Source organism: Cryptomeria japonica, chromosome 2 (assembly GCF_030272615.1).
Source record: "Cryptomeria japonica chromosome 2, Sugi_1.0, whole genome shotgun sequence".
Classification (NCBI taxonomy): domain Eukaryota; kingdom Viridiplantae; phylum Streptophyta; class Pinopsida; order Cupressales; family Cupressaceae; genus Cryptomeria; species Cryptomeria japonica.
This window is the reverse complement of record NC_081406.1, coordinates 588,488,099-588,560,187: the sequence shown is the minus strand read 5'-3', so window position 1 is coordinate 588,560,187 and position 72,089 is coordinate 588,488,099. Positions and strand designations below refer to the sequence as shown.

Below are 72,089 nucleotides of genomic sequence, written 5' to 3'. Positions count from 1 at the left end.
TGTAATAAAACCCTAAAAAGGCCGACTTTGTTTATTGCCCTAAAAACGCATGTTATAAGTGGCTGGGATGCTTAAGGCATTGTAAGGTTGATGTACTATTTTTGCTGGATAATAAGAAAGATTGGACGGCTGTGTATGGTGGACGTAACCCATTCTGGGTGAACCACGTTAAATCTCTGTGTTATCTGTGTCCTGTTTTATTTCTTTATCTTTTGTATTTAAATCTGCATATAATTGTTAGTTCATATTTGCTTCGGATCTGCTTGAAACCCTAACAAATTGCTTATATTGATGAATGTTAAGTTAGTGCAAACTTGAGTTAAAAGTTTATTTGTGCAAAACTGGTAAAGTGTTGATTCACCCCTCCCCTCTCAGCACCGGTTGGGACTAACAGTCCCTTGAGTTGTATTGTAGTAGATAGGGCAATAGGATTTGCTAAAGATGACAACATGTGTTTATTATGCAATGAAACCATTTCATTTGTTGTGAATAGATGTTTTGATGGTAAGAAAATAAAGTGTTTTGTAGAGGTGAGCGATGAACTTGACTGAGCCATTAGAAGTTGTTAGTCTACAATTGTAGGTTTTGTATTTTGCAAATTTGAGAGAAGTGCACGAAAAGAAATTTGGGCAGGTTGCTCTCCAATTTGACGAAATATTTTATTCAATGAACTATAATTGTTGTGAAGCTATGTTGTAGTGTCCCTCCATAAGAAGTTGAAGCATACATTGGAATGTCCTTGACAGGTGGTAGTTAGCCCAAGTCACCAAAGAGCATGATTGAGCATCCTCCAAATGGGATTTGGTTGTGGGTAGGCAATGCCTCATGCAACCTCTTATCAATGCATTGTATCAACTTTGGATCAATGAAGATCATTTCACCAATTAGAATATCACGAATGAAGTACATGCTTTCTTGGAAGTGATAGCTTCAAATGAACTATGCATCCACTTATAAGGATGCAAACATTGTTGAAATAAAACCTTTGAATAGGGAGATATAGGGATAGAAAGAGAGATAAATAGGAGGAGAGAGAGAGTGGAATGGAGATAGAGATAGAAATGGAGATGTAGGAGAGGGATATGGGGATAGGAGGAATATATAAGGCTCGAGAGAAGAGCTCGAGATAGATAGAGAAGAAATAGATAAATATATACACACACGCGCGCGCACACACACACACACACACACACACACACACACACACACAGAGAGAGAGAGAGAGAGAGAGAGAGAGAGAGAGGAATATGAAGGGAAACAGATAGAGAGAGCGAGAGAGGGATAGATAGAGACAAAGATACAAATAAATAAAGAGATAGAAATGGAGATATAGAGATATAGAAGAAGAGGAATAGGGAGAGATAAAGACAAAGATATGGGAGGATAAAGTGACATGGATACATATGGAAAGATAAATGGCTAGAAAGAGGTATAAATATACAGATAGATAAGGGGGATAGAGAGGAGTGAGAGAGGGAGAGATGGGTACAAATGAATATATAGTAGGGAAAAGGGAGAGGAGGAAGGGAAAGAAATAGATAGAGGATCATGATATAGAGATAGGGATATAGAGATAGACAAAGATATGGATAGTGTATACACCTAAAAATGGTCTGAAGATAATTAATTAAATAAATAATTATTTAATTAATCTCCCTTCCCAATTTAATTGAATTCACTAAGCAATTTGATTAAATTTCCCCTTTCATCTACTTATTAATAAATCTAAGGATTTATTTAATAGGTTCATTTCATTTCATCCCCTTTAATTAATTAATTCCCTCCATCAAAATCATTTCTTCTAAATCCCCTAATTAATTAAAACAAATCAATTATGAGTTGCTGAAATTAATTAGCGTTTCCATATTATTTGAATTTCTAAATTCAAATTCTCCTAACTTCTACCACTTCTAAACCTAACCCATTCTACCTACCACCATGTCCCCTTTCATCCAACATCTTCTAGAACCTTGTGACACTTGTCACTAAGTGTTCCCTTTCATCTAACCTCTTTTAGAAGCCTCTTGACACTTGTCACCATAGAGATGACAGATGTTACCTTTAATCCAACCCCCTTTGCCATCCTCCTCCAATTTAACCATTGATATCTTCAGATTAACCTTGACCATTGATTCTTGCCACTTCACCCCTAGCCTTGGGAAATCCTATAAATAAACCTCATTTTGGAGCACAAATGGTTCCAATTTCATATGATTTTTGCATATCATTCGATTCATATCACTTGCATTCAAGCATTGTTACTATAGGCATCTAGCTTTTAGTTTATCATTCTTAGCAATGTTATCATGTTCAATTTTAGCTTAATTGCATCTTCATTCTAGCTTATTTTCTAGAATAATCATGAACTCATATAGCTTAATCATGCTATTCTTGCTGGATCATGCATCTTCATCATTCAAATCCTCCATCTAAGTGTAGCCAAGTCACTGGAATATGCATAATCAGATCTGAGAGCATTTTCATACTCACATTTACTAGGAGGTAATAAGTTGATTAGCTATGGTTTTGTCTTTCATTGTTTTAATTCACTAACCATTTCTTGTAATGATTTATTGAGTGCATTATGTTTGCAGGTACAGGTACACTTCACAGAGCACGACATTTTAGCGCCCATCATGAGGCCAAAATCATCACTTTTGGCCTCTTAATCTTTAGCAAACTTCATCTCTATCCGGCTCTGCTTCAGATATTCATACGAGTTGCCTTTTCAGATTGTATGAACTTCCTTTCAGTCTAGGATGACACCTCATCCTGACTCGTACTAGGTATAATTATGTGTCGTACGAGCTTCTAAGTTGAAAATTCTTTATTCGTACTAGGTCTAAAGTTGTGTCGTACGAGTCTATTTCTTGCAAATTATTTACTCATACTAACCATAATTCTGTGTCGTACGAGCTGGTTTTGGCTCGTGTCAGAGATCTAAATTTGTGTCGTACTAACTAGAAATTTGTGTCGTATGAGTCTCTGGTTCTGTGATTTTTTTTAACAGACTGCATGTTAGGGTTTTTTATTCTAATCTGAAATTTTCTAACATTAACTCTGATCTGTTTATGAGATTTTTGCAGCCTAACTCTTTTCTGCAGGACGCTTGTCAAAGATACGCTTGTCAAAGACAAATTTCAAAAACACAATCATGACTACTAATGAATTTTTGTAGGTTGCCTAAGGATTCAACAAAAACTTTGTGTATTCATTACAGTTTTCTAGGCACATTTCAATTTGGGCTTAAAGAAATGAACAACTATGTCTTTCGTGTCTTTGATGATAGACGAGTATGCTCTCACCTTTCTTAGGTGATCAGAAAGCTAGACTCATCTTTTTCTTTCATTAGTGCATTTCTTTAGCAGGCCTGCCCTCCCAAGGAGTGATAACTCTTATCCCTTAAGGCCAGTGAGAGGGGAACGACCTAAGTGGGAATGACTAACGCCAAGTAATCCAACCCACTATAAAATAAATGTGTTTTTGATGAAAATCAAAGCAACGATAGTGCTCGGGAATAACTCTCCTCCATTCCTTTGGGTATATCAAACCTTGGTTTTCAAGACTGGGAGACCTCTTAATTGAGTTTATACCCTGACGCATCGAATGGATCCCTTACTAGTTCTAGTTAAAATAGAAGCTACCTGATTCACCTCTGAAAGGGTGATAATATTTGTGCAAGAGAGATAGTAACTCTCCCAAGACACTTGCCATATCGTGCCCCCATTAGCGTTTGGAGTCGGATAATACGATGTTGAGAATCCATTGCGTGAGACTCAGTGGCCATATTCTAATTAGCTATTGGGTGTGTACCTAAGTCAGCAAGCAAAGGTTTTCATTCTTAGCCAATTTCCTTAGGGTTTAGCTTGATTGGAGTCATTTATCACATCATGTGTTGCTGTGTATTCATCCCTAAATCGACAAATTAGACATCCAAAAACTGGAAGACATAAGCAAAAACATTAAACTTCAGTTATCAAAAGTTCAACCAAACAAACATTTTTATCTCTATCTGGTTATCTGTCGTACGAACCTGTTTGCATAAAATCTTGTGTCGTGCTAAACAACATTCTATGTCATACAAGTCATCTATTTTGTCGTATGGTTCAAAAAAGTGTGTCATACGAGCCTCTACTTTTTACATGAAAATTTTTTCTTTGTCGTACAGACTCATATCTTGTGTCGTTCTAAGCTGCATATCTTGTCATACGAAACTTTGCATTTGTCAGTCCAGAGCTGTGTCATGCATGTCTCTCTCAGATTTGTCATTTCTGCCTGATCAATTTGCAGTAAACATAGACACCTGTTATCTATCAATCTATGCTTAGATTGTCATCTTGGTTCACTTGGTCAAATATGTTTGGTGTGGAGCCTAATCAATCTCCAAGTGGGAGATTGTTGATATGTGGCGACGAATAAGCAAAGTACTGTACACTCAGCATGTATCCTTGCCCCCAAGAAATTTTTTTTTGCCATTTTTTTGTTGATGAAAACCGAAATTGTAATAAAACCCTAAAAAGGCCGACTTTGTTTGTTGCCCTAAAAATGCATGTTATAAGTGGTTGGAATGCTTAAGGCATTGTAAGGTTGATGTACTATTTTGCTGGATAATAAGAAAGATTGGACGACTGCATATGGTGGACGTAACCCATTCTAGGTGAACCACGTTAAATCTCCTTGTTATCTATGTCATGTTTTATTCCTTTATCTTTTGTATTTAAATCTGCATATAATTGTTAGTTTATATTTGCTTTGGATTTGCTTGAAACCCTAACAAAGTTATCATCCATCAAAATCAGACTTTAGAAAATATACACCTTAATATTTTCAAGTGCTCACCCTCAACACGTTCAAGATCTAAACATCTCAAAGTGCATTATCACCCTCTTAGGTAAATTAATCACTCAAACATAGTTTCTCATCAGGATTTATCATCCTTTATCACGAAACTGAAATGTTTGGTCAGGATAATCTTGTCCCACATTGTAGGATATATCGTTCCTACTGGACTTGGTTCTTATCAAATCATCATCATTGCACTCCTAAACCGAAGATCGAAAAACTTGCAAACTTTTGAACACTTGAATTATGTTTGCATGGCCTATCATTCTAGTGTATCTATCTTGACAGTTGATCACTTATCAAAACAACTTTTAGACAATTGAACCCCTGAAATGAAAACAGAAACATTTGAAATAGCTGAAGATCATATCAACATGACATACCAAAGAAAAATACAAGTAACAAGCCAACATATCAGAGAAATCAAACAAGTCCAAAATCAAAATCCAACTATGTTAAAACCTCACAAGGATTTAAATACATCTCAAAAGAAAGGTGGCTCTTTTATGCACCTCTTAAAAATATCCCTAAAGGATTTGGCTAAAGAAGATCAAAATCGTACACCTATGTCTAGCAATGGCTCATCCCCTCATAAGCAAATTGACGCTCCAAAGGCATCTATTCCTACACCTCCTAAAAGCTTGCAAGAATCTTCCATAGCATTATCACCAAAGAATATATCCAAAGATGAAGTTCCCTAAGGGATATCCATAATTGCCATCAAACCTATTTCAGAGGATCCTATTCAAAGCTCATCTCCGTCATATCCAAGCATTAATGCATTGCAGCATCCCCATAACGCTCTCTTACAAATTGAAGCCCTCATTCATAGAATGCTTGTTAAACGAGTCCTAATAGATGGGGGAGCTAGCTTGAACATTTGCTCTTTGATTCTTGTCCGTACTCTAGGTTATTCAGAAGATACAGTTGATCCCCAGAAAAAGATAAAAATCAGAGCACATAATGAAGAAGAACATTACTCTAAAGGAATTGTGGTTTACCCATCATAGTGGGACCTTTGCAGAAGGACATAGCATGCCAAGTTCTAGACATGGACCTACCATACAATATACTCTTCGGGAGATCATGGATTCAGGACATACAAGCTATTACATCAACATGTCATCAATGCTTAAAATTTCCATACTATGGATAGGAAATCACAATATCGGTAGACTCAAATCCATCGCAGTGTTGTAATAATCTGAAATCAGCTCAAGAGGTCATTATCCCACATAGCAGAGAGGTAGCATCTTCAAGAACACAATCCAAGGAACAATCATCTTCATCAATTCTATTAAGTATGGAAAAACAAATGCAGCTGAAAGATCAAGGGAACAGAGAATATTTGATATCATGGAAAAACAAACAAGAGAAACTTCAAATTGAGAGGGATGAAGAAGCAGATATAGTAGTCGATGTAGTTCACACGTATGCAAGACAAACGTTAGGAACTAGTTCACTTGAATCAAAATCACATTCGACTGTCATGGACTTAACCGAGACAATCAACATTTTCTTATATGAGGTCATTCTGATGAGAGTATCGTTCTAGACATGGAAATACATACTGCAAGCTCTGACATCTCTATCATGACCCCTAATATCTTTGAAACTATTGAACATGAGGATCCTTTATCCTTAAGCTATCCTAAACCTATGGACTGGGAAAATGAAGGGCATACTGCCCTTAATGCCTTACCAAATGACCATGCCATATCCTTATATCTGAATGAAATCAAACCCGCAACAACTTTCATTGGGGATTTCGCTAATGTATCTTCAGGTCAAGTGGGTGTTAAATCTCCTAGTCGCAAAAATGAAAATAAAGAAAACAATATCAGGTCTAATGTTGAAAATCATTTACTGGCAACACTAGACCACGAAAGAGTAAAAATAAAGGACGTATCTAATGGTGAAAACCTCCTCGAGGCGTCGAAAGATGGGAGATTTAACACTTTACTTGAATTTTATCAAGAAAAGTCATACATCTTAATAGAACCAGTAGAGGCAGTTATCATTGGCACAACTGATCTACATCCAGCAATCTCTCTATCAGAACTACCAAGACAAAAATACTTGGAACCCTTCAATAGGAGGCAAATCAATTTTACCTGGTCATATGCAGACATTCTAGGGTTTGATCCATATCTTACAATACATCACCTGAATATCAGTCCAGGAGTAGACATCAATAAAGGAACACAACATGGATTAGGAGCAGGAATTCTATTCATCACACCACAAGGGCATACAATCCCGAAAGCATACAAATTAAGCTTTCCGTGCACAAACAATATAGCAGAGTATGAAGCATTGGTAACAAGTATCAAAATGGTTATAGAATGGAACATTAAACAACTACAAGTCTTTGGAGACTCTCAGCTCGTCATAAATCAAATCAATGATGACTATCAAACAAAAGATGACAAACTCATGCCTTACAAAAAGATGGTGGATGATTTCAAGAAGTACTTTGTAGAAATCACTTTTGAACAGATTCCAAGAAATGATAATAAAGCAACAGATGCCATGGCTACACTTGCTTCTCTATTGCAAACACAGGAAAATCAACAACGTTATGAATTCCTGGTTGAAGAGTTGTTTCATCCCGCCCTTAATTGTCCTGATTCCCAAACCATTTGTCAACTTATTGGACATGATTCATCCCGCTATGGCCAAAATTACACATACCTGAAAGATAACATCTTACCTCCAGATTTATCGAAAAACCAAAAGAGAAACTTTATTCGCCAATCCTCTCATTTTACTCTTGTTGCAGATACCCTATTTAAACGAGGTCTAGACGGTACTCTCTTACGATGTCTCAAACAAGAAGAATTTGAGAAAGTCTTACATGAAGTCCATAACGACATTTGTGGCACTCATTCAAGTGGTCTTACCCTTTCGAAAAAACTCATACGCTTGGGCTATTGGTTGACTATGGAACGAGATTCTTTTGAAATAGCAAGAACATGCAAACAATGTCAGATCCATGAGAATTTGATTCATGCACCAGCACAAGAACTTCATGCTTTAGCAACATCTTGGCCTTTTTGTCAATGGGGTCTTGATCTGGTAGGAAAGATAAATCCTTCTTCATCTAATGGACACAAATTCATCTTGGTAGCTACAAAATATTTTATAAAATGGATTGAAGTTGTACCTCTCATAAATATCACAGGAAAATAAATTGCTGCATTTATCTTGAACTATATCATCTGTTGCTATGGAATACCAATGACCATTATCACTGATAATGGGCGACCATTCAAGAATCAAGATGCACAAGAGCTATGTGAGAAGTTCAAAATCTAGCACAGATTCTCCACACCATATTATCTACAGGGAAATGGGCAGGCAGAAGTATCTAACAAAACTATTCTGAAAATCCTCAAAAAGATAGTAAATGATGCTAGCAAAGATTGGCATATTCAACAGAACCCTACCCTATGGGCATATTCTCTTGTATATGGATCAGAAGCCATACTACCAATCGAAGTAGAGATACCCTCTCTATGTGTATCACTAAAAGGTTTTATCCCAGATGAAAAACAAAGAGTATCTAGACTGCAAGAGTTAGAACTGATCCATGAACGAAGACAAAATGTCTTTGGTCATCTAAAGGTATATCAACAAAGAATGTGTTGGAGCTATAATCACAAGGTTAAACCACAGATCTTTCAAGTGGGAGAACTAGTGCTAAAGGAAAATCCACGCAACTAGGCAAATCAAGAAAATAAAGGAAATTTTGAACCAAATTGGTTAGGTCCATTTGTGGTCACAACAATATTTGGATTAGGAGCATATTAGCTATCAACACAGGATGACGACCAACTTCAGGAACCCATCAATAACATGCACCTAAAGAAATTCTATGTCTGAAAAAAATAGAAAAATAAAAAACAGTGAAAAAACAGAAAAATAAAAAACAACGAAAAATTAAAAAAAATCAAAAAAGGGAAAAGCAGAAAAATCCTAAAAGGTGAAAAAGAAAAATAAAGAAAAAAATCAAATATCAGAAAAAGTACAATAAAAACGGATGGTGAAAACCTGGCAAACAAGCGCTATCTGTCAGTTAGCTCTTCCATCTATTAGTTCATGCATTTTTTTGCTTGCATTCATTCATTTTCCATCAGCGCTATTCATATGCATCCTAAGTCTTTATACATATGCAAGCATCTTAGATGGCTTCTCACCATGGTTTGGATCATTGGGTATATCATAACAAATTTGTTTCTAGGCTTGGGGCAAAAACTCTACACCTAGTTGGGGGCAAAACTAGATCAATTTTGAGATTAATCAAACAAGTAGAACAAACAGTCAGACAACTCTTATCAAGCAAAAATTGAGATGCATCCAACGTTGAACACAAGATCAAACTATCAACTATCAAGCTATCACAAAATCAATCTAAGCACATCACACACTTTACAATGGATAATATATTTTGGATAATGATTGTAACATGATTGTTCAACTTTTCTATATATTGATTTTCGCTATCATGATTTTTGAGTGACTCTAGGATGTCATTGACTAGAGAAACAAGGAAGAAACATGATATTTTTTCTTGTCTTCTGTTTGAAAATTAATCATTAACATGTACAAATTTGTCTTGTGACATGATCATTAGAGTATCATTGAAGACATTTCCAATTTGCATATTGAAATGATTAATACTGCCTGTTTTACGCAAGAAACACTCGGACCATCTCGGTTCAATTATACCTCGAAGCTTGTACTAACTTGCTATATCAAAATCCAGGAAAGAAGTGGTCAGGTCATCATGGTTCAATTATACCATCAAAGTTTGCACTCACTTTCCACATTTCAAAAGCTCAATGATGACAAAAACGCAAAATAATCCAGTGACTAGTTTGGTCGTAGCTTTGCATTTTTATTGCATTTTAGCTTGCATTTCATTCTTGCATGGGATCCTACAAGCTCCTTTTTATCCAAGGCTAAATCGATTGCAAGAATCATCAAAGTATCATCACAAGTGTATACGCAATCAAAATGATGACTCATATATATTCAAATATTATCGACCTAGAAAAAATCTTATGCTATCTCTCTCAACAGAATCAACATCAGCATATCCAAAAATTTCTGCAACTTGATATCAACAAACTGTCAGTTTTTTATCTAATCAACCTTATCAAATCAAATCAATCAATCAAACCTAATCAATTCTATCACTTCTTATACAGGATGTATCCTTCCTGAAACTAGACGATCTGATTTTGATTCATGTCTTATACAGAATGTATTCTTCCTGAAACCAGACATTCTGATCATGTCTTATACAGGATGAATCCTTCCTGAAACCAGACGCTTTGATCATCGTTGTCTTATACAAGATGAATCCTTCCTGAAACTAGACAGAATCTTGATCTTATCAATCTAATCAATCAAGCTAATTGAAGAACTCGCATGTTCATCAAACCACAATTGCAAAAATCAAATCAAATCTATCGGGATATCAATCTCACAAAAACTCCAAAGATCAATTATCTCAATTGATCTCCCGAGGGGGCATCATCATACCAGAATCTAGCAATCAAGAGTTGGGGCATCCTATCAAATCAGTATCATCATCAAAATGAGATTATTCTTTGAATCAATGCGTCATCACACTTCACTTCAAAGAGGGGCAAAATGTATACACCTAAAAATGGTTTGAAGATAATTAATTAAATAAGCAATTATTTAATTAATCTCCCTTCCCAATTTAATTGAATTCACTAAGCAATTTGATTAAATTTCCCCTTTCATCTACTTATTAATAAATCTAAGGATTTATTTAATAGGTTCATTTCATTTCATCCCCTTTAATTAATTAATTTCCTCCATCAAAATCATTTCTTCTAAATCCCCTAATTAATTAAAACAAATCAATTATGAGTTGTTGAAATTAATTAGCCTTTCCATATTATTTGAATTTCTAAATTCAAATTCTCCTAACTTCTACCACTCCTAAACCTAACCCATTCTACCTACCACCATGTCCCCTTTCATCCAACATCTTCTAGAACCTTGTGACACTTGTCACTAACATGTTAGGTCTAGAATCTGCCATAGATAGATACTCGCCTAATCCATTCTCAATAGAGTGCTAACCTCCAAGAACGAGCATGAAGAGCTTGATCCAGTTGGTGGAAGGAGAGGCTGTGGAGGGTGCCCCCCTTTATATAGTTGTTTGGAGAGTACGGCTACTCATGACTTATTTAACAACATATATAATTAATAGGCGAATCGGAACTGAGAAACTAGGCTCTACTAACTTCTATATCCTCCCAACCGTCCTCCTTTCATCTAACATCTTCTAGAAGCCTCTTGACACTTGTCACCATAGAGATGACAGATGTTCCCTTTAATCCAACCCCCTTTGCCATCCTCCTCTAGTTTAACCATTGATATCTTCATATTAATCTTGACTATTGATTCTTGCCACCTCACCCCTAGCCTTGGGAAATCCTATAAATAAACCTCATTTTGGAGCACAAATGGTCCCAATTTCATATGATTTTTGCATATCATTTGATTCATATCATTTGCATTCAAGCATTGTTACTATAGGTATCTAGCTTTTAGTTTATCATTCTTAGCAATGTTATATGTTCAATTTTAGCTTAATTGCATCTTCATTCTAGCTTATTTTCTAGAATAATCATGAACTCATATAGCTTAATCATGCTATTCTTGCTAGATCATGCATCTTCATCATTCAAATCCTCCATCTAAGTGTAGCCAAGTCACTGGAATATGCATAATCAGATCTGAGAGCATTTTCATACTCACATTTACTAGGAGGCAATAAGTCGATTAGCTATGGTTTTGTCTTTCATTGTTTTAATTCACTAACCATTGCTTGTAATTATTTATTAAGTGCATTGTGTTTGCAAGTACAGGTACACTTCACAAAGCACGACAGAGAGAAAGAGAGAGAGGAGTGAGAGAGATAAAGAGAGACAAATTTGAGATAGAGAGAGAGGGAGAGGAGGAAGAGGGAGATTGAGAAATAGATAGATACAAATATAGATTAGGAGGGATGGACTAAGAGAGATAGATATAATGAGGTATAAAATAGATTATATAGTAATAATATAATTTATATTTTGAACTATTGGAATGGATCCTCTTGAAGGCAACCATATTTAATGGCATTGATTTTTATATTTTCTTTTCTTGGAATCTATAAGTGATGTCTTTATAGCATATGAGATGCAAATTTGAATATTAAATAGCCATGATGACTCATATCATGCATAATAAAGGCATTAATGATTATGAATGGTGAGGATCATATTCATCATCTTGCATCTCTTTTCAAAGAGTCTATGGAGAGAATCTTTGATGGAGAAGGAGATAGATATGGATATAAGGAAACGAAGAGATAAAGAGAGAGCATAAAGGGATAGATAGAGATGGAAGGGATAAACTTATCGATAAAAAGAAAGAGATATATATGAAGAGGGATAGGGAAAGATAAGTAGAGATGTAGATGGTGAGATAGAGATAGAGATATAGAGATATGGGGTTATACAGAGATGGGGGGAGAGAGATAGAGAGATAGAGAGACATATAGTGTGATAGAGATGGAGAGAGAGAGAAAAATAGGGTGAGATAGAGATATAGAGAGAGAGAGACAAAAGGAGAAAGGGAGAGGAAGAGAAAGAGGGATGTAGACATGGAGAGCTTGATATAGGTGGTATGAAGGGAGGGAGGGAGATAGAGAGAGAGGGGGGAGAGATAATGATATAGAGATAGATGAGGCTAGAGTGATAGAAACAAGGTGATAGAGACAAGAGACTAGTAATAGAGGCAAGTGAGATTGAGATAAAGAGGGGTTAAGGTAGAGAGATTGAGACAGGCCCAAGGGAGAAACATAGAGTGTTTGCGTATGAGTGAGTGAGAGAGAGATATGTGAGATATACATATAAAGATATAAGAAGTGGCATATCGAAAGAGATGAAATGAATAAGAGAGATAAAAATAACGAGATAGATTGAATAGGAGAGAGGGGAACATGGACAAAGGAAGGAGATGGATAAATAATAAGGATATAGGAATTGATAAATACAAAGAGGTAGAGGAATATATATATATATACAAAGAGCGAGAGACACACACACATACACATATATATATATATGTATGTGTATGTGTATGTATGTATCAACACATAATGAAAAGAGACATCACCGCAGAGTCGTTCTTTAATATTGTTTAATATGATGAATTTACATACTTTATTTTAATATTAGTAAATTTTCGTGATCGTCTGACCTGTAAAAAAGATTTGATTTTATTGTGAGCTAACCAGTGTGGTTCGGTGCATAATTTGCCAGCTGCCACAGTGGACCTGAATACAGTTTTTTATTTCAACATGTTATTTATTGCTACCTATTGGTTTGTTTGATATTTATTTTTTATAAATCAATATAAAAACTTTTTATATTAATTGGGAAGATTGCAAGTTGCAGCAATTCTGCCATTTTCTGCCATTTCTCTTTAATGAATGAATGAGGGAGCATTTATGAGCGTTGAGGGGAAAAATCAAGCTGTACATTTCATATAAGGAAAGGCCTTCGACTTAAATAATATTCATTCATTTATTCATATAAATTACGTTAAAATAATTTAATATGTTTAGGAATCTTGAATCGTCCATTGACCAGACCCATTTCAGCTATTTAAACCAGTTTTAGTGTGCACAATTAAATAGGCTACTTTTATTACTAGCAGTTACACGGTTCTTAGGTCATGCAACAGGAAGCCGATAGGCAAGCATTTTTCCAAAATGAGATGTGCAGAAATAAGAAGCATTTGTTGAAGTGAGCTTGAGCATGTTCTTTTTGTTGGAAGGTGTGAATCTGCAAACAAGAAGTAGAAACAAGGGATTAGATAGAAAGGTGGAGGGAGGCAAATGTCATAACAGGTGAAGGGATGGAGGAAAAACAAAAATTACCATACCGGTTGTGAATGTGGGTGTGTTCTGGTTGTAGCAAAAGAGCAAACAGTGAAGGGAAAGAGAGCTATTAAAGATTGAGTTGCATAGACCATTCCAGCGACATATCTCATCTCTGCAGAGGTAAAGGCATATGAGAGAAAGGCAATAAATTAAAAGCAATAAAAAGTACTATCTATTTCTACCGTAATCTACTTATTATTTACCTCAAGACGGTTGTTCCAACAAAAACCTTTTGGAGAGGCATCAGCTATTCCTCCATCCTTTGCATGCGTTGAATAGACAGTTTGTGGGCGAGTAGTAGGAGGAAGAGAGACAGGTTGAGAGCTGCCAACTTGAGTCACATCCTTTCCAGTTTTAGCGTGTATGGGATATCTTTGAATTGCATATCCAGAAGCTGTAACAGAACGACAAGCAGTAGGGCAGTTTTGGAAGCAGAGGTAGACAAAAATATGATGGGGTAGAAGAACAAGAATAGAAATCAAAATATTTTCAGGCTTTGTAAGTATAACTGCAGTTAAATGTGGATAACCAGTGAGTAGTGATGACCTGTGGTGAGGTACAACAAGATGGAAGATGTTCCAGATTTCAAAAAGGTTATGTATCGTATTGGTTTGAATTAATCTGTATACTGGAAGAGGCACAATCAGTTAATTTGTATTAGAAGCAATAACGGAAAGTATAACTAATAAAAAGTATTGAAGAAGCAAACCAAACTAATAAAAAGTATTGAAGAAGCAAACCAAACTTAATGTTTGCGGAGATGGATTAGTTACTATCTATAGAGGAATGAACATGCAGAGATGCTGGCTTGCCATCACCGTGGATGCTCGACATCAAGGAATTCATTGTGGGGAGAGTTCCATTTTGAGGTTGTCGGAACTAGTGAAGTTGGAGAACCGAGATCTTGCAGAGAGGGGAAAGAGGAAGTAATCAGTGGTAGTGATGTATAAGTAAAATATGCATCGAAAAATAAGCATGCAGTAAGGAGAATGGATTAAAGTAGAGAAGGCAGCAAAGCAATGGAGTTGCTTACATGTTCTTTTAGGACTTAATGTAACTGAATAAGTAGCCGTCAGTGGGAAGCAGTCTTGTCAAAGAAGTGGTTTTGTGTGAACAATAAATGCTAGCCAAAAATTGAAGGACATGGAATATGGAAATAGTATTAATTAACTTTCAAGAGAATGTGGACGAGTTAACTGAAATAACACAAACATTGGAGAACAGAAAACATCGAAGATGAATGTATACTATGAAAGTATTTACCTCTACAATGGAATTGAAGTCATTAGAATGCACAACTGGAATGTGGGCAAGGCAACCTGTGAAGTGTTTGAAAGTTAGTGGACTACAAATAAGTAACTGTGTGAAAGTTAACAATGATTGAAGTTGCATATTCAAAGAACAAAGAACTATGAAGTGCGAATTGAGATATATCAGTATTGGAATGTATTTACTTGTGTAATAGCAATGGACCGGCAAGAATAGTTGTTGTCAAATGGAAATTGCATGATATTGTATGGCTTGAACTAGAAAATAAGGCAGCAAGCATGTCATAGGTGTAGATTGCAATGTGGTGACATAGTTGTCCTCACAGAGAGTTGTTGCAAGCGAGCTTCTTCGTTCTTCCTTATGGTGGTAAAAACACTTTTTTGCATTTTTGCATACCTTTCAAAAGAGAAAGGCGGATGAATGCGTATACCATCAATTGTTCTGACCCTTGAGATAGTTGTAAATTTTAGGCCTTGCTTTTCATTGTTGCCTATGTCTATTGTAGCTTTATCCAATGTAAGTCCTTGAGATTTGTGAATAGTTATGGCCCAAGCCATTGTTAATAGAATTTGTGTATGCCTGCCTCAGGTAATTGGAGTAATGGGTATGTCATTTGGATGCAATTCATCCCATGGAGGGCCTTTATAATTTTGGAACTGCACAATAACAAATCGTGGCAAGTCTGGAGGTTTGGTATTGTTTCCATAGATAATTTTTTTAACAAGGCCAATGGAGCCATTCACAGGACCAACTTCAGTCCACAAGTTAGCTAACAACATTACTTGTTGATTGACACATAATTGGAGCTCTAATGGAAGTTGTTCATCGTTATCATAATCAGTATTAGTCTGTTGTGTAATATGTGCAATGCTTAAAGCAATGGGCAAATTTAATTCTTTCAACATTCTTTTGCTGTGCAATCTTGTTGATTCATTTGTTGCAAACAAATGGATTGATGAGTTGAATTGCTTTTGTTGTTTGACAGTGATATTTTTATTTGTTTGGTTCATTAAGAACTACCATTCATGTTTGTTAGGCTATGCATCTCTTATGTTCTAGAGCAGACTTTTGAAGTGATGTCGTTCAATAGAGACACCCTAAAGGCGGAAAACAATATGCAATGTTACAACTATTTTAAACGAATGCCATAAACTTAGTGTTGTAGAATGCGAGGCATAAATTGGTTTGTCCATTACAAGAGGGAGTTGTCCAAGATCACCTACAAGGATTATGGAGAGGCCACCAAAGCTTTCATGTTGTTTATCAGGGAATGCCTGCCGTAGGCTTCAATAGTAATTTTGGGCCTAAAAAGCTCTTTTCATCTATCAGAATATATTTAACATGCCTGAAATGCTCTTGGAATGTGAACAATGCTTGACCTGTCAAAGGATGCATTTATTTAATAAGGATTCGAAGGCCTGCATGAAGAGTTGTTCCTTGAATATTATATGCAACAACACCTGTAGGAGAAAGAACCAACAATGGATTTTCTTGTATTCCTATAGAGACATTCAACTTTTGTTTGATGCAATGTATTAAGAATGATTTCCCAATGCCTGTTGTTCCTTGAACAATCATACTGAGAGGTATTATTCCAGCTTGTTGAGAATGATGTTGTAGAATTATGTCAAGTGCAAGTTTTTGTTGAGAGGAGAGATGGAATTTTTGACTGTTAATGGTTGGGACTTGGAACGAATGGGGGTGAAATTGTGATTTACTTGCAGATATGAATTGGGCAGCATTAGACTCTAATTTATGATTTGCAATATTGGTGGGCCGTGAGTAGCTAATATCATAGTCACGTTGTCCTAACATTTATAATTCATTTTTGGTTAATTGATTTGTGGCTCCCATCTGTGACAGGAATTCCCCCTTATATAGATTTGATTCTTCTTAGCGTTCACAATCATTACTGTCACTATCATCTACATCTTGAGGTGGAAGGGCATGGATAAGTTGGGCATCGTACAATCGAGTGTAGCCGTTTGAACTAAAGTCTTTCCAATTTGCCATAACTTGATCTTTAGAAGTTCCTATTTTTCGTTGCTATGTCATAGAACGATTTGTACATCAAGAATTCAAACCAACATAAAAGCTCAAACTCTTGACTGTCTAAGTTGCCATTTTTCTTTTCTTATGTTGTGGAGCATATGAAAAGTCTTGTGCAGATTGAAGGAGTATTGTTGTATTTAAGCCAGAAGAGCACTACATGGATATAACTGCTTGGTAGGTTTGTTTCATGATTTGTTTTTGTGATACGGTGCGGGGCTTTTTTACTAACATTAAGAGACAAAAACTGGCAGCTACAACTATTGAGGGGCAATTTTTGCAGCATGTGACAAGTCTCTTGTGCACTGATATCACTATCTACTATTATGTGCATCATAAATTTCTGGTATGTAGACAGGACAGTATCTTCAGATTCACTTGCATTCATAATAGTTTTGAGCATTTCAATCTAAGATTCTGATCTTTTTTCGAATTTTGAAGCATACTTTGAAATGTATTGCAGGACGACTTTTCTTGACGTTACAGGCTGGCAATCCATATTAGCATGCCAGATTGAAAGCATGCAAGGGTTGTGAATATTCAAGTGGTTATCATTCCTTGCAGCTGTATAGCATGGTTTTTTGTCACTTTCAAGGGTTAATGTAGATTTCTCTTGTTCAGGCCACAGAGCCTTGTAACGACATTGTAATGAATTGCCTTTTTTCCTAAGACATGTATTTTCTGTGCATTTTGTGTGTCTTTGTAAAGTATTTACTAATGCCTCATAATCCACTATAGGGGACATTGAGAAAATCTTTGTTGTATTGGCTAAGCACGAATCATCCATTGCAACATAGCAAAGTGTATTAGTTCGGTCAACAGTGCTGAGAGGGTTCCAAGCAGATACATATGTGTCCAAGTAACTTCATCGTCATTAGTCCAATCAATTATGTCAATATTTGGTGCACCAGGAAGCCATAAAAAACTTTGAATATACCTTGATCCGCGATGTTGCCATTCATATCTGTACCAATGATCTTTTGCTTTGAACAATTTTTGAATGATTTCTTCTCGAAATATTGTGAATCTATTGTGTAAGTATAAGGTTGTTATGTGTGGATTGCAAACCACATTTTGTACAAGTTCTTTTCTTGTGGTTTGAATGTTCTGACCATTATTTCCATGGAAGAGGCTATGGAGGTCAGGCCATTTAGTATCAGTTGAACTCAATGTGAAGAAAAGGGTTGGCGTTCCCAATTGGGAAATCATTGCTATGAGCTCTTTTCGAGATTTATTCAAATATGCTCGGGTTCCTCTAAGGGATTCACCGAAGCAAAGCAATTGTTTCCGCAACTGCTCATCAGGTGTGGTTTGCAAGTGTTCATGCAATGCATGCAAATTGCTGGGAAAGTCATCCTCTATATTAGTTCTGATAAAGACAGCTGCAAATTGTTGGGAACAATGTCGCATAGTTAAATTATAAATGTAATAGCGAAACCTAACATGTTGTCCAAATCTCTAGTCAAAGTATCTTATCAAGTGGAGTGCATATTCATGCAAGTGAACATGCTTGGAACGCGGCTACAACATAAGGGCAACACTAGTCTGGAAGAGTGAAGGGAATTCCATGCTTAGCAAACCTTTAGTGTTATATTCATTTATCGGTGAGGAGTCAATCTGAGGCCAAGGAAAAAAATTATCCTCGGTATCATGTAGCTGTAATGTGGCTTTTATGGACTCTAGTCCACGAGCTCTAGCCGTCATTGCTGGTATGAAGGAAGATGAAATTTCTATTGGATAATCATCACAAGTGGTAGAACAATCTGGTGGCGAGGGAACAACTATCTCTTCATCATTGTCTTCCAACGTATGCAACATGCTTGACACATGTGTTGTAACATTGGGAAGCAAGTTGACAACATCGAAATCTATGATAACTTCCTTGTAGTACTGGTCATGTTGGATTTTATAAGTCAATGCATCCATCACATGGAATTTATTTACATAGGAGTCATATTTGGTGTCATGAATATTGCTTCTTCGAATAATGAGGACTTCCAAATCTTGTAATTTTCGTGGCAAAGTCTTTGCAATTGCAGAGATGTCTTGCGGGAAACTTATAGTGTGGCTAGAGTATTTGTACTGGCCACCTCTTGCATGAGTGACTTGCAAAACATGAGATACTCTAGCAATAAGCATCTCCTCCACTTGTGTAAGCTTCTTTAAGACGAGCGGTTGTTCACCTGGGCCAGAAGTTATTAGTTAAAGAGAATCAATGAACACCTCTTTCAGCAAATCATCTTGAACAGACAATTTGCGGGTGGCATTTGCGAATGAGCATTACAACATAGATTTCTTTACAAATGCTACATGTTTGAAGTATTGAAAAAGAATCAATGCGTTTGCAAAAGGATTTCAATGCCTGAATGTATTCTATAGCAGAAAAGAAATCTATCACAGGTTGTTGTGGATTTTCATTCTGCAAGATTCTATCGTGGCAGGCAAAGTGAGTTTCTTGTGTTGTATCTATTTTATGCCTTTTCATAGAATAGAAGGGTGTTCCATGGAATTTAGCTAAAGTAATGTTGGGCATTACTTGTTGCATAGCAACATTTTCACTTGACATAGCAAGGCATGGGTTTTTATTTGCATTGGGTTCACATGGTGTTTGCAAAGGGGAGAGCATTCAGGAGTGGGCTCGTGTCAACTGTCATTTTTTCAAAATCTGTTCTTTGTGGTTTATGTAATAATGATGATTTTGTTGACTTCTTTTAGCTTTATTTATATTGAAGTCTTCTATGGTGGCCTGCATTAGTATTGCATAGTTTTTGAATAGCTAGAGTGCATTAGTTTTTGAATGGAGAATTAAGAATTACAATATCACAGGTGTATACATATGTTTACATCAGTACATAGAATGGAAGCCAGATATATTCATATATGCATATAAGTATTTGTATGTTTATGTATTAAGTTTGACACATAAATGAGTATGTACTAGTATGGAACTTTGCAACAAGATATATTTGCATATATACATAAAAGCGAAGAGCATTTCACAAACTGGTGCATGTGTGGAAAATCAAAGAAGTTCCATGCTCACCATGCATCGTGAAATTGGGGGGGGAACGATGAATTTGTTAATCTCAATCAGCGGAAGTAAAGTGTGGATGTCCAGTAAGCAGGCAATTTTGAAGATGTAGAACTGGTATTTAATCTTTTTGAAATTTGTGAAGATGCAAAATGCTATATACATGGTTATGCATGCATGCATGTATGTATGTGTATATATATGTACATATACAAGCATATACAGACAAACACAGACTAATAGACATAGAGAGATAAATATGTATATAGGTATGCAAACATGTATATGTATACATATAGATATGTAGTATTATATCAAGGACATAGTTGAATGAAATAAACACACACTGATATACATAGAGAAATAAATATGTATATAGGTATGCACACATGTATATGTATAGATATAGATATGTAGCATTATATGAAGGACATAGTTAAATGAATACATTGTTTGTTGGTAGATTGCAATAGTACATGCATGCATATATATATAGGTATCAATATACGCAAACTTATGCATGAATGGGTAAACCATTGCACATGTGTGTTATAGTAGATGTTTGGCGTGTGTTTAAATGGGCTCCAACTGACAGAACCCCAATACCCTGCCAATGGTTCTCCACCTTCCCCCGCCGATTGGAGCAAATGTTGGATTTCATATATATATATATATATAATTGTGTACGTTTGTATATATGTATGTATGTATGTATGTATGTATGCAGACACACACACACACGCACACACACACATACAGAGGCAACTAAACACAGTTAGACATACAGAGATAGATGTCAAAACATATATGTGTATGGAGGTATAGACATGTGTGTAGATATATATATATATATATATATATATATATATATGTATGGGAGTATTGTTTTTATTGTTTGCAATTGCACTGATTGCACGGGAATTGTGCATCTGAGTTAAATGCAGAAGGATGAAGAAGTACTATTTGTCAATATATATATGTGTGTGTGCATACGCACACACATGCACGTAGGTATATAAACATGCACAAACACATGAACATGTTTATAGCTATACATGTGTTGTATTTCTTGTTGATAGGGAAAAGCTCCAAATGGTAGAATCCCAAAACACTGCCAATGGTTCTCCACCCTCCACCACCAATTGGAGCAAGCGCTGATTTAGGACAACTGAACTCAGGGCAAGGGAATTGTGCATCTCGGCCAAATGCACAATGGTGAAAAAGCAGTCTTGGTGTTTGGAGAATATACATTCTATATATGTGTGTGTGTGTGTTTATATATGTATGTATGTAGGTATGTATGTATGTAGTGTGTATGTCAGTACATACACATATAGGAGCAGAAAGACAAACACATGTACACACACACACGTTTATATGCATATAGCTATATATATACATACATATGTGTGTATGTGTTTGTATGCATGTATGTATGGATGTGTATATGTATGTAGACACATACATACACATGTACATAGATATATACATTTGTTGTTTTTCTATGATTATAGCGGAAGGCTCCAAACGACAGAACCCCAAAACCCTACCAACGGTTCTCCACCCTCCACTGCCGATTGGAGCGAGCCTTGAAGTTTTATAATCAAACTCAACAGAATGGGATTGTGCATCTCGACAAAATGCACAATGGTGAAGAAGTACTATTGGTGTATAGACGATATGTGTGTGTGTGTGTGTGCGTGCGTGCATATATATTTATATATATATATATGTATGTATGTATGTATGTATGTATGTATGTATGTATGTACATACATACACATATAGGAATAGACACATAAACACACACATAGACAAACACACACACACACACACACATGCATATATCTGCACACTATATATATTTATATATATACACACACACACATTATTTTAGTGCTGTGAATATGTGAGGTTTTTTTTCTGGTTTAGGAGGCAAATATAAAATTTAAAGAACCACTACAGGCAACTATTGTCTATTTGTGAGCTGTTTGTTTTTTAGGAGAAGATGAGGAATGTAGTTCCCTTTTTTTGTTGTGAAAAGGCATTGAACAAATACTCTAGAAGCATACATACTAGCCTATATGTTTGTAAGCATAGACAGGAAAAAAGAAATGCAAAAATATATAGATCGATATATATTCAGTTACATTGAATTAAAGTAAATTATAGTTCTACACAACAATACAAGGAAAGAAAATGTGAAAGAGGCAAAATAGGACAACAACACACATATAAGTATATATGACTTCAAAGAAAGGTACATGTTAAAATATGTACAGAAAGAAATAGACAAAATCAAGTGCAACACGCATAGAAGTATCTATGACTTCAAAGAATCAGATTGGTAAAATTGTGTATAGTAAGACATAGAGAAAATCAACCATAGTTAAATATACATAACAATTTGTAGGTAGCCACACAATAGGTAGTTATTTGTGATAAGATGGATAATCAACAATAAAACATACAACTATATATACATATACAGGCACACATCTATAGTATTGTGTTGAAGATAGCATCAGAAATGAAAGATGCATGTCTATAGATGCATATGTTGTGTGATGGACAAAGTCAATTGCAGTTCCATACATCAATACAAGGAAAGGAAATGTCGTGGTTGGCAAAGAGCATAGTAGGCAACATGGTTTTTTTTAGTATTATAAAGGTACATCCATACAAAGGGATATTGTTTTTCTGCAAATACACAAAGTGTTAGAATAGGACAAAAGCACACAGATAAGTATATATGACTTGAAAGAAAGGCACAGGTAATTTTTTGTATAGAAAGACATAGCCAAAATCAAGGACACTACATATACAAGTAGATATGACTTTAAAGAAAGAGGTTGGTAAAATTGTGTATAGGAAGAGATAGACAATATCAAGCACAGTTAAATATACATAAGAGTTTGTAGGAAGTCACACAACAAGTAGTTATATGTGTTTAGATGGAGAACTGAAAATAATACACACGAGTATATATGCATGCAGAGGTACAAATCTATAGTACCGTGTTGTTGCCTCCATAAATAAAATCAATAGTATAACAAAAGGCAATACAAAATCGTAAAGTTCTGGACAACCAAGGAAAGCGCAAGTTTGCATAGTATCAATATAAATCCCATTCAACAATTTAGTTCCATTTGTCAAAGGGAGGGGAAAACCACCGGACAACCATCAATACATCGAAGATCAAAAGACCTATGAAAAGCATGATTGTCTAATTGGTCTGGATTTCTGCAGTTGCACTCATCTGAGCAATGTCTGCAAGCAAAAGAGAACACTCAGCCTGGGAATCAATAGTCATTGCTTTGGTGATTGTTGCTTTGAGCCTTGTCTATGAATTGTACATGTCTATTGTAATAGAGAGTGTGAAAATGAAGGATGATAAGACTACATCTTTGATAATAGACTGAGGCGTTCTGGCTGTAGTCAAATCATACTGCAACATGTAAAGGTCCTTGGCAGATATGTTCAACAGATTTATGCCAATTTCATCAAAGGCAGTAGCCCAAAGAGAGCCTGTATGGTCTTGAAGCATGATATGCAATAAGTATTTGTAATTGCATTCTAGCACATGAGTTTGGCATCTAGAGCAAAACCAGACATTATCATTTTGTTGGGTGCATTTTTTTTTACATTCTTTGCCGTTAAATTGCAAAGGGCAAGCAGGATAGCAAAAATAATCATTTTTTATGAATCTAACAACTGCTCTAATAGTAGTTTCAACTATTTCGAAGAGAACACTCATACGTTCTAAAACGGATGGGATTGTCATTCTACTGTATGCTGAGTTGAGTTGACTAGCAACACAAGACAGTGGCAAAAGGTCAGCTAGAATGTTTCCTCTCGATACAAGGGAATTTGCTTATGGGGCAAAAGGGTTTATATTCAAAGTGGTTGCCATAGTGGTGTTGATGAACTTTCCATTGAAATAACCAACACGAGCATTGTTGACTGCAAGGACCACAACTGTTTGGGCTGCATGCATATTCTTTAAATCTTCACCTAACCCTTCCCATGCATCCCCCCATAAGTTAACATTGATACTAATATTTGACATGTCATTTATTTTGAAAGTCCTCTTTGTTACTATGGTTCCATCTTTTCTACAAATTATTGATGGTTCTCCAACATGAACCACAACACCAATAACATCAACCAAAGTGTTGTTGCTGCAATACGTGATGTCATTGATTGGGGTAAACTACGAAGCATTTACTTCACCATCAATAGTTGCATCACAACGCTTCAATATTGAATTGTGGTCCAAAGTAATCTCAAGATGACTGTTAAGTTTATTCCATTTTGTCTTGGCCTCCGTAACGGTACCTTTTGACAAAAAATAATATGCTCTTGCTTCAACCCTATGATAATGCATCTTTGCTATGTCGCCAAAGCAAGTAATTCTTATTTCGGTACCTTCAATGTCTATCATGTCAAAGATAAATACTTTCCCAGTGGATTTTGGTGAACTATAGTGATGCATATTCCTCTTGTTTGTGACATGGTCATTTATTGACCATTTATTCTGAAAGGGGTTCAAGGCTTTTATCGGGCTGATATTATTAGAGGTTTTGCGTTGCACAGGTGGCATGTGTATTCCAAATTTAAGGGAACATTTAGATGTGGGAGATGTGTCTCTACCTAACATTTGTTGTTCCTTCTCTTTAAATAGGTATCTAGGTTTTCCAAACAATGCTGAATTTGTAAAATTGACAACAAGCTTGAATAATATGATAACCCTGTTAAACAGGCAAAAGAATAGCTTTAAGAATCAACATGGTGTGCAAAGGAACATTCTAAAAGGTAACAACAAACTATGACAACATATAGAAAACCCTACCTCGTGTTCCAAACATTTATACAAGTATAAGATGCCAACGAAAGCACAAAACCTATCTTTAATGTATCTAATAGCAACAAGTCACTATACTTTGGCGGCATGATAGACAGTTGCATGTGTGTGCCATCAGACAAAACAATCCTATATCGAGAACTGTCATCTTCACTGTTTGTCAATTTTTCAAAAGACAAAAGCTGAAGGATTGGTGACGGTACATCATCCCCAACATTGATAGATATGATTGCATGTAAGGTCAGCTGTATTTATGGTTGCATATCCTACAAGGAGAACATAGGAAAGCTAAGTAAAAACAAAAGGCAATGTATATGTGTATGCATCGACATGTGTCTGTCATATATATATATATATATATATATATATATTTAATCGCAATTCTATAAATTTGCACAAAAGGGCAATATACATATCGATGCACGCTTAAAAGAACATATATGAATATATAAATGTATGTGTGCACATGCATAGCCTCAAAGTGGAATAGTGGGGTTCACACATATGGTGACAACCACATACTAAGCAATGTGTATCCATATTTGTGTATTTACTTGCATTGGTGGAGGGAAATGCTTTCCAAAATAAGGAGTATAAATAGACAATATATGATTGTAAATTAGACGAATATGGGAAAAGAGATGAACAAATCAGCTCACTGAAGTGTCAGCGGGAGGCAGTTCGAAGTCAGCTGCAGAGCCAGGCGAGGTAGGCATAGTGATTTGTTTCTGCAGGTCCGGCAATTTTATATTTTTTTGTTTGGTGGAAAAGAAAGTGTGTTAGAATAATTAACAGAAATGAAAACACAAAATGTTCTTCAGGAGAAAAGTAAATCCCACAAACAAAAGCTATAGAGAACAAGTATCAGGTGAAGTATTTTGGAATGCCAACACAGATGAATATGGGAAAACAAATTAACGAAAAGCTCATTGAAGCTTTTGCAGGAGACTGTTCGGAGCTAGCACCAAGGCCAAGCATGGTAGACATTCCAGTTTGTTTTTGTAGAGCTGGCAAATGTTTTTTTTTTTGGCTTGGAGAAATTGAAAGTGTATCAGAATAATTAACACAAATGAATATACAAAAGGTTCTTCAGCAGAAAATTAAACCCCCCCCCCCAAAAAAAAGCAGTAGAAAACAAGCAATCTGTTGTAACAACAGTACCATCAAGAGTAACATGCCCCAAGTACCATCTATAGCGTAGGAGAAAATCATTTTTTACTTGAGCACATTTTAAAATTTTTTCTGGTGAATATTGTGTCTTTCAAGCAATGACCTTCAAATATGACACTTGTATATGGCCTTAATCTTGTTGCTTCTTTATTCCTATAAAAAAGGATTTTGGACCATTTTAAAGGGCTTTGTTGTCTGAGTCTAAGAAATGAAGTACAATCTTGTATAGGTCTTTGCCAAGTTTGGTGTGTGAGTTTAAAAAATCAATGCATAACTGTGTACAGGGCTTTGTTTTCGAGTGTTATAGCAGAATTTTTTAAAACTATTATGTGATATATTATATAGCAAATACTCTATCAAAATAAATATCAATTTTTGGAGTGTTGATTTCAGTTGTCTGCATTGTCAGTATGGTCAAATATTTCGAAATTAATGAACCAGTTTTATTGAAATCATGTTTATAGACATATATGTATATATACTCACACACACACACACACACACACACATATTATGGAGTGGTTATTTCAGTTGTCTCCATTGGCACTATGCTCAAATATTTTGAAATTAATGAACCAGTTCTAATGATTTCATGTTCACAGACATATATGTATATATACTTACATATACACACACACACACACACACACACACACACACACACACATATATAAATATCAATTTTTGGAGTGTTCATTTCAGTTGTCTCCATTGTCTCTATGCCCAAGTATTTTGAAATTAATGAACCAGTTTTATTGATTTCATGTTTATAGACATATATATATGTACAATCACATATATATACACATGTATATATATACATATGCAGACACACACACACACACACACATATATATATACATATATTAATACAAACACATTTGCACTACACACACACACACACACACACACACACACATTTTTTATGGGCTGTGTCAAACATTTTGGTTAATTCCTTTGACTCTAGCATTGATTGTTGTTCGAATGGTTTTTTTTGTGGTCTGCGTTAAAGATATATATATATATATATATATATATATATATATATATATATGTATATATATATATATGTATATATATATATATATGTATATATATATATATATATATATATATGTATATATATATATATATATGTTTATTTATATATACATATATGTATATATAAATATCAATATCTAAAGTGGTTATTTCAGCAGTCTACATTTGCACTATGCTCAAATTTTTTGAAATCAATGAACCAGTTTTAATGTTTTCATGTTTACAGACATATATGTATATATACCCACACATATATACATATATGTACACACAGACACACACACACACACACACACATATACATATATGCATATATAAATATCAATTTTTGGAGTGTTTATTTCAGTGGCACCCATTGTCACTATGCTCAAATATTTTGAAATTAATGAACCAGTTTTATTGATTCCATGTTTATAGACATATGTGTATATACTCACATATATATACATATATGTATATACTCACACACATATATATATACATACATACACACATGCACACACATATATATAAATATCATTTTTTGGAGTGTTTATATCAGTGCATTGTGACTACGATCAAATATTTTGAAATTAATGAACCAGTTTTATTGATTTCATGTTTATAGACATATAAATATATACACTCATATATATATATATATATATATATATATATATATATATATATATATATTCTAACACACACACACACACATATATATAAACATCAATTTTTGGAGTGTTTATCTCAATTGTTCCCATTGGCACTATGCTGAAATATTTTGAAATTAATGAAGCAGTTTTTTTCATTTCATGTTTATAGACACACACACACACACACACACACATACTCACATATATATACATATATGTATGTATAAAAATCAATTTTTGTACTGTTTACTTCAGTTGTGTGCATTGTGACTATGGTCAAATATTTTAAAATTAGTGAACCAGTTTTATTGATGTCATCTTTATAGACATATATATAGTCACACACACACACACACACACACACACACACACACACACACACACACACACACACACACACACACACATCTACTCACTTTAAGGACATTAAATGAACAACTTGGCTTACCTTTTCCAGGCCCCCTGAAAGCGTGACCGACAAACAAAACTGACATATTGGCTATTTACCGATAGGAAAAGTCCATAAAAAGAGCCTATCAGAATACCATCAAGACCATCAAAGCATATATACACTTGTATAGTGGCTATTTTGGAATGATCTGTTATAACATGCCCGAAGTACCATCTATAGTGAAGGAGAATATCATTTTTTTCTTGAGTGCATTCTAAAATATTTTTTGTTCAATATCGTGTCTTTCAAGCAAGAACCTTCAAATATGACACCTATATGTGGCCTTAATATTGTTGCTTCTTTATTTGTCTAAAAAATAATTCTGGACCATTTTTTAGGGATTTGATGTCTGAGTTTAAGAAATCAAGCACAACCTTGTATAGGTTTTTCTCAAGTTTGATGTCCGGGTTTAAAAAACCAATGCATAGTCCTGTACAGGTATTTGTTTCGGGTGTAATAGTAGAAAATATTTTGACTATTATATGATATATTATATAGCTAATATTTAACCAAAAAAACTATCAATTTTTGGAGTGTTTATTTCAGTTGTCTCCATTGTCACTATGCCCAAATATTTTGAAATCAATGAACCAGTTTTATTGATTTCATGTATATATATATATAATCACATATATATACATATATGTATACATATATATACATATAAATACACACACACACACACACACACATACACACACACTTACATATATATACATATATATGGATGTACACACACAGCAATATATATATATATATATATATATATATATATATCATCCATAGCATACTAACAATACTTTTTAAACCTGTGAAATTGCGAATAGTTTATGAAACAAGACCATCTACCCAAGCTGCAAAGTTTCGCTAAATCTCAGGGCCAAACAATAGACATGTCATGTATACTGTGAGGTTGGAAAACAATTCATAATATATGCCCAAATCAATAAAATAAGGTTGACCCAAAACTATTTAAATTTCCAGAGAAAGACATGCAAGCATGGATACATATTTTGAAAATAGTCTTGAAGTGCAAGCAATGAAAATTGTAGATTATGTATAGTAGAAAACCTAACATTTGAAAGAGCAAATTAACCCTAAATAGTCTCTAAACTCGAAGCGAATAGTTTATGAAACAAGAGCATCTACCTGAGCTGCAGAGTGTCGACAAATCTCAAGGCCAAACAACATAAATCTCATGTATACTGTGAGCTTGGTAAACAATTAGTAATATATGCCCAAATCAATAAAACGAGGCCAACCCAAAACTATTTAAATTGCCAGAGAAAGAGATGCAGGCATCGATACATATCTTGAAAATAATTTTGAACTGCAAGCAATGAAAATTGTAGTTTATGTATAGTAGAAAACCTAAGATTTAAAAGAGAAAATTAACCCTAAATAGTTTCTAAACTGCTCAAAGCGAATAGTTTATGAAATAAAAGCATCTACCCAAGCTGCAGAGTGTCATCAAATCTCAGGGCCAAACAATAGACATGCTCGAATACATACAATACTGACAGATGCAAAACTGGTCGTAGAACAAACACAAATTCGAAAAACGGTTTGAATTTAAAGATTAAAAAAGAACACAGTTTAAAGATACAACAATTCCTAAGAACACTTCGAATACCATCTTGCATTCGAAACAAACAATCAACAACCTGCAATTAACCAAAACAGAAAACCTTGCACAAAATGTTAAACACAAACCACAAAAATGACCATTCGAACAACAATCAATGCTACAATAAAACTTATTTGGGTTGTGTTGTAGGGATTTCTGGATGAACAATATACTCAGCTGGAGCAGCTACAAGATGAAAGCAATCCTCGTTTTGTGGAAGAAGTGCTTTCCTTGTTTTTTGATGACTCTCTCAAATTACTCCATAACATAGAGACCACACTATATGTTCTTTAAACTTGTTCTTCAATATGCTTCACATTATTTTCCAATAAACTTGAATAATTTTGAGTTATGCTATCAAAAATATCAAATTCTTGAATGATTTGTTTTGTTTTTAGTAGAGTTGGGGAAGATAGATGACGGCTTATATAATGATTTCATGGTAATATGCAAGAATAAAGAACCGGTGGATTACAAAAAACTGGATGCCCATTTGCATCATTTCAAGGGGAGGAGCTCAAGGCATGCAAATTTCTCTCCATCAATGTTCAATGTTGTTGCTTGAAAAATTTTAATTCTGAAATTTAAGTAACAGTTGTAGTATTGTTTTGAAATGAGCAGTGCAGGGGTACAAAGAGTTAAGAACGTATCCATCACATTTCGTGCCTTCTGTCAAGAGAAAAAGAAAAATGGGTAGACCGTTTCTCCTTTGGATCTTTAAGTGCATGATTCCTATGTGTTTTATATAAAAAAATCCGGAGATTTCTGAGGTGTTTTATATAAAAAAATTCGTAGAATTTCTCCTGGGTAAAATCTGTCGATTATTTGTTTTTGTTTGTGTTTTCAATTTTCGATTAAATGCGGGTGCTTGCAGTGTCTGCAACAAGTGAAGCAGTAGTTTTATCTTCTCAAGAACAAGCTCGAAGATCTGTTTCAAGCAATTATTACTTAAACTCTCCATAAGATTACTGTTAAACTCGAACACAATCTAAAATCTAAATCCTGTTATTATTTTGCAGTCAAGTTCTAAAATGGGCTTTGGGTTAATTGCAGATTGAGCGAAAAATTCTGAAAGCAGGTGGGACGATTGCAGTGACAAATTGAGGAAGAGGGTTAAAAAACTATTCACAATTTCACAGATTCAAAAAGTATGACACTGTTTTTCCACAAATACTTGCATATAATATCTGCTAAATTTCAAGTTCACCTTACCTGGTTAAGTTGAAAGGCTAATTGGAACAACAAATTCGAAGAACGCTGAAAGGCCAACTGTAGATCAATGGAAAACCCAAGTGCAGAATGCAGTGGAATTCACTAGTGCCGACAACAATTCCTAAAAACGCTTCGAATACCCTCTTGCATCCGAATCAAACAATTATGTGTTTTATATAAAAAAATTCGGAGATTTCTGAGGTGTTTTATATAAAAAAAATTCATAGAATTTCTCTTGGGTAAAATCTGTCGATTATTATTTTTTGTTTGTGTTTTCAATTTTCGATTAAATGCAGGTGCTTGCAGTGTCTGCAACAAGTGAAGCATGAGTATTATCTTCTCAAGAACAAGCTCGAAGATCTGTTTCAGGCAATTATCACTTAAACTCTCCATAAGACTACTGTTAAACTCGAACACAATCTAAAATCTAAATCCTGTTGTTATTTTGCAGTCAAGTTCTAAAATGGGCTTTGGGTTAATGGCAGATTGAGTGAAAAATTCTGAAAGCAGGTGGGACGATTGCAGTGACAAATTGAGGAAGAGGGTTAAAAAAGTATTCACAATTTCACATATTCAAAAAGTTTGACACTGTTTTTCCACAAACACTTGCATATAATATCTGCTAAATTTAAAGTTCACCTTACTTGGTTAAGTTGAAAGGCTAATTCGAACAACAAATTCGAAGAACGCTGAAAGCCAATTGTAGATCAATGGAAAACCCAAGTGCAGAATGCAATGGAATTCACTAGTGTCGACAACAATTCCTAAAAACTCTTCGAATACCCTCTTGCATCCGAATCAAATAATCAACAACCTGCAATTAACCAGAACATAAAGCCCTGCACAAAATGTTTAACACACACCACAAAAATGACCGTCCGAACAACAATCAACGCTAGAGCCAAAGGAATTAACCAAAATGTTTAATACAGACCATAAAAATTGCCGTCCAAACAACAATCAATACTGAAGCCAAAGGAATTAACTTCGGTATCAGCCGTATTGCCGTATCTCCACCAAAATCCACTAAAAAAAATTTAAAAAAACAAAACTGACATCAACTCACTTTAATGACATTAAATGAAACTGAACAACTTCCTTTTTCTTTTCGAGACCACCAGAAAACGGCTCAAAAAAAACCAACACACTCACTATTTACCGGCAAGAAAAGCGCATACAAAGAGCCTATCGGCTCAATTAATATTTATGTCCTCGCTGTCGAATAACTTATGTTTTTGAGAGCTCATTCCTATCAACCTATTTAGAGTTGTATTGTCCTCCCCCATTGAATTCTCGTACCTTTTGTGCGTGGTATAGGTGATGTGATTATGAGGAGGATTGAATTCTGTTGGGAAAGAGCACCTACCCACTGCGTTCCAGTCCTTTCATATTGCTAAAAACGATATGTTCAATTCCAGGAATGTTTCCTTCTTTGGTAGAACAACATCATGAAAAAGGATATAATGCGGCGAGGAAAGATCGAAGCGAAGAGAATTGAGGACAAAAAGAATAGAGTGCTGACATTTTGCAAGAGGCGAGCTGGTCTAATCAAAAAGGCGCGGGAGCTTTCCGTATTGTGTGACGCCCAAGTGGGTCTCGTTATCTTTTCTCAAAACGGCAAACTCTCTCATTTCTCTAGCCCCAGGTAAATCATCTGCTTCTAACTCTCTTACCAGGTAGCTTTCATTGTATTAGCTTGCTATTATAAAAGTCGTATTGTATTAGATCGATATGTATCATAGATTAGAGATTTTCAGAATTTGAGCTTGGGTGATGAAGAAGTTGAGCTAGGCCTTAATAATCTTATTCTAATTCTCTCACAAAAGTTCATACCAGTCAGCTTTCATTAGACTAGCATGCCTTTATAACAGTTGATAGATTTAGATTCTGACCACTTGTTCGGAAAAGAGAATTACAAGGAATAGAAAAATATGAGCCTATCAGACGAAGAGCAAGTGGAGCTCTTCATAAGAAGAGATCCGCGTTTCTTTCTACTTCTTGAAATTGAATAAAATAGTGCTTCATTGTTTGGCACATTTTTGATGCTTAATAGAGGAGATGACTTAATAGTTGTACATCTTAATTTCACGGTAGAAATTTCACGCTTCTTAAAATCTTTTGTGGAGCTCTTCATAAAAAGAGGCTCCATAAAAAGAGGGTTAGGAAAGGCTCTAGCAACAGTGTAAAGAATGACAGTGCGAACTCTAACTCTAACTCGGCTTATTCTTCTTGGTTTTCATAAAGTACAAAGAAAACAATGTTGCATGATGTGTTTGGATTTAAGTTAACAAAGGGGTTTTCTCTCTGTCTCTTCAGTTTTTCTTCAAAAATTACATACATTTCTTGCTTAATTTCTGTTCTTGAGATTATATATATTTTGTAATTCATATTGATTGAAAACGATTAATAGAATTTAATTATTATTTTATGTTATCTTCTATTTTCTCCAAGTTTTTCTTCTTTTTCTTCGAACTAGATCATTGTGTAGGTTCAACTACAAAATTTTAGAAGGAATTGTCTCCTAGTGATCCAATAGCTTCTACAGATGAGCAATTTCGAATACAATTTTTTGATCGTGCCCTTCAAAAAATTGACTGCCCCTTGTTCAACAATAGTCACGTATTGATCATCAACCAAGATTCTAGTGATGCTGAGAAGATAGAAGGAGCACAAAGAAAAGATCTAATGTGAATGGAGATAAGTGGTTGTAGATTCTGCAATGTAGGACCCATTCAGCTTCTTGTGACGCTAATAATGATGCCATAGATGAATTTTTACAGTTTTCAAAAACACGAAAAACAAACTCCCCTAAATTGACACTTTATTTTAGCGCACGAACTAGCCCTCTAGATTTGAATTTTAAATTGATTTACTGCTTAGACATATTGATTCCTATTTCATCATTTTACAATTTTGGAAGTTACTGATTTTAAAGAGAAGAAAGAAGATTATATGCGAAGAAATCAACATTTATCGAAACAGCAGAAAACAAATCACTCTACGTACAATAGAATACACGTTGAAATCAGCATCGAACGAAACAATAAAATGTCCTTCATTTGGGATCATAATTTACCATCTCATGCGCCTGCCAAAAAAAACTCGAAGCTTTTTTATAGTCCATCTGAAGACAAAATTGGAGCCTCCATATATTGCTTAATCAAATCTGTTAGCGCATGCAACAGTTTGGTGCCAATGATTTACGGAAAACTTTTGTTCCACCGTAACAGGTATTCATGCATTGCTAGATATGCATAAGCTAACCAAGGAGTGCATTGTTAAACTCTCTGTCTTTCTCGTAATTTCAGTTTAACTCTTCATGCATATCTTCTAGTTTATGATTCCATTAATAATTTCAGTGTTGTTTCTTCTCTTTCAGCTAGATTTGTATTCTGTTGTGCAGAAAATTTAACATGGTATCAGAATTTGGGAGTTAAGAAGAAGAAGTTAAACACAATTATTTGCAGTCAAATTTCTGAAGGTTACCATCAAGGTCATGCTCTTTCTGCACGGGCCTTGCCTTCATCTTCTTTCTCCTTTGTGGCACATTTTAGTGGACCTGTCATGTCTCTCCTTTGTCATATTATGATGGAGTTTTTTCTACTGTTAGTGCTAATGTTTCCTTTGGTTTTGTTTCTGAGTATGATTAGTTCTTTAGACTATTGGCCCCTGTATTTTTGACTAGCAACTTCTTCTTGCATGGTTGAATAGTGATAAGCATAGTTGACTAGAATAACAATTGCTATTTAGAATGAAGCATGCAACTCGGTGCAACCAAGAGTGATTGAGAAAATCTACCTAGGAAAGCTTGCATCAGGAGGAGACTTGCTAACACTAACGTGAACAATGTTGTTGATAGTCACATTAAAATAATATTGAGTACCATTTTTTCCGTATAATTGTCTAGGGTGATGAATTGGCTAAAGGAGTTGGAAATCCCTACAATTATCTTCTCGTCCCAATATTTATCCAAGTTTTGGCCATCACATAAAGATCTACATTTGGGTCAAAACAAAGCTTCCATTTGCACAAAAATAAAATGGTTCTCCCTAGAAACTAAGGGCATGTTACCAAGATCCTAATACAATCTTCCATGAGGGCAAGGAAAATGTCTTTGGAAAAGGTGGCTGACTCTCGGTATCCTTTTATTCTTAACCTCAAAGTCATTAGTTTTGAAATAGTGTTAATGTTTGGTTTCCTTCCAAAAAAAACTTCATCACAAGCACATAATCCATCTTAGCAATGAGTCTCTCAATAGTAGAATTAGTTATATATGAGAAAATTTAATAGTCCATTGAGTTGATTGAGACATGAGAGTGTTGACATCTAGCATCACAAGGGATTTGAAAAGATGAGATCAAGACAAAAGGTACCATCATACCTAATTTTTTCCTTTACCAAAGCTTCCCATTAAGACAAAGGAAGTCACATGTGGAACACTAGAGGTAGAAGAGGGTCCTCCAACTTGAGTAGAGCCACATGAATTTCTGGCCTCATTTGAAAAGCAAACATGCTTTGTTTTACCTTATTCAAATAATAAGTTTATTAAAAATAGTTTATATTAATAAATTATGATACATTAAAAGTCATTTATTTTTAATGTATTAATCAAATCTCTTATATTGTTTTATATTATTATAAACTACTAAGAACACCTGAAAATATTATAAGATGTTCAATATACACATATATAAACAACCCTATCAACTAAATATGGCATAAAATATATTTAATAAAAAATAAACAAATAATTTATTAATAGAAATATGTTTTTACTTGTCAACATCCAATACCACCTTTTTTTACTAATCCAAAACATCTTATGACTTATAAATTCAAGTATTTATAGTGTAGATTCATTTCAAAACCAAAGATACCTTAAGGCCTAACAAAACACCAAATGGTGAAATGAGAAGAAAGATAGCAACTAAAATATACCATGGACAACATCCATTCAACCATACCTGCAGAGAAATTTTTGCTAAGCTCTCCTTTGAGAGGAAAAATAGATAATATCTTTCTGATTCACAGGGATCTAAACATGGGTATCCTTATGAAGTATTTTTAATATTCACTCTAGCTTGTCGATTCGCTAGTTTAGCTAATAGCATTTTAAATTTAATGATTATCGATCTAAAGATCATTTCTTTTGGTTTTTAGATAAAACATTTTAGTTAGAAAATTTACAAAATATTGATTAGTGTATATCAAAGAAAACACCACACAAAAAATACATAGAAACGTAGATGGATCATTTGTTTCTCTTCAGGAGAAAAAAACACTTTCAGCAAAATTTCTAATGAACAATCGAATATCAGATTTGTAATTCACCTGTTCATGTTAAAAGTTATACCTAGGGTTTTGGCACATAAGACAAGACTATGATTATGGATCTAAAGTTCATTTCTTTAGCTTTCAGATACAATGTTTAGGTTAGAAATTCTACAAAATATACACGAGTGAATATCAAAGAAAACACTACACAAAAATACACCGTCTTATTCATTATCATGAATATATAGAAATGTAGACGAACAAAAACCCTTCAGCAAAATTTCTATACATGAGTGAATATAAAAAAAAACACTACACAAAAATACACTGTCATTATCATAAATACATAGAAATGTAGATGGATCATTTATTCCCATTTAGGACACAAAAACCCTTCAGCAATTTTTTTTGTAAACAATCGAATAGGGGAAGAGTACCAGTTACCATTCATGTTCCAATAACCATTCACTCCTTGCACACCCAAACCCCCAATTACTAACTTTAAAAAAAAAAAAAAAAAGTAAATAAGTAAAGGCTCATTAATAAGTTACACATGTACCAATAGTAGCTCATATTTTAGCTTTTCGGACCATAAGGAACCCATTTGTGCACTTATATTGGTACCCATAGCACACAAGGGCATTTGTGTATGAGTATTGGCGATTTTAAGTGCATAGTTATTGGAGCATCTTTAGATAGGTATTGGGCAACACTTTGAAAAGTGAACTTTTTGACCCTTGCATGCATAAGAGGTCCCACAACATGCAAAGCCAAAACAATAGCTATAAGCAGTTAAGTCGCATGTGGACATAACAAAAAAAAACCGTCAAAATCTGTTGTACCGTTTAAAATTTGTAGGTGAACGAAATTAGCTATAATGACTATTTGTAAGCTCCCCCTGTCATATTTGTAATTCATTTGTTCATGCCAAAGGTTATACCTAAGGTTTTGGCACATAAGACAAGACTATGAAAGACGTTTCTAACCCTTTTTCTTTTGGACGCGTCTATTCTGGCTCCAAAAAGACAGTACGGAGTTGTTAATCGCACGTTTTACACCTTTGATTTTGCAATTAACGGTTGCGATTGACTAACCTGTCACTAACACGTGTACCAAAAATCTGTTTTGAAGCTAAAATAGCTTTAGCCTTTTCCTTTTTGTGTCCTTCCATTACAACTTGTAGTACAATATCAAGCTCCCACAATGAATGGTTGCACGATCTTTAGTTGAAAAAGTGTCATAGAACATGGTGAGCTCCTATGCCCATTTCATCTGCCTAGTTGTCACCACCCAATTCTTTTACTTCTCCATTTTCTTCATTGGTATCTTTCCTCGCCATCATTCCCGTTTAGTAAGATGAGGCTATGCTTAAAGAAAAAATTAAGAGAGATGATCATCTTGAAGAGTATGCATGGACAACAAAGGCAGAGAGTAGGTAGTGCTTTGTAAATATCGAATTCAATCCAATAAACTGTATGTTGGGGTTAAAGAGCCATTAAACTGTATGTAAGGTCACATTTAATGCAACCAGCAAGGCCACAGAAAACATGTCAGTTCAGTGCAGATGACCTAAATAGCTATAAATAGATGCAAGTGACATAAATAGCTATAAATAGCTGACAATCATGTGGGGAACATGGTCTTTGGGAGATGAATGGTGGACATGATGTATCGTACGCCAAATATATTTAGAGTTGTTCAGAAAAAATGAGCACAAATAATAATGTACGTCTAAATCATTTCTAGAGCTATGGACTTGGACAAGACACTTTGGGTGCACCGTACCACAAAGAGTTAGTTTAGTTACTTTAATAGGAAATTATGATTCAAAGTAGAATTAGCCTAAAGAAGCTCAAATTTTTTGTCGGTGCTTTTGAACCAGATGGTGCATACTCACTCCAAGCTCTTTGAAATGTGCTCCAAACATTCTAGAGTGAATGTAGCTCTGGGAACTTGAGCTTCTTTACCAAACGCCATTTCAAGTGACCATTTAATTTGGTCGAGGAATCCCTTAGCTTATATTTGATTGATAGGTATTACTATTTAAGGATTTTTATGTTAAAAAAACAGAATTCTTTTGCAAAATTGTGTTCTTTTAAATGGTAAAATGGATAAATATAGGGGAAAGGATTCTATAGTTGAGCTTGTTCCAATTCTTGTGATAGAAGTTGTTGATTTAATACTCTCATACTTGCTGATTTAATGTCCAATTTTCGTACAATATTGTACAAATAGTTGTGACTTTAAAGTTGTTATTGCTTTGATGAGTACCAATAATTGAATGAAATATACCATTTGTTGTAAAAAGCAACCAATCATGTGATGCCACATCAACTGCACAAGTATTGGGGCCCTTTTGCACACCTATTGGTTTCACTTTTTTTTGGGTTGTTTTGGACACCTTGGCAAAAACCATGCTGATGTGGCATCATATTTGATGATGTGGCCCTGTAACCTTAGTTATATGTTGGGGACTTGCCAAGTACGCTGCTGTAAAAATTTGGGAGTGGTTTGAAATTTCCATGTAAGATTTTGAGAAGCACGAAGTTACGGTGTACAACTACTGGGTCCTCTCCCCTAAAAGGTGAGTAATAGGCACATATTTATTTTGTGGTCCATATATTTGATCCTTCTAGTTGTGCAATTTTGCTTTCTATTTTATCAAAATATATGTCTCTTAAAGGTTTAAAAGATTTGTGCTATTTAGAAATACCTTAAAAAGGTTCTTAAACCGTAGTGATATATTCTCCTAAGTCATAATCTTAGAGACCAATTTTTATAGATCTATATTAAAGATTGGTAGGTAATAAGTAATTGTGCATTCATATGATAATTCTAACTAAATTTATTTCTTTTAGTGCATCAATTGAAATGTTCATCTAATTATTATTATTTCTTTAATGTTTGAAGAATGTGAATAATTTGTGAAATATCCTTCATGATAAATGAATTAAAATTGAATGCCTTTCAATATAAGTATATGGTAAAGAAAATGTAAATGTGTGTTTAGTTCTCATAATGATTAGTGAGATGGGGAAGGATGAGCCAAATTCAAATATGAATTTTAAAAAAGTTGGGATTAAAAACGTAGATGCAAGATCAATCCAATACTTGGGATTGATCCAAGATAATGAAGTAATAATTTGATGCAAGGAGTTAATTCTACATATGGAGGGTGCAATTAATATGCGGTTCTTAGGAAGGTGTGTAAACATAGGTAAAGTGTGGTTGGATATGGTGGGACACATAACTAGTGATTAGTAAGGATAGGGGATTAAGCCAAAATTCTGACAAGATTGCATCATTTATTGGTATACAATTGTATTAGAACCTTCTCTCAAAGTGGGCACAAAACTAAATGAACATTGATGGTGGATATTTTCAACATAACCATTATATTTCTATATAAATTAGATTAAATTAAATACAAAATCTGATTAACATAAAAAAAGATCTACAAGATAAAATCCATAGTTTATAATCCTTGCTTGGTGATATTTTAACTTGGGGAGTAGCTCAAATCATCCAATTTTCATCTTTTACATTTCTGGTCTAAAAATTTCCCATCCAATTTTTAAATATTTTAAAGCTTTTTTAATTAGAATTTGATATTGAGAATTTTTGTAGGTTATTTACTGACTTGTTTCCTTATTGTTTTAAGGAATCTAAACTAGTTTGAGATTTAAGATTTCTAATAGGTATCTAAACTTCAAATGGAAAGTAAATTGTTTTTTAAAGGATATCTTTATCTATCTATTCATTTCAACTCTCATAAAGACATCCTACGAAGTAGTGTCCCTTTAATTATCACTAATAACTTTATAATTTTTAATTAACTCTCAATTTTTATATTGAAAAATATATAATAATTGAATAATCTTACTAATTTTTTCTTCTAAATACCTCTAAGGTTAGAGTAGCTTAAATAAAAAATATATTTGTCCTCTTAGCATATATTAAATGATATAGTCACAACTATCACGACCTAATGGTCATGGAATTTTGTGGGCAGGGACATGAATTTGGTTATTCAAGAATATCATGAGAATATTAAAAGTAGTGGTAAATTGTCATCTAAAGTCCAGGTATGGCCTCTTTCCCATGGTTTAGAAAGGATTGGTTTATATCATATTTAGATTCAATAAAAAACCACATATATCACATATAGTTACTATGAATAAAATATAATATGCCAATGCCTATAAGATAAGAGTGACAAAAAATAATATAATTAAATAAAAATGAAAATGTTCAATGAAAATGTAACTTTAAATATGATAAAGTGGGAAGGAGTAACTCCTATCAAAGATATTATAAACTCATTCCATGGCCCACTTTTAATAAACTATGTAAGCTAAATAAGAGTGTAGGAAATGCATGCAATGAAATGAAATAAAAACCTATAAAATATCTTCTCATGTGTAACTTATGTGGGTGAGGAGATGGTCCTTTACACATGAAGATGTATTAAATAATCATATAAATATTAATTCCTTCATAAATAAGAAGCCTCAAAGAGAGAAAGAGAGAGAGGACACTTCTAATAAAATATGTAAGATAAAACTAAGTGTAGGAAATGTATGCAACAACTAAATGAAATGAAACAAAAACCTACAAAATAGCCCATAAAGTGTAACTAATGTGGGTGAAGAGATGAACCTTGACAAATGAAGACATATTAAACTATCATATAAATATTAATCCCCCGTAAATAAGAATCTCCTTAAATGGAGAGGGGAGAGAGAGGATCACCTAAAGTAGAGAGATAACTAGGTATTCCCATATGAAATAGCCTCCTACATTCCTAGGAAAGCTTCTAGATGAAAAACTTTCTTTCTATAAATTTTGTTCAATGAAGATGTCAATGATCTACTTTGTACTTTTGTAATAGTGGAGATAAATGATCTATCCATGGATAATATCCCTAATATAGTACACATGAATCTCTATATATGCTTGGTTTGTTTATGGTAAACATAAGTAGCATTTTGTCAAATGTATGATAGATGATTAATGAAGCTAGACACAAAAGTTGGTGAGAATGTGTTGAAGCTATATGGCCCTAATATTCACATCCCCTTGATACTCAACCTCAATGGAAGGTAGATAAGTGACATGTTTCTTTTTTTATTGAGCAACATATAGACTTTGATTCAGGTGAGAAGATTTAGCATAAACCGGGTTTGCAATGCTTTAAATCACTGCCTAATATATCAATATACCCAACCAAGACAATATCTATAATTATTGCATACTGAATCCCAAAAGGTGAGTTCTCTATATCAAATTTTAAAATTTCACTTGTCTATAGTTTAATACAGCTCACACAACTCCAATATAAATTGAGAGACCATCCTAACAAAATTTGAAATGTCAATGCATGTGTTTTACAAGTATATGAGGCTACCAATAAGTTATTGATACAAAGTAATATCAACCAATGGTGAAGAACACTATGCATCAATTTTGATTTTGAGAAGAAAAGAGTCAAAGTTGGCTTGTATTCAATCATGTGAAACAATGACAACAAGTCAAGTGCATACTTGGATTGTGCAATTTACTAATCCCTTATGTATACTACTAGCACGTGCACCAAAACAAGGTGCAAGGGTTATGCAGATAGTAAAATATACTTTAAATAATATATTGGAGGGTAAAAAGTCATATAATGTAAAAAACTACTTTATAATTACTTCTTTAACCAAAGTATAGACAATAGCTTAGTAGAGTGTCACAATATAAAGATCAAATAAAGTAGAAAACCAATTTAAATAAGTTTTAAAAACTCCTTTTTCAACATTTGTGATTTTCTCAGTCCTACATGCAAAATGTAAAATATTAAATACATCATGCAAATTGATGAACAATCATGATCAAGTTATGTGTTCCTCCATGTATCAAGAAACACCAAGCTTTGTGTGTTCCTCCAGTTATATTATGAGTGAAGGCATGCATTAATACCAATCAAGAAACATCAAGCTTTGTGTTAGTCTTCATGGCAATAAGTTCATATCAAATGTATCATTTGTCAATTCAAGCATTTTCTTGAAGTTTTCAGCCTTTTCCCTACTAGGGGTAAGCTCTCTTTCATCCATCATAGCTATTGTGGAGGTGGAAATACCTACACAGGATTTGAGTTTGGCAAGACCCTTCTCTCTCTCTTTGTGCAATTTACAGATCTGACAGCTGAATGTGATAACTTTATGCAAAGAAGACTATAAGATAGTTCTAGATTTCAAACAAGCAAAACCCTTGGTCTAATCCAGTTAGCATCTTAGTCCAACGCTTTTTGGCTGAACTTTTCGAGGAAGTGATTTATATAGAATCATGATTCAAAATTTGGAACTTGAGTTGACATGGACAATTGCAGGACCAAGTCACCTAGCTTCATAGTCCATCATTTTAGGCTTAAATTTCAGTGACAGGCTCCTCTTTGTATCTCATTTCAATATTTGAGATTCATTTTGATTTCTAATTCTATATTTATTTGTTTATGATGATTATTGTCTATTTTGCATCATTTCTCATCATAATTGTACCGACCATATCAAATAAAAAAGTGAAATAATTTATCAAAGTACTCAGCTTTCCTAGAGGACTAAAGTTGAGCCTAATCAATTATTCCCTAATGAAATGATGTCCCAGTTTTCGAAAGAAGGGGAGCATAGCTCAACCCTATCTACTAATTAGACAACAAATCCTGCAAGGGACCGCGAAGGAGCCAAGATCATCAATGGCATCGCCATCATCCTTGCCCACATTTGGATTAGGCTTGAATTTGACCTGGATGTGGTGAGAAGGAGACTTATCTTGGGACACAAAGGCAAAGTGGCAATGTTGAAGTCACAGCCGAGCAATGCTGGAGAATGGGCACTTCCTCTTCAGGGATTGCTTCCTCATGGTTGATAAGGAGTGAGAGAGCCCTGAATTTATTCTGAAGATGCGACAAGAGGATAGATATGCAACTAATGAGCTGGAATAAACTGAGTATTGTCAAGGAAGATAAGGACCAAGACGGGGCCATGCAACCCGCCTCCAGGATGAAGGAAATCCGTGACTGGCAAAGAGAAAAGGAATGCAGCCCTGCAAAAGAATAAGAATGTTTAAATTCAAAAGTTTATCATTTTACGTTGGATTATATGTGAAGCCCCCAAAATATTGGTGGAGTCCTTAGAATAATTGATAATAGGCTCAGATTGTGTGCATCCTCTGTCCGCCAACCAATCTACAAGACGATTACCTTCCCTGTAACAATGGCACAAATCAAAGCTATCTTGAGTGTCCAAAAGGGACCAGATATGTTGTCAAATATATTGGATGCTCCGATCGAGAGCATACTTCTTTTTGTAGGCTTTGATAATGAGCAAAGAATCCCCTTCAATTATGATGTTTGAAATACAGAGGGGGCTTTAACCATTAGGATTCCTTGAATAAGAGCATGGGCTTCTATCAGATTGTTTGTCCCATCAGGGAATTTTACGGCTCTTGGAGCAATGATTTCCCCTTTGTGATCTCTAATTATGCAACCAACTCCTGCTTTTCTAGGATTGCTTTTCACAACTTTAATTTCCCTTGAGGGGAGGAATCCAATAGATTTTAGAGCTATCTAATTTGTTCTTGGGGTTGCAGAAGGCTACCTTTGGAGTGCTCTTACAACTAATTTATTGACCCTATTTGAATCAATCCATTATCATTTTGAATGTAGCTTATTTAGAACCCCCTTAAGTTACACTGAGGTATTTAGATTTTCTAACTTGGCTTTGATATCAAATGTTAAGCTCATATCGACCAGCTAGGAATCCAACCTAAGACATTTCATTTGGTACTGGCATACTCTACCAATTAAACTATTGACCCCTCTTTGACCAACTGATTGTCGATGGAATATAACTTATTTTCAATAATTGATTTTTTTCTCAATTTCAACAAGGTTTCTCATCTTATAACTGTTCTTCTAAATAAACTGACCAAATTTGACAATAGATTTCAATCTATCTGATTGATAAGATTTAAAAACTAAATGAGGTGTTCATTCAATGTATCGTTAGAAAAAATAATTTGCGGTAGGGTGGTTACTTATCTCACTTATGGTTTGAGCATCTTTTGTAGAGGTTGGTCTCCTTTGCTCGGTAGGCTTTTCTTTCGTCGTTAAATTTTGGGATCTCTTCCAACATCTCTTTTGCGAACTCATGTTGCAGGTTATCTATGATAATGATAAAAACTATATGGGGTGCTAGTGTATCTTTGCAATTCTGGACTTTCTTTTTTACATGCGTTGTATCGTAGTTATTAATTTTTCCCTTTCTGTCTGAGTTGGTTTATTAACACCTCAATCCTTTTGAAATATTTATATATAGATAGTTTTCCCTATAATGGTTAAACTGTGCCACCAATTTTCTACATTTCCCTGTCAGTTTCCAAATATGGAAGAGTACCAGTAGAAAACTAAAAATTGCTAGCAACATCCTTATGAAAATCACATGGAAAAATATAATCTAATACTGTCTGATCCAAAATTAACCTGGATATTTCAGTGTGACATTACATGGATTGTGATGATATATGCGACTTCAATAAACTTACAACACAAATTTTTTATAGTTGATACATATATCCATGGGATGACATCCATGAAATATAAATATAATTTCTACTATAGATGTCAGCCTATGATTCTAGAATATTCCTTGTGATAGATTATTGTAAATATATTGTTATTTTGTTTAATATATGTTGGCTCTCTCATAGATTCTAGAGTTTTCTTATTGCTTCTATGTAAAGACATATTGTAAATCATTTTTATGCAAGCAATACAAAACCAGTTTTATTGTGTACCGTAGCACATTGTTGTTGATTGTTTTTCTTATGTCTCTGCCCACCTACAAGTGGTATCAGAGCAGTTTTGTTAGGAGATTGAAAAGCTATTGTCTTAGTCAAAAGAATAGATTGTCAGTGCAGATTGTGGAGAGAAAACAGAATTTGTTAGTTTAGATTGCCGCTGGTTCAGATCACTCTATTCAGACACCAAATCAAGGAAAGGCTATTAAAACAGTTCTCTGGACAGAAAGAAGCACCACTCAAAGACACAAATCACTGCCAAAGGTTATAACAAATCCAAATAAGATCGCTGTAGCGTCATAGATTATGAAGGAGGAATGCCCCAGTAAATTTTTTTTCTTTTTTTTTTCTTTTGGGTAAGTCGCAGCTGTTGATAAAGAAAGCTGTCAAAGCCAAAGAGGAGATCAAGTTGTAGAGATCTACAAAAAAAAGTTTGAAGGAAGAATTTTAGAAGTAAGGTGCAGAAAAATAATTTTAAAGAAAACCAAATGATCGTTGGCCAGAAAGATAGCTGGAGAACGCTGTCACAGTAAGAGGTTGCAGTCTATAAGATCTGGAGTTTGAAGTGCTTATAAATTGAAATATGGAATCAGGTATTTTACAACCTATAATTCTAATATTTTTTGGTAAAAATTATGATAATTGGTCATATAGGTTCACAAGAGCTATGAGAGATAGTTGAAAATGGTTACACAGAACCACAAGATGAGTCTATTTTGAGCACTGATGAAATAAATAAACTTAGAGAAAATGGGAAAAAGAGTATAAGGGCTTTGCAGGTAATTGGACAAATATTGGATGATTCAGTTGTTGGAATGATTAAGCCAGACACTACAGTGAAGCAAGCATGGGACATCCTAGAGACGACATATCAAGGTACTAGTAAGGTAAAAATTGCCAAACTACAAGCATTAAAAAGAGAATTTGAAAATTTGAAAATTTGCAAGATTCTGAATCAGTAGACTAATTCATATATCGTGTTACGGTTTTGGTTAATCAAATAAGACATAATTGTGATGGGCTAACAGATCAAAAGGTTGTAGAAAAAGTTTTAAGAAGCTTGCCAAGAAAATTTGATGCTATTGTCGTAATAATTGAGGAGTCTAAAGATTTGACTACATATTTTATAGATGAGTTGGTTGGTTCTTTAAAAAATTATGAAGATAGGTTGAATAGGAATGACAATACCTCATTGGAGAATGCATTCAAAACACAAATGACATTTGTCAGAGGCAGATGAAGAGGAAACAAACAGGATTCAGAGGAAGAGGAAGAGGAAGAAACAATTATCAAAGAGAAGAAATAAGGAGTCCATATCCAGGAGGAAGGAGAGAACAAATTTTAGCTCAAGGGGATGCAATAACAATCAAGCATCACAAAGATATGACAAATCAAATGTCTAATGTTACTACTGCAAGAAGTATGGTCACTTTGCAAATTAATGCTGAAAGAAACAAGCAGATATGGGAAAGAAAAATGCAATTTTTTTAGAGTAGTTCAAGATCTTTATTCATTACATGCCATGTAGCTCAAGAAAGTTCAAGTAATATTTGGTTTCTAGATAGTGGGTGTAGTAATCACATAACTGGAAATAAAGATTTGTTTGATAATTTGGATACTTCACTCAAAATAGAAATCAAATTGGGTAATGATAACATTGTTGAAGTCATGAGCAAATGTGCAATTAATTTGATAATAAAGTTTGGTAAGAAAACTATTCCTGTTGTTTATTTTGTACCTAGTTTGAAGCATAATCTCATAAGTGTGGGACAACTTATTCAAAAGGGTTATAGGATTGCTTTTGAGAATAATATTTGCACTATATGTGATATTTCCCCAAGTAACATGGTGATTGCAAAAGTTGAAATGACAAATAACATAATGTTCCCACTTTGCATGAGAAGTGAAATGATGGAGGAGATTGGAGCAACTTTGAAGGTATCAAATCAAGATCAAACATGGTTATGACATTTTAGGTATGGTCATCTAAATTTCAAAGAAATGTGTTTATTGAAAAGGAAGAATATGGTATGAGATTTACCTCCCATTGAAGCACCAATGAGTTCATGTGAAAGTTGTATTTTGGCTAAGCAACATAGAAGAAGTTTTCCAAAAGGAATGTCATATAGAGCATGGGCACTTTTAGAAATTGTGCATATAGATTTATGTGGTCCAATGCAAACACCATCATTAGGGGGGATAATTTATTTTCTAATAATTTTAGTAGAAAAACATGGGTTTAGTTTCTCAAATATAAATTTGAGACATTTGACAAGTTCAAGGAGTTCAAGGCATCAGCTGAGAAACATAGTGGATTATCCATCAAGATATTGAGATTAGATAGAGGAGGAGGATACAAGTCAAATGAGTTTTTGGATTATTGCAGGTATCATGGAATAAAGAAGTAGTTCACTACAAGTTATAAACCTCAGTAGAATGGTGTTGTAAAAAGAAAGAATCAAACAATAATGGAGATGGCAAGGAGCATGTCGAAAGAAAAAAATCTACCTAATAAACATTGGGCTGAAGCAATTGCTTTTGCAATTTATATTTTGAACAGAAGTCCAAAAAAATTTGTAAGGGACATGATCCCACAACAGACATGGAGTGGTAAGCATCATAGTGTTTCTCATTTTAGAGTATTGGTTGTATTGCATATGCACATGTGCCTAAATAAACAAGAAGAAAGTTGGATAATAAGAGTGAAAAATGCATTTTTATTGGCTATGATGAACAATCTAAGGCATATAAGTTGTTTAATCCTATAACCAAGAAAGTCATTATATGTAGAGATGTTGTATTCAAAGAAGAAGAACTTTGGAATGACAATATAAACAAGACAATTACAGATGCAACACCAATACCATATAATGAACAAGAAGAAAAAGACCAAGGAGAACAAGGAGAACAATCAAATGAACAAGGAGGAAGCCCACAAGGAGAAAACTCACAAAGACAAGTTGAGCAAAGAGAATAATCAAGTCCAAAAGTAAGTAATGACTCAAATCCTACACTTGCATCAGTGAGACCAAAGATTAGAAGCAAGAAGACTAGAAGTTTGCAAGAAATTTATGATCAAGGAGATACAATAGATTTGTAATCAAACTTTTTTTTATTTGCTCAAGATCCCATATATTTTGAAGATGCAATTATGAAAAAATATTGGATAAATTATGCAATGAATGATGAAATGGACTCAATTGAGAAAATTGACACATGGGAATTACTTGATTTGCCTAAAGATGAATGCAAAGGTGTAAAATGGGTTAATAAAACTAAGTATAAGCCAAATGGAGAAGTTGACAAATTTAAGGCAAGACTAGTAGCTAAGGGATTTGCACAAGAATATGGAGTTGATTATAATGAAACATTTGCACTTGTAGCAAGACTTGATTTTATCAGAATGGTACTAGCTATTGCAACTCAAAACAATTGGAAGGTTTATCAAATGGATGCCAATCAACTTTTTTGAATGGGTATTTGAAAGAAGAAGTTTATGTGGAGCAAGCACCAGGTTATGAGATAAAAGGCTTTGAAGAAAAACTTTACAGGTTGAAGAAGACACTCTATGGATTGAAGCAAGCACCAAGAGCATGGCACAATAGGATTGATTCATACATGATGAAGAATGAATTCAGCAGAAGCACTAGTGATCCTACACTATACATCAAGGTCAATGAACAAGGTCAGATTTTGATCGTTTGCTTGTAAGTTGATGATTTGATATTTACAGGTAATCTCTCTATTAACATGTTTAAATATACAATGAAGAAAGAATTTGAGATGACAGATTTGGGTTTGATGAAATATTTTCTTGGCATTGAAGTTACACAAAATGATAAGGGCATTTTCATTTGTCAAAGTAAATATGCAAAAGATGTTTTGAAAAGATAAATACAAAGTTGTGTCATGTTTCAGGCTAACTTATCAACACAAGTGAATTTAGGTAATTCTAACTAAAAATTAATTTTAGTCAAACATATGGTCTATATAGATTCATTATAGCTATAAGTTATATATGGACCACAATTTTTCCAAATTGAAGTGTCTACTAAATGTATATTTTATACCACTTTGGGTCTAATTGCCAAAAAAAAACAAAACAAAAAAAAACTCGATGTTTCAACAACTCCTACTCTTATAAATAATATTTTCTTTGAAATGTAAAAATACCCTTTTATAGATCTATAAATGAATTTTCCAAAATATATATCTTTTAATATTTTAATTAGTTTTTAGATTTTATATTTCATTTTTATTGAAAGTAGGTCATGAGCACTAAAATATAAGGTTGATTATCTTGTCAAGGAAAAACACTAAAATTTATTAAAAAATATGATGGAGTAGAGAAAAGAATCTATGTCAAGATGATATAATTCTTTTCTAATTTAGATAAATAATTAAGAAAAAAGCTATTAGGAATCGAAAAGAGTTAACTTTTCAAATTTATTGAAAAATATATATTTATAAAACATACTAAAAAATACATCCATGCACTAAAGTTTCAAGTTATCAATATACACAAAAAAATACTAAATTATAGTGTTTATAAAATACTACATTTAAATATTTTTTTAAAATTTTGTTAAAATTACAAACATAAAATACACAAAAGAATATAAATTTTATTAGTTTACATCATTTCAAAATTCAAAACATATATTTCAATTTCTATTGATTTACTTTAAAAATTTGGATCAACATTGACCATTTTCTTTATAAAAGTGTGACACAACTTTGTACGTTACCCTTACACCCGTGGCAATAGGCACAAAACCAAGTAGAGAAGATAATGAGACATATTTTGATTCAACTATATTCAGAAAATTGGTTGGTAGTTTGATGTATCTCATTGCAACTTGGCCGAGATTATGCATGGAATTAGTTTGATTTCTAGATTTATGGATGCACCAAAGAATTCACATTGGCAAGTAGGAAAAAGGTTATTGAGGTACATTGTAAGAACTATGAATCATGACATATTGTATTCTACTTTAGATAATTTTCAGTTGGTTGGATATACAGATAGTGATTTTGCAAGAAGAATTGATGATAGAAAGAGCACATCTCAATATGCATTTCGTCTTGGAATAGGTGTTGTAGCATGGGCATCAAAGAAGAAGCCAATAGTAACAATTTCATCAGCAGAAGAAAGGTATGTGGTAGGAACATCGACAACATGTCAATCAGTATGGATGCAAAGAATCTTGAATGATCTAATGCTGATACGAGCTATGCGAGGGCATACCTGTGGTAGTGCTAAACCCCTCGCTATAAAAAAATCGCTCTTCAAAGGTATAACCAACCTTTCAAGTGGTGGGTGTAGGTCACGTAGTATTAGAAAGAAAGGTATCACTACAATCGGATGAATTTGTGTTCATGAGCTGGGGTATCCCTGGCCTGATTGACAAAGTCTGTAGCAGCTGGGAACTCCTTCATTTAATTGTTGACGCTGTAACTTGTTTTTGAAATGAACTATGTTTATTTTGTGCTTGTTGGCAAACCATATTTTCCCATCTATCTATCGAAGTGCTTACGCAGTGTGGCGCAAAAATAAGCAATCTTTCTACCTCCTCTGTTTAGTGAGTGTATGGTTTATTTCTGGATCGTTCTATCGGGTAACCAACCTAGTGCCTTTTTGAGCGTGATATGTTTGGTTCATGGTAATTGCAAAATGGATTTGTTTTCCGGGATGATTGAACCGTTGGATTTCAATTGCTCGCTTCAACGGAGGGCTTTAAGTTGCTCGGCCCCGCCCGTACGAATTGAAATGGGAAATGCGGGTGTCAGAGTCAGAAGCGGCCCTCCCTAGCCATCAAACAAAAAGGGGGGGGGGGTCAGAGGTTATTTCATAGTCAATTGGTAAACCTGCCTATTCAGTATTGAGTGCCCCTCCTTCCCCTAACTATGAAATCACCCGGTATTGACGGTTTGTTGTTCGGGAAGAGTCTAGTTTGTAGCCACTCACTCAATAACATATAATAAAGTCAATCCATAAAGAAGGGGTCAACTCCTAGGGTTGAACCACTTTACCTGTCAGGGGAGTAGCGGGTCCTCGGGCTATGTCGAGCTTTTCCTCCTCGCACAAATAGCTTAGGGAAGCCCACCTAACGAGGAAACTATCAGTAAAACTAAACTATTGGTGGGCTATTTACTAGAGTGTGGCCAAGCCCTCTCGGCTTGACTATCCCCTCACTATGTATGTTCCATCATATATGATGGATCTAATATTCAGCATGGGTGGGCACACCGGGAAGGACTTTGTGGCAAGCAAGAAACCTCCCGATGCGATGGTGCGGAAGGTATGCGAAAAGTTTGATGGTGAGATAGGTTACAAGTCTAACGTCTATAATCAATTGAATAGGAATGGAAGAGCTGGGCGGGAGCGGAAACAAACCTTGGGTAGGGGGAGTCCGGGGAGCTCGCCACCCAACAGAGGGCCACCCCCACCTAATGCAAATTTTCCACCTATGAAACTGCCTACGTATTCCTTCCCACCCACCTCCAATATATAGATATCTATATTCCCCCCAAACCCCCAACTTATGGGCTTGGCCTGGAACATCATTGTTTGTGTGCACATACGTTTGTGCACCGGTGTATTTCTGATGCCTGGGTGTAATGACCCCACCAAAAGGTTCACCTTGACCTTCACTATGTTAAGGTAAGTCATTCATAGTATTTTAATTATATATATAGAGAGAGAGAGAGAGAGAGAGAATGATATAATAGATTGGGCTTTCCCAAGGCATGCACCATACGTTCTTATGGCAGATCAACGGGCAAGCTTGTGACGAAGATCTTCTCGAGTGGGCGGCCCATATTCAAAATTGGTATGCATACTAGCCGGTGTGAGATCCACATATACTATATTGATTACGCGATGGCAACGTGGATCCATTGGTTTCTACGGGCTTGGTCAAGGGTATAGACTATAGGTAACCCTACGGGCCAGGGTATATACTATAGTATAGGTTACCCTCCCCTATCGTAGCCAAAGCAAGTATCGCTGATCTGCTTTTTGAGTCGATCTCTTCTGGAGCCTCGACTTTTCCTTTAAGTTATGAAGCACGGAGAAGCTTTCCTTACCTGTTCCAATCGAAAAATCCAATCCTCTGCCAGTCGTGTTCACGTGAAGGAGAGGAAAGAAAAGAGGATAGAAATATACCGACTAAATTAGAAAAGCTTAGGTTCGGATAGCCTCTACGAGGCGAGCTCTGCAGGAGATAGCTAGTCCCAATGCATTAATCCATGAATGATCGGTAAGGCTGTCGCCTTCCCTCACCCGATCGGTTCATAGCCAAGCTAGACTTATCCATAGACCTAGGTACGCCATGTATTATATTATATAATGAGGAGGAAAGGAAGTACTACCTGTTGAAGGAGTAAACGAGTCGATGTATTACCAGTGGAAGGAGCCGCCAAGCAGTCCCAGTCCCCGGTCGTGGTTCCTAGTCACAGTTCTCAGTCACAGTCCCCAGTTGCAGTCCTAGTCGAATAAACATATCCCGTCCAAGCTGAGTTTATTATATCCAAGTTCGAGCCTTCGATGGTTTCACCTTCTATTCAATCAAAATATCCCCGTGGAGAGTCCCCGATTTCCCTTCCCGACCTGCCCAGTCTAGTCAGTCACGGAGAAGCGGAAACGTGTGGAAAAGCGTGTGGATAAACATGCACCAATCTCAATATCTAATCAGTCACGGAGAAACATACGAAGAAGCATCCTTCCCAATCCAAATATCTCTCAATGCCCCAATCTATCAATACCTTAATCTCTCAATGCCCCAGTTGAAAAGAAAAGAACCACTAGTCTGCCCTTCTCCACGACCGCCTCCTCTACTACGTCGGTTGCTCAGTCAATCTATCCAGCCAGTCGTCTACGTTGCACTACGTTACACAGCGCTAACCTTTATCTGTCCAATCACTCTTCCATTGATCCCAAGCCTTATGGAGCCTTATCAAAGGAGTTAATTTCTATCCATTGATTCTATTCCCAAGTCTTATGGTTGAGTTTACCAAGTCTTAGTCAAGCCCTCACTCGAGGAGATCGAGGAGATAGCAAGCGTTTGAGTTTACTTATCCAACGAGGAGATAGCAAGCCTTCGAGTCAAGTCATGGAGTCGGTAATTAGTACGTTTATAAGTCATCCAGTACGGTTACTAGTTCGGGGACTAGTACGATTACTAGTACGTGAAATCCAATAAGCGTTTACACGAATGGATACGGTCGAATGTTTATGCTAGGTGATTACGTCAAGGATGGTTCAGTCCGGGTATTCATAGACTGTGTTATCCCTTTGAAGGAAGGAACCCAAAGATAAGAGATCTATGCCGAAAGGTTATCCCTACGATTATGGGTTTACCTGCTGGCTAATGTGTGGGTGTGTTCTTGACTACCGATCTATGTAGGCAGTACGTATTATTCCGGTCTCTAACCCAATGGAAGGAAAGAGAAGAGATCTATGTATGTAGATGGAAGGATGTATGCAGAAGGAGAGATCTATGTATGCAGATGGAAGGATGGAAGGAAAGAGAAGAGATCAGTTAGGTCGTTTGGAAGGAAAGATCGAATGGAAGGATGGAAGGAAAGATCGACTGGATGGGAGGTAATGAGTTACGGTAGCCTAGAACCCGCACTTAGCTCATAAGGTATAGAGGAAAGGTATAAGGAGGAGGGACTAGACTTAGAGGAAAAACTACTCTTTTCTAGGCTATTTCACTCTAGTGCGGAAGTGCAGAAGTGATGTGGAAGTGGAGTTACCTTCCCTCCTACTAATGGCTAACAGTAGGATCCCCCTTCTCTTTCCTTATATGGGCATATCTCTTATCCAATCTTATTGGCATCTTCTTATCTGCATCTTCTTATCCGACATGAGGGTTCATAAGTGTGAAAGTATATAAAGGGTGGGTCCCAACGATACAATAAAGAATCTTCTTCCTTTTATGCACCTGCGATATGGAATAGCCCTTATATGATATTCTAGATATATTCTATTAAAGTCTCCTTCCTTGAACTATCGACCTTTAATCTACAACACCTCCTTCCTTATGGCTCCGTAATCTTTGATGATAGCTACTTCTGCCAGTTAGTAATCTCTGATGGTAGCTACTTCTATTGTGCACGACCTAGTTCTATCTGATGATAGGTCCCTCTGTCCCAGCGCACCATGGAATAAGGGCCCCCATGTCATGTGCTGACCAGGTCTAACTACTAACGGTTCACGAGGCATAAGGGCCCACTATATCTATCTCATGATAGCTCCGAAGGGTAGTGATGTAAGTGATACAGTGTAAGTGAGACAGTTGGTTCTCCTTCGCCTCGCAAAGAAAGGTAAAGAGATAGGGTAGGGCGGGACTCTATGGAGCTATGTGCTGAGGTCGGCTTAGGTGCCAATTTGTTAAGCAACGTAGATCTATGGTGTATTACTGCCCGTCCTTGAAGAAAGTGGATAAAGGGTCGGGGAATGAAATAGATTTGAAAAAAATAATGACCCCCAAACTACTCGAATGGCGGGTTTTAGATAATAGAAAGCACGAGAGGGTGTTTTAAGGTGTATATGGAGTGACTTATTTGATCTGGCTTTATGCTATCTCTAGTTACCGACATGAGACTCACGAGGAAAAAGAAAGTGCCTTACACAGCCTTGAGCTTCCCTCACCCATATGGTCTTGCAGTCAATCCCTCCACATTTCATAAGCAACTGCCTTTCCACCCAGTCACGTAACCCTTCACTAACCCTTCCTAAGAGCCAACCTCCCTCCAACCCAACCTGCTTGACCTTACTCTCCCACTTGGTCGAGCCACTAAAGTCCTCTCCCTATCGGTCGAGTGTATCAAGTACCAGTCGAGTGAGACCCTTAACAGTCGAGTGTCTCATGACCCTTCCTTCGGAGCCTTAGTGAGAGTAGGGGCCTGACCTTCCCGTAAGCCTTACCGGTTTTCAATTCTTTGCGCCTTGCTTGCAGCAACCCCCTTCCTTCCTTACAGCCCTTACTTGCTGAGCGAGAAGGGCCTCGAGAGGGAAAAGGGGGACCCTAGTAGTTCCCTTCCGGAAACAGTCCTGCCATCCATACAGCCTTTCTTTCCAGAACCATCTGTCCCTTGCCTACTTGATGAAATGGAGCTCCGTCTGTCCTAGCACTCAAGGCGCATAAGACCGACTGAACCTCGTCCAGTTCGAAGAAGGTGTCTGGAGACTGATAATCCGTGGTTTTTGGGGTATCCTAGAGGGTAGGGCCGGGTCCGGGTTGAGTGGTGTTGTGGAGTGAACCTTAGCGATCGATCCAAAGGAACATCCCTATCTCTTACTACTTCACTTAGCTAACGAACTAAGAAAATGGGAATTCTACCGGTCGTCACCATTAGGGGTTTCCATCCCACCAATAGGTCTGGGTGGTTTAGGGGTTTGGTTCTTTGGGTCGACGCCATTGGACCTGAAAGAAGTAAGTCAAACTCTGAAGCAGCCCCGAAATGAATGGCACTGGTGTTTTCCCATATAGACAGCCGGCTAGTCCAGACGGCCTGAACAGTAGGTTTCGGAAACAGAACAGACAGTAAGCGGAAACCAACAGCTAACGTATGACAGTTATGCTATTTATATTATCGAAATAAGACTAGACAATGAAACGCATACCTGACTTAAGGGAGGCCTATAGCTACTAAGGAGGCAGGCAGAGAGCGAGCTCACTTACTAAAGCAGCTTAGCTCGATCGTAAGTAATCTCGGCTATTTCTGGTTCCCAGCCCGACCGAACCCCGGCCGACAGACAGTGAGTCATCAATGAGGCGGACAGATAAATTAGATTCTTATTCCTTCTGCAAGCATTTCAAGGCACAAGCGTACGGGAGGTAGCCGACGCTCGTGTAGAGATGATAGATTTCTACACTTTCTCGGAGTTGTGGTTCCTCTAGATCTATAGAATAGACTCGGTTATTACAGATAGAGTATTATTATCTAATAACGAACTATCCATCCTCTCCCTATCGGCTCCGCCCCTGCGGGCAGGCATAAAAAATGGTCATTCCTACATCACTCGGTAAGGAATTTTGGACCGGCCGGGGGAGACGTACGACCAGGGAGAGCATGGGGAGGGAGCGTGATCTACAGATCTTAATAAAGAAAGAAGGGCCAGAATGAAACAAAAGGGATAACCACATCCGGCTCTGTGAGAATGAATGTCAAATGAGATTATTCCTATCTCTCTTTATTCATGCATGGGGGGATGGGGAGGGAGTATGCCAATATGATCTCCCAGCCAGTTGGTACTTGTGCGCTCATTTCACTCACTAGACTCTAGATTAGATCTACCCACCCTCACTCAGTCCTATTTCGTATCTAAGAAGTGAATGAAGCTCTTCCCAGGTATCTAATGGTGAGATTTATCATCTTACAAGGGCCAATTAGGAATATGGTGCAAAAAGGAATATTCCTAGTATTTTAAAGGGAGGGATTGAGGGTGAACAAATGATTGATATTACTTTCTTTATGCATGCGCCACCCTGAACGGATGAAGGAAATGAGTGAGGCATGCGTATTCCCAACCTCCCACCCAAACCCACAATAATATCAAATAGGGCCCTATCCAAGGCTTCAAACAATTCTAGTTGCTACTGGTTATGGCTTTCTCGCCAACTCTGCACGCCCTTCATTGACAACAAAATAATAGACAGTAACAAGAGAGGAAGAGCCCAGAGAGGGCTAGTCGCGGATCGAGGAAGATATAGTTTCATGTTCCGAACCGGGCAATCCCACTGATACCATGGGCAGAAGAAAAGGTAGCTTGATCTGAGGCAAGAGCAACGAGCCCTATATCTATATCTCGGTTCTTGACCCGGGTATCCACCAGATCCTACAGGACAAGCCTCAACAGGGTCTTCTCGCTACTACTGCCACGGGATAAGGCCCCGGCTTATCCACAGCACTGAAGGGTTTAGTAGGTTTTTCCATCAGTGGTTTCAGTAGTTCACCTACTCGGCTGCATCCCCACCTGTACCAGGCCCCCCTCGCATACCCACCAGTGGTTTCATCTCCTCAGCCTTAGGTAGCAGGCAGAGGTAGAACCCGCATCAGTAGCAGATCTAGCAACAGAGACAACATAGGTGAGGGGAGCGGATCGGGCCCCATGTATGGCAGTAGAGCCAGTAGCATCTGGGTAAGCACGGGCTACGACATCACATACAGGTGAAGATCCCACGGGGGCGAGTGCGCCAGTAGAAGAAGTGGCATTCTGCCAGTTCCAATAGTAGATCTTATGGTTGACCCCGATCCAGTCGATGATCCTTCTCGCATCAACACCATCTGTTGATTCAATAGTCGATCTAGCATCGGTACCAGTAGCGTCGGTAGCAGCTCAAGGCCCCGGTGGGGTTCACCCAGTTCTTTTCGGCTTATGGGGAATGACCAGTTGACCGAGTCTTAAGTGGAGTAGGATGGGTTTGGTATCTCATTCCTCTCGCAGTTCACTACTGTTGAGAGATAAAGGGTATTCTTCCCACCGTGCTTCAGGATACTGATTTGTTGTTTTCCATTAATGACTTGGGCAGCAGGGTGGGAGGCCCCTACTATTCTAAGGCGGGTGGGCCCTACTATGAATAGGGCAACTCTAATTAGAGGAGGGCCCCTAGGGGTGGGTGGGAGGAGGAGGCTATGGGGCTTATAAATGAAAAGCAATAGTTCCTATTCTAGCCCCTTACTATTCTAAGGCTAGTGTCATTCTAGCTTATTTTAGCAGGCTTATGAATTTACGTTAGTGGGGTTGGGTGGGGGGCATAGTACATTTGGCGGATTAATGCCCCTACCCCTACCCCTATATTTTTCTGGGCTATAGGCTATGGGTGTGGGCCCCTCCTTATCCCCTGCGCTGATTAATCGACGAGGTAGATAACTATTGTCAAGAGGGGGGTGGGGGGCATAGAATTAAGTTATTCTAGCTTAATCTAGCAGGTGCCCTACCCCTACTATTTGAAAGGTAAAGGCCTAAACTATGGGGCTTATTAATTAAGAGGAAGGTAAGGGCTTCGTTTCACTCAAGCTAAGTCTCTCTACTAATGCCGGAGAGGATAAGAGGCAATAAACGATGCAGGCTCTGATGAACCATGGTTTTCCCCTTAGAATAGTAGGGCCCACTTCCAATTGGGTTGGTTCTCGCTTTTGATGGATGTGGCTTGCTTGGTCGAGGAGTGGAAATGAGAAACATCAACTCGAGCGGATCCAAGCCTCCCCTGGTTATTAGGGAAAAGATTCGGATGTGATTGGTTCGGTGCGTCAGAATTTACAGGCATGCATGTTTATTCGACTGAATGGGGCACTACCATAGAATTGTAGGGGCCCCCCCTTCACCAGTGGATTAATTAAGATGTGTTTAGTTCAGTGCTTTCCGGTGAGAACCAGGATTTGAACATCTAGAACATCAATTGATCGCCCCTCGACCTCCCTGCACTCTACTTGTCTTCATGCTACCGATTCCCCGGCAAGACTGCTTATCATCTCAAAGCCTCCCCTTGGAAAGCTGGGAATGGAAGGAGATTTCAATGAATTGATAGCTGGAACTATGGGCCCACCCAAAGTTCCCCTACGGGCCGGGTGGGAGGCCCCTACAATAATCTACCTACCTGTGCATGCACGGGGGGGGGGGTAAGGGGTGCTATTCGCCAGGGTAGTTTCTCTTGACTTGCAAACAGGATCGAGATCCGGTCACCAGTTCCGGTCTTCTCCGGCTTGAACCAGTTGTTAACGCCTTGTATTCTGCTGATGGAAGTAGAGTGATTTCAGATGCTGGGTGATGGGAAAAAAGCTACAACATTCGTCGATTTATGTCTTCAAGGTGTTCATCAGGGTGTTCATGGGGCCCTACTATTCTATGGTAGGCGGAAGGAAGGTCGACTAAATTCAAGTAAGTAGGGCCCCACTAACTCCGACTCTTATGGCCGTAACGAGAATAATCCATCGGCATATAGCTTAGAAAGTGAGCCAATCGACTACCAGAATTGGAATGGGAATTAAAGACCCAACCCTGTATCGCCCGTAGGGAGGGAAGAAAGAATGGATGGTTTTATAAGAAGCTTTCTTTGTCTCAACCGCCCTACAATCAATCTCATTCTCATTTAATTATTACTAGGTCTAGGCAAATGATTGCGCAATAAAGGTACCATCCATAACGAAACTTGCTAAACGTCAAGGAGGGAAGGAAGCATGACAAATCCCAGTGGCTAGTTATCTGGCTTGACTCGACCGCCCGGGAACCCTACCTACCATAGAATTGTAGGGGCCCTCTTACTAATCAGCCTATTAGACCGATAGTTGACCGCATCTCGATTCTATACGTAACATGCCAACAACTATCTCCTCCCCCCTACCCATGTGTAGTATAGAATCGAGAATAATCTAAAAAAGGCGAATAGTAGGGGGCCCTACTATCTATGGGCATGTTACGTATAGAATCGAGTGCAACCTCTAGCAGGCCCATATAATTTTAGGGCCTTCCCCTTACCCGAGGGTTGGGGTAGGGGGGAACCCTATGATTCCCACCCACCCCCCTTAGAATAGTAGGGGCCCTCGCGTCTCCTCCTCCCACCCCCTTCGCGAACAGTAGGGGGCAGCCACCCCCCGGGAGGTATATTATCATAGGGGCTGCCATTAATTAGCTTGCTAGAGTGACGGAAACTATAGTTCTATTCTATGCCCCTACTATTCTAAGGGGGGTCGCTTGAACAGTAACTCCAATTGGAGGGGGGTGGGCATGTGTAGTATAGAATCGAGCCCTATTATTCTATTATTCAACTCTAATAATAACATTAGATTTATTTTTGCCGCCCTTAATACCATTAGCTTTTCACCCTGGGATAATATCCGTTCTAATATCCATCCTATCCTTTTAATAGATTTCTCAATAAATGTTGATGTTCTACTTTCCTTTTTGATTTCGCCTCACTCCTTCACTTTAGCACAGATATGGGACCCATATAATATCTGGCCTATCACATTGTGGGCCAGCGCCGCTTTCAATAAAGAGAGTCTACATCATTAAGAAACCGTTGCTCTTTCTTTGCAGTGATCATTCCCTGTATGTTGCAGCTCCAACACATGATTACTCAGCTTAACCAAAAGCTTGATGGACAGATCTTCATTACAAAATACTAATCTACCATCCATTCTCCATCAGCAGCCTATAGCTCCCTCAACATCTTCCAGCAGCGTACTCAGCCTCTTTCGTAGCAATTCTATATAGTAGCTGCAACCCAGCATGGAGCAGTGTTATCGGGTTACGTCATAGAGTTTCCCACCTACTAAGGGCATGAGCATGAGGTCTTCTGCGAAGCACGCCCCTTACGGACTACGGTCGAATAAGGTAAAGCCCAAATCTCGGGCGCCAATATATGAAAATTATCCGAATTTGGCTAGTTGTGTATAACTTGTTTGACCTTCCTTTATCCGCCTATAACTTATTAGTTACTGATGAATTGAACAAGGACCTTTATAGGCGGACGGGTCAATTGATAGGTTCTGGGCCCTTCTAGGGGCTGACTTCCTTAGGTTGTGGGCCCATACTTTGATAGACTGTTAGTTACCCGATAATATTCTGTCTCCCTTAACAGTAAAGGTCTTGGTTAGTGAAGGTCCTTGATCTGTCTCCCTTATCTTTAGGCAATCAAGAAAGCTTTATGGTCTTGGTTAGTTATGGAAAGTTTATCGTAAGAAAGAATACTTTGATCTAGTCTATCTGAACTAGATGGCTGAACTAGCTAAACTAGATGGTCGATCATTCCCAGCAATAGCTATAGTAAATAGTGGAAAATACTTGGTTATAAACGGTTTGAACGCTCAACCGACCATCGAGAGGGAGAGGAACGTAGTTGCGAAGCCCGACGCAATAGTAGGCGAGGTTCTTTAGACACGAAGACCTTAGGGAGAGGAAGGGCGGCGACAGGAGTAAGCTTCTTTCTAGTCACCAACATTCATTATCACCTTCTTTCTCATGCCGATCACTATCCCGATCACTCAACTCCGAATCTTAACCTCGAGGATTTGGCTCTGCAGCTCGCAACACGGTCAGAATATCGCTCTCTAGCACGCCCTTTCAAATAGTAGGGCAGCTCTAGGTCCGGAACTAGTAGACTCCGCAGATGTTGAGTCAGTTGGTTCAATCGATTCTGTTGATGGACGGTGACCACTACTGTAATAGGACATACCGCAGTGATGGAGACAACCTAAACAAGAGGGGCAACCTTATTTACTATCAGAATGCCGAGAGGCAGTAACCACCTTAACAGGCACCCTTCTATTTGAATAGCTTAGGAACATATGTAGCATTAGCCCAAGAGGAGCCTACTACAATCTATTGTGACAACAATTCAACCATTGCACTATCAAAGAATCATGTTTTTCACAAAAGGACAAAGCACATTAACACTAGATATCACTTCATTCGTGAGTTGGTGAACAATGGAGAGATAATCCTACAACATTATAGATCAAAAGAGCAACTTGTAGATATATTCATCAAGGCATTAGCACAAAAACAATTTGAGTATTTAAGAGAAATTTTGGGCATTGTAAATATTGATGTAATTAGTTGTTGATAATAAAAATTAGGGGGGAGTGTTAGAAATCTAAATATAATTTCTACTATAGATGTCTGCCTATGTTTTTAGAATATTCCTTGTGATGGGTTATTGTAAATATATTTTTATTTTGTTTTGTATATGTCGGCTCTCTCATAGGTTCTAGAGTTTTCTTATTGCCTTTATAATATTATATAAAACATATTGTAAATCATTTTTATGCAAGCAATACAAAAACCAGTTTTATTGTGTGCCATAGTACATTGGTATTGATTGTTTTTCTTCTGTCCCTGCCCACCTATAATCCACATATTTCACCCAACTCGCAATGTCCCTATTCTTAAATATATTCGTACAATGTGAATTTGATTTTAAGCAATTTTTCACTCCCAATAATATGTGATGTATCTCGTTCACAACAGAATTGGCTTAATCATGGAGTGTGGTGGTTCTTTTTAATTAAGATAAGCATCCCGTTCCTGATTTCTCATAATTAAGATAAGTATCATGTTCTTGATTTCTCATCATGAATGCTGACATTGTAAAGCAATTGTTATACTTTTGAATACTGACACTTTCAATGCTAAAATCTATAAAGTGTAAAGAGTGAAAATATGAAAAATTAGAATAAAATGAAGCATCAACATAATAATTTATCTTATGGCATTGAGCTTTTCCCTTGTTTCTTATGGCATTGAGTTTTTCCCTTGTGCTAAGGGGTTTTTTGTTGCCTCCTTTACCTCTAGTCTTGAGCGTGATTTGATTTTGGGAAAGCTTTGGACTTGGGGGGATCACTCCCTCTCTATCAAGCCCTGGACTCTTTCCTTCAACCCCCTTACAAAATCCCTCTCTGTTTGTCTGGTTTGGGTCTGCCTGCCCAATCTCCCACTCCATTTCTGGTAACATTCTTGTTTTGAGGCCATCGGTAACTCCATTTGCAGCTTCTTGAAGGTTGATGATGCCACGTTCTCCATGGGTCATTCTACATTTGCTTGCCTTTTAATTGATGTTGATTTATCTCTGGCCCTCCCTAGGGATGTGGTTCTTATGGTTGGAGATAGGCCTTGGACCCAACCGTTGGATTATGAGGGCCTCCCTTTTCGCTATCGAAGGTGCTTCTCAACGGACCACCTTGCTTCTGACTGCTTTCTGTCTCATTGCAAGGGTGCTGCTACTTGGTGGAAAGATGCTATGGAAGATCACTTGACAATTAATGCTTCAGATTCTGTTTCGGTTAATTCATCACATGATGAGATGCCCCTTACTGCTGATGAAGGCTTGGTTGATATTACTATTGTGGCGGATCCTTCCCCCTTAGCTCTTGCACCTGTTGCTCTTGCTCCTCACCTTCACTTTGCTCCTTGTGTTGGTTCTCTTGGTGCTGCTCCGCTGCAACACCTTGTTGCCGCTCTACATCAGCAGTCTGGCAGTGACCCTGCAAGGTCTTCCTCACTTGATTCTTCTTTGAAAGTCCCTAATGATAGTGTTGCATGGATGGTTGTTTGTCGTAGGAGGAAAGGAAAATCTAACCCCCTTTCCCAAGCCCCCCCTGGTCAAGTTCCGGGTTTTTCTGCCCCCTTTTGATTTGGGTTGGGTTGTTGATGGTTTGACAGGTCAGTTTTGCCTGTCCGACTTTGTTCTTTTGGGATTTGCTCCCCTCCTGGTCTTTTTAATTTCATTCGCCTTTGGCTTTGTAAAGGGTCAACACCCTCCTTAACGCTTCTTTTTTTGCAATAAAAAACATAATAATTTATCTTGGTGAAACTTAATATGAAAAAAAATGAGGGGAGTTAATTCTCTTCATCTCCATTATAATATTATGTAAGATTTACGACTGAATTCAATTGATCTTCCATGAGTAAAATAGAATTTCAAGAACATACAATGCCCTAAATAATTACTGAAGGAAACAAAAGTATCATGCATCATTGAATGTATTTGTTCAATTGACCTAGATTCACTTTTGTATTAGCCAATACAAAGTGTTTAGTTTATTTATACAATCAAGTGAGCAGTTGAATTATACAGCGTGAATCATTAATATCCATGTACGGATGGAATCCAAGAATCACTTTAACTTCAGCTAAATGGGAAGTTAAGCTTAAAATGTCTGGAGGTGTTCACATCTTCTAGGATTACCGAAGGTGTATATATTATTGTGACATGCCAAAGACATAAGATGTTAGGGCTGTTATTTTTGGTCCATCAGTGAAGTCTAATCTTTGGTTTTGTGGATGGCAAGAATCTTCTGCTCCAAGTCCTTAATTGTATTTTTAGATAGGGTAACTTGAATGTCAGGGAGTGATTGTATTGTTGATAGGTAGCATGAAAGTTGGGGAGTTTGCTTGTTGGAAATTCCATTGGGTTAGGTTAAATATTGAAGTGTTATAAATGACTTTTCATTTGTGCATGAAAAATGAAGATTATGGAGGGTCCCCTCTTGGATGGCTATTGAGCTTTTATCTTGAGAAAGAATGCATTGGTAATGTTGGAATGTTAGGAGGTCTTGATCCACATCACCTGTGGATCACCTACTCTATTGTGTTTGTCAGATTTATTGTTTTATTGGAAGGGGATAAAACACTCCCTACTTTGATTACCTTATCTCTTAAATTAGATAAAAGGGTGTGACGGATTGTCTATAAGGACTCCCCCACTGCTTTGCCATAATCGCCTCATTGTTGGTTGTGTATGAGCAATAGGATCAAGCAACCTTTTGGGAGGGAAAAGGAACATTTTCTATTAATGATATATGCATAGTCCTTTAAAATCAATATCAGAGACCGAGAGGAGCTTTGTAGCGAGAAGAAATTTGATGAAACTAGGGGGTTTGGGGGAGACTCAAGTCAGGCCTTCGATTGAAACGTGAAAGTTGTCCAACTAATTAAAGTTAAAAAAAAGAAAAGAGTTGGGAGAGAGGCTTCTTATGTTCTTTGTTAGGGGTCCCACAGATACTGAGAGGGGGGGGTGAATCAGTATCTAACCGATGATTGGAATTTCTTAAGTTAAAACATGCAACACATAATATAATAGTGTACCGGTATGCAAAAAATGATGCAATAAACAGAATAAAGAATATCCACATGAAAAGTACACCATAACACAAGATGTTTAACGAGGAAACCCGGTGTGGGAAAAACCTCGGTGGAATTTGTGACCCACAATATTCACTCATTGGCCAATAAGAGAATATTACTTACAATAGGGGTCTGCACATGCAGGAAGGCCAACTGCCTAGAGCTTACTGCTCAATGGGAAGTCACACTGACTTACAATAAGGATTATACAAATCCAATAACTTGTACCGCTTTACAATAACATCTTCAATGCTAGATTCAGTACCGGTTCCTGCTCTGTTCTTTACATATACCCCTTGACCTATATTTTGCACATTAAGTCTGCCTAATATTTTTTTTTATGCTCCTACATCACTATTACAAATGTCTACAATGATCTCCTTTATATATAAGAGTCATTTTACAATTTACCAAGTTGGCTTACAATAATAAACAAAATATTGTATAACAAAAATCCTGTCGGCCTCTGTGCCGGTATACTTCTTTCTTCTGTGCCGGTGCCGGTGTAGAGTGTGATCTGTTGATGCCGGTGTAATTCTTTACCGATATAATGTCTTGCCGGTGCCATAGGATTGCAAGGTTGCCATCAATGACAAAATCTTCAATCACATACAATGTCTCATTGGAGTGTGCATATGCCAACAATCTCCCCCTTTGGCATTGATGGCAACACTCATGAGAAATTTCAAAAAGTGTTCAAAAGTGTGCAGTCCAAAAAATGTTACCAAAAAATGTGAGAGCTCCCCCTGAGCATATGATTCCTTTGTTTTGAACTTTCTCATCCCACTACTCCCCCTTTGGTATCAATGACAAAGGTTGTCAAGATGTCAGTATTGTTTGTAGTTTCATCTATCCATAACCTCAACCTTGTAGCTGGGTAGTTATAATCTGAAAAAGATCTCCCAAAATTAAGTTTGTACTATCCATAAACTTCTTATTATCCTTTATTGTTGTCTCAGTTCTCTTCACTATACCAGTGAGATGCTGCAAATGCTCTGTAGGTGTTTTGCTTCCCTGTGTTAATGCCTCAAAAATTTCCTTCTGCAGAAATGCTAAATAGTCCAATCTTGGACTTAGTTTAGATCTCAAATGTTTTGCCTTTTTATTATCCTTTCTTTCTCCCTTTCCAATTTGAGTAGTTCTTCCTCAAAATTTGCTATCTTGACAAAGTTGTCTGCAAGTCTATTTATCTCATCCCATACCTTGCTTATTTTCTTGTCAATATCTATAGTCAAAAAGTTTGTTTTACATGTATCTTTATACAGATTTTTGTATTCTTTCAACAAATTACATAGTTCCGGTAGAAGTGTGTCAAAATCTCTATGTTCTTCAGTTTTCCTTCCTCTGTGATTTCATTTTTCTTCTTCTGTGCTGGTATACTTCTTTCTTTTGTGCCGATGCTGGTGTAGAGTGTGATCTGCTGATGCCGATGTAATGCTTTGCCGGTATAATGTCTTGCCGGTGCCATAGGATTGCAAGGTTGTCATCAATGACAAAACCTTCAATCACATACAATGTCTCATTGGAGTGTGCATATGCCAACATTCTTATGATTCTAAACTTGGCATTAAAAGAGAGACAACAACTAGAAATGGTATTTTTGTCAAAGAATCAATGGGAGGGACTGTTCAGTGCTCCCTGGGGTGTTTTAGTTTCAGCCTACCTTGATTTGTCTTGTTTCTTTTGTTCCTTCGATTTTATGCCTGCATCTGATGTATTTAAGCATCTTTTGATGTGGTGTTCATTGTTTGTTGTTGCTTTGCAGTCTTGTGTAGGTTTTATCAAATTATCACTCTTATTTTATAAAAACAACATTCAAATGACATTAAGATTATAAAAGTCAGGTTTTAGCAAATTATCATTATTATTTTATAAAAACAACATTCAAATGACATTAACGTTATAAAATGATAGAAAAAAATTATAGTATAAAATGCTTTGAATCAAGATGATCCAAGTCAGTTAGGTCTTTGCCAAAATAAATCCATAAAGTTACTCTTTTAACTAAAGAAAACTAATAAACACATCTTAATAAGTTATACATATACAACTTTAGCTTAATTGACATTAAATTCTGTCTTATCCCATTGTTTTGGAACTACCCTGAAAATTAGCTTGGTCTTCTCACCCTTGCCCAACAACTTCAATGAGACCATTGTCCAAAGTTTAAACATCTTAGATTCACATAGTAAATTCCTCAAAGGCTTAATAACTATTTTAATTGTCTTCAATTTTTTCCTTTTACGATTTTGAGGGGTGATTTTCTTCTATAATTTCTTCTAATCTTAGACCACCCTTCGTTTGACAGGTCTGTTTGACATTTACATGCACTCCTGACGTTGATACATTGGAGAAGATGGTTGAAAACTACGACCTCTCCACCAGGCTAACAATTATAACTCTAATTAAATTTTCTATGTTACTTCTTTATACATTTCAAAGCAAATCGGTTCAACAAATAATTATTTTGGATGTGTCTATTAAGCCAAGGATAGGGAAACACCCTTGGCCAGCTTACTCTTGTAGTATGATGGAGATGATTGTGCTTAATTCTGCTGTCATTGTGTAGTCATCATCTGAGTCAGAAAAGGTGGCAGGATTGATGCAAAAGATACAGGTCACGGAGAAAATGGTTAGGTAAGCTTACAACGGCTGCATGCCTAGTATTGTCTCTTAGCGTCTTAGTATCTTACAATGATCTAATTTTCACGAAGAACACAATTTCGTTCTACTTTTCTTGTCAGGAATTTAAAGGGGGAGGAACTTTCTTCTTTGGGTCCTGATGACTTGGAGCAAGTGGAGCACCAGATTCAACTAGGAATGAATAGAGTAAGAGCGAGAAAGGTAGCTCTTTTTCATGTTGTTGCATATTGGTTGTTCTTAAAAACAAGTATATTTTGGATCATTTTATTTAAAATTTAATGAAGTGAATCTTAACAAATTAATGGTATTAATGTAAAAGGAATTGCATATGGTAGTTGTTGGAATGTGAAATCAATATGGATCTCATCTAGTAACTTTTGTATGTGTCATATATGTAGTTGATTCATACTTACTATATTTAGTAAGTTGTTTTCAATTAAGATTTTGCAATCGATTGTTATATACTATTCAAAGTCATGTTTTGAAGTACAGTTCTGAGATTGTTGTAACTCTGTAAATTCCTGAAAATCAATATGAAATGTATTTTATTCGTGGTTGTTTTCTTGATATAATTTTACCAAGATTTTCCACGTAAATCTGAATATTGTGTTATTATTCTTCTCTGCAATTTTTCACACACTCTTCGTGCGCATGCACACACAACACCAATTGTGGCATCTGGAATTTCCTTTCTTCAGCTTAATTGATAACTGTTAGACTATGTGACAGAACCAACTTGTGGAGGAGCTCCAAAGGAGGGTAAGAGCAATATATAATCGATCTATAATTTGAAATTATATGTATAAATATTGAACATTCATATCTAGTTTTTTCTTTGTTAATTCATTGGTTAAAGTAATTCTTATATGTGAATCGACTCTCAAATGACTTACCGTTGTAATAATTCAGGCCAATGACTTGCAAAACGACAATGATGAACTACACAAAATGGTACGTACTGGAATAGCTAGCAACCCTTGGCAGCAAAACTTTCAACAACCATGGCAGAGGTAGATTCTATTCTTCCGTTATTTAAATTTTAACAAATGTAGTGCTGACTGTTTGCTTTGGATCCTATTTCCTTTGAATCCTTTTTCTTGGTATTTTGTCTATGAAAAGCAAATATAGATTTAGTATCACTTGAAATGAAACTTATCATCGAATTGTATGAATTGTTTGCAGAAATCATTCATTGGTGCGTCTTCCTGAGCAAGAGCATCGTCGCACCGTACTGAAAGGATGGCGGTGATCTAAACTATTTATATACAAAACAATGCGGTCATATTTCATTGCAACTATTTGATGTAATAAAGGAACTAGTTATAAATGCTTCCATGTTATAGTTGAGGAGCCAAAAGGTCATGGATAGATAATCCTAACGTTTCAAATATTTTTCGATTTCTATATATAATTTGTTTTTTCTTGTTTTATAAGATGAGAATTTTTTTTAAAGATTTTGTATACGTTTATTTGTTAAAAATATGATTTGCATTTTTATTAAGCTTGGTTCAATATTTTAAAGATACAATAGAAGTGATCTCTCAAATGTAAGAGCTTGCTAAATTGAAATTAGACTATCAAAGAAGGTTGGTTCCTTTCCAAGTCTAAAAGCATGGGTTGATCTGATTGAATAGAGTTTAAAACTAATGATTCCTTTTACTTTAATCTTTCTAAGAGACAAGGTAGAGAAAAGGTAGAATTTACTTTAATGATTCAAAGAGAAAGTAGAATACAAATATGGAAAGGTAAAGATGGTGATATACCATGACTTAATTAAGTTTTCTCCTATTAACAACACGTGAAACTTATGAAAGGCTGCGAAGTCACATCTGTACATATGTATGGGAGTGAGAGGTTTGAAAAGCACCAAAAGAGAGATATGGCCACAATATACCTTATAACATGCCTAAAGGATTGGAAATTCATAAATAGTTATTGCAACTGAGCACAAATGATGTACATGCCAGAAAAGAATCAAATTCTCATTCATACATCAAATGAAAGAATGTGGAACATACAAGAATGATGAGAAAAGATGAAAATGAAATGACTTTTTATTTTTATTTTTTTTCAATAAAAGTGGATTATTCCACTAAACTTTTTTATTAATATTTTTTATTTTTTACATAGGATTCAAAGAGCATACCGGAGGAAAGAACTCTGGGAAGAAAACCTCTGGTCACAACTCATAAAATAAACCTATAGTATCTGACAGATCAGTTTATGCACCCCGCCCAAAACCACATACAAAATGCCGTCACAACACATATAATATCAATTTTGCATAGAGCCCATATGACAATTTGCCAAAAAAAACCATCGGATAATTTTCAAATGTAGACTCCACAGGTGCTACCAATGGAAGAAGACAAAATTTTCCAAAGCCTTGTGCCAAATCCCATGAGCCAAAAACCTTCCTGCCAAAAAAGAAAGTATCAAAAAACCTTTGGAAAAACACTATTGTATCAAATACCATGAGCTCAAACTCTCCTCTAGACAATGAACATGAATACTTGAAATGAAAGGGGAAAACGGGAATAATTATTATTATAAAATTTTACATCAACATTACTCAAGAAAATCATATCACTATTGTTGCAAACCTTCCCATACCCTAGAAGGAATTTCCTCAAAACCCACCTCTTGCTGATTAGCATTGCTATCAATGGCTAAATTTGCCAAATAATCTGCAATCTTATTAACTTCTCTGTAACAATGGGATAACAAGAAAGATTCAAACAATTCTAATTTTTGTAAAATGGGATCAAGTATATACTGCAAATTCCAACAATTTGATTTCTTTTTCATAACACATTGAATAATTACCATAGAATCTCCTTCAATTATTAAGTCCTTAATTCCCAAAGAGATTGCCATATCCAATCCAAAAGAAAAGCATGAAATTCCGCATAATTGTTAGTTTTAAAACCAATAGCATGACACTTAGCTTGAATAAAATTTGCATTGTGATCATAAATTACCATGCCTACCCCAACCGGCCTAGGGTTACCACGAGAGGCCCCATCACAATTCAGTTTAAAGTGCCTCTGCGGAGGAGGTTTCCATCGAGCAGAGCATCTCTTACCTATTGCATCATTCTTTTTTTAAATTGAGCCATGAGAGGGTAAAACTGACAACAACTTCCAAACTCTAGTAACTCCACTATCCCGGTGCGAAAAAGAAGTAAGATTTTCCAAATTCTTATAAATAAATGACAAAGCAACCTCGAAGATTGAAGACTCAATTTTTAATAGAACCTTAGACACAGGAGACCTTGTTTTTTTAAATATCCTATTGTTTCTCTCTAGCCAAACATTCCAAATCACAATAGATGGAGATATGATCCAAAGGCATGCATAAAAAAATGAGGCAAATATAAAGGGCCAAGATTTGAAATGGGAAATGAGATCCTTACCAATAACAAAGGATATATTTAACTTCTCAAACAACCACTGCCAACATTCATAAGCATAATCACAACATAGGAACAGGTGTGAAGAAAATTCTAAATTTTTGTTACAAAGGACACAAGGGAAAACAACAGTAATACCAAGCCTGTCTAGTCTCATACCTGTAAGGACTTTGTCCTGAACTGCCAACCAAGCAAAGGCTCCAACTTTAGGAAGACAAGCTGAATGCCAAAACAACTTATAAGGCCAAGATGATAAATCTTTAGCAACCATAAGAGAGTTGTAACCATCTTTAACAGTGTACTTACCAGAAATATTCCTTGTCCAAATAAGTTCATCCTCAGAATCATAAAGAAATACAATTCTATCCCCCAAAATCTTCTCAAAATCTAATTTCATGCTTTGATCAACATCTAAGAAATCAATCGACTTCCATCTAGCTAGCTTAAGGGGTCCACTAGTCACAATTTCAAAATAATCTGCTACAAAAATACCCCAAAGGGAGGAAAGAACAGTGATTAGAGGAGACCAATCCCTAATATTCACCAAAGGTGTGTGTCCATTCCATACTTCATCCCAGAATCTGACCTTTCTACCATTATGAATAATCCATGAGAGATGAGGCAAAATAACTGATCTACATTTACAAAGGAAATTCCAAATAGCAGAATCCGAAGGCAAATTTGAGACTTAAAAAATGTACTCTCTCGGTCCATTGTTTAAATATTTGGCAAACATAATCTGTGCCCATAAGGAGCTAGGCTTGTCATATAATTTCCAAATCAACTTAGCACCTAAGGCTAAATTTTGATTTTTTAGACTCCGAATTCTTGTTCCCCCAAGTTCCTTAGGCAAACATACCTTATCCCATGCAACTAAAGGGAGTTTCTTCTTGCCATCTTTATTATTGTTCCAAAGAAAATCTCTAAGAGTATCCTGTAAACTAACAATAGCTGCTTTTGGAGACTTCAAAACAGACATGAGATATATGGGAACAACATTCAAAACAGACTTGATGAGAACAATTTTACCCGCCAAAGTTAACCATCTATGATTCCATGAGAAAATTCTTTTAGAAATGACTGAAATAATCTTATCCTGTTTAACAAAGAAAGGAATC

At 36.1% G+C, this 72,089-nt stretch overlaps 1 protein-coding gene and 1 pseudogene across 1 annotated transcript; both read left to right on the top strand.

Moving 5' to 3' along the window:
- Positions 1-25,933: 25,933 nt before the first annotated feature.
- On the top strand, positions 25,934-31,704 carry LOC131867122 (histidine-containing phosphotransfer protein 1-like; annotated as a pseudogene).
- Positions 31,705-32,624: 920 nt separating this feature from the next.
- On the top strand, positions 32,625-68,912 carry LOC131873746 (truncated transcription factor CAULIFLOWER A-like). The gene is made up of 9 exons (XM_059216931.1): positions 32,625-32,813; positions 40,455-40,511; positions 47,844-47,856; positions 55,090-55,108; positions 67,502-67,553; positions 67,661-67,760; positions 68,289-68,318; positions 68,469-68,569; positions 68,742-68,912. Exons 1-9 carry the CDS (start codon positions 32,632-32,634, stop codon positions 68,806-68,808), a joined length of 621 nt encoding a protein of 206 aa, XP_059072914.1. The 5' UTR covers positions 32,625-32,631; the 3' UTR covers positions 68,809-68,912.
- Positions 68,913-72,089: the final 3,177 nt, after the last annotated feature.

What these genes read in the sequence shown, in the direction of transcription:
- LOC131873746 (XM_059216931.1), top strand. Translation starts at nt 32,632, where the DNA reads ATGCGGCGAGGAAAGATCGAAGCGAAGAGAATTGAGGACAAAAAGAAT. An exon ending in TCTCATTTCTCTAGCCCCAG is followed by an intron (nt 32,814 to 40,454) that starts GTAAATCATCTG and finishes TTTTGTGGGCAG; the next exon opens with GGACATGAATTTGGTTATTC. An exon ending in ATAGAGTAAGAGCGAGAAAG is followed by an intron (nt 67,761 to 68,288) that starts GTAGCTCTTTTT and finishes ACTATGTGACAG; the next exon opens with AACCAACTTGTGGAGGAGCT.